The 60,948-nt window shown below is 34.1% G+C and overlaps 1 protein-coding gene across 2 annotated transcripts; it reads right to left on the bottom strand.

Annotated features, from left to right (window-relative positions):
• Positions 1-18,578: 18,578 nt before the first annotated feature.
• On the bottom strand, positions 18,579-25,527 carry KERA (keratocan). Of its 2 annotated transcripts, XM_076007110.1 has the most exons (4): positions 25,446-25,527; positions 25,221-25,281; positions 22,922-23,818; positions 19,022-19,226 (listed from the first exon to the last, which is right to left on the bottom strand). In XM_076007110.1, exons 3-4 carry the CDS (start codon positions 23,808-23,810, stop codon positions 19,054-19,056), a joined length of 1,062 nt encoding a protein of 353 aa, XP_075863225.1. In that variant the 5' UTR covers positions 23,811-23,818; positions 25,221-25,281; positions 25,446-25,527; the 3' UTR covers positions 19,022-19,053. The 2 variants fall into 2 exon arrangements, with proteins under 2 accessions (XP_012609340.2, XP_075863225.1); XM_012753886.2 differs by having other exon boundaries at positions 18,579-19,226; positions 25,221-25,509.
• Positions 25,528-60,948: the final 35,421 nt, after the last annotated feature.

The following is a 60,948-nucleotide window of genomic DNA, read 5'->3' as shown; positions in this document are numbered from 1 at the left end:
GCCAAACCTATTGGATATAGTTCAGGATAACCTGACAGTGTCTCTGCCCCCATTGCCACATACTGAAACAAAGATGGGTGCATAATATAAATTATGTCAGGTAGAGTTCATCAGAATCCTCCAATTGGAGATATTATGTTGATACAATTGGAATATACATTTCTTTCCAACTGGGTCACTAAGATGAAATATAACTCTAGGACTAGTAGTGTCAATGTGGCTCATCACATGGAACAAGCCCATCTGAGACAGGGAGAGAGGGAGACAGAGAGAGAGAGAGAGACAGACAGAGAGAGAGAGAGAGAGAGAGAGAGAGAGAGTTTGAGCCCCTACAACAACCATTCTCAAATTCAATGATAAACTTTTACTTATCACACTAGTAAATTATGGTTTCTGTTCATGCTATTTTGCTTTAGATTTCTCTTAATTCTGGTTGAAAATATCCAAATAGGCAAAATTATCTGAAAATTATTTTGAAGAAACAAAGAAACATCTGAAGAAACAGATGGAGGCCATCCAGAGGCAGAGAAAAACATAATGAATCATAAGAAAAGCAAAGTTAGGAGGAAGCTGAAGCTATTCAGGAAATAGATTTGTTTTGGAAAAAAAATGAATAGCAAATGTTTAGAGATAGTAACAATGCATTAAAGACAGATCAGTACTGAATCCTCTAGAGCTGCTTAGAATCCAGATCCAGTCTTTATGATGCTGGGTACTACTATGATTTCCATTATTCCTCAGACCTGGTTGCATGCTTTAATTTCATACTTTTCCATATGTACTTATATCCTTACAATAAGTTTCCCCCCTCCATTGTTTAATGATAACTTGAATGAACATATTTTACTTGTATCCACCAGGGACTAATTAAAAAACATTTTTTAAGCTTAAAAAGCTTAAATGAAATACTAAGATTTTCCAAACTCCTATTTCATCACTATAGATTAGTGTCAGTTATAGAAACATTTCAAAGAGGGAAATTGCCAATTTTATCTGAAAAATTTTATGGCAACATATAAAAAGTAAATTATTATGTCAAAATTCTGTATCATAGCAACTTAAGTCAAATCAGCATCTACCTAATACATATTCTTTGGATAAAAGGCTTTCAGATAAAAAAATATTTAAATCTGACTTAAATTTATAATTTAAGATAGTATTATATAATTAACAACCCAGAGTCCAGAGGCAGGGCATGCACCTGACTCTGTGTGATATATCACTCAATAGTATAAAAATAGACTCAGGATATATACAAATAAATTTTACAAAAGTGTACAAGATACAGTCCATAGAACTGGAGAAAATATTCACTCTCTACACTTCTGACAAAGGTCTAATAACAAGAATCTATCTAGAACTTAAAAGAATAAACAAGAAAAAAATCAAACAACCCCATCAAGAAATGGGCAATGGAAATGAACAGAAACTTCTCCAAAGAAGACAGAATAATGGCATGCAAACATATAAAAAAATGTTCAACATCTCTAATCATTAGAAAAATGCAAATCAAAACCACAATGAGATACCACCTAACCCCAGTGAGAATGGCCTGTATCAAGAAATCCCAAAACAACAAATGCTGGCGAGGATGTGGAGAGACAGGAACACTCTTACACTGCTGGTGGGACTGCAAATTAGTGCAACCTTTGTGGAAAAGAATTTGGAGATTCCTCAAACAACTAGAAATAGAAATACCATTTGACCCAGCAATAGCATTGTTGGGCATCTATACAAAAGAATACAAGTCACTCTATTATAAGGACATCTGCACCCGAATGTTTATAGCAGCACAATTCGCTATTGCATGGAGATGGAAACTACCCAAGTGCCCGTCAATTCATGAATGGATAACTAAAATGTGGTATATACTCACAATGGAATATTACTCAATCCTAAGAAACGATAGTGAACTAGCACCGTTTATGCTATCGTGGATTAAGCTTAAGCCTGTAATACAAAGTGAGACGACACAAGACCTGGAAAATGGGCTACACATCTACTCGCCATCAAATTGGTACTGACAGCCTAAAACTATGGTGTTCAAATAATTGTAGTGTTCAACAGGGATCTGAGGGGGGGAGACCCACATCTTAAGGATGTAGTGAGCATTATAGGGGGAAAAGGATTACCTCTATCCCTTTTTAGGGAGAGGCAAAGAAACACACTGTAACCAAAATGTCTAAAAAAAAAAAATCTGTTATTAGGAGGTGAACAGGTGGAAGGGGGGAGGAGGGGAAGGTGAGTGCAGAGCACATCACTTGGAGACTGGACACGCTTGAAGCTCTGGCATAGTGGGGCAAGGGCAAGATATGTAACCCTAACAATATTTGTACCAACAGAATTTGAGATAATAAAACAATTTTTTTTAAAAGTGTACAAGATAAACTAGTACTTAAAAAATACAACTTACTAAAAAGGTAACCAGGAAAAAAAAAAGAAGATCTGATATGTCTAAGGCACTCTTCAGTTAGTACACAAGCTGGAATTTTGCTAGGTTGGGAAAAGTAGAAGAGAAATCCTAAGGAGAGAATAACAGAGAGAATAGTCACAAATTTGTACACATATTCCACTGAAATCATTTTCTAACCACTGAGCTACACACATGCAGGGGAGATGTTAGAGGACTCAATGAAAAGCAAGAGCTGGAAAACTGAAATATTACAGTAAAAGATAAGTCATTTTAAAAAGAAAAAAAAAGAAAAACAAAACCCCAGATAAATGAATAGTTTATCTCTCCACTTCAGGGGAGCCAGAATTTTGAATTTGAGTCAAACCAATTTAATTTCTACTAGACTAAAAATGAATAACCTTCAGAAAATATAGACTCTAGTCTCTCCAATGTGTTATTCACAATATCTACCATGCAATAAAAAAGTAGTAGACAATGAGAAAAAACAAATTGTGACCCACAGTCAAGAGAAAAAGCAGTCAACAGAAACCAATGCTAAAATACCCTGAATATTTAAATTAGAATACAAGAATTTTAAATAAATAATTATAAATAATTTTGGGACCTTGAAGTAAAACAGGGTCATAATGAATAGGCAGATAAGGAATCCCAGAAGAGAAATGGGAACTCTAAAAAATAACTCAATGGAAATTCTACAATTGAGAAAAATCATATGCAATATTAAAAATGTCTTCATATGTGATAGAATAAATGGTTACTAAGCTTGAGGATAGATGAATAGAAATACTATTTGAATAGAAAAGAAAGGTAGAAAATAAATCAGTGGATTCTCAGTGATATGTAAGATTATATCAAAGGGTCTAAGATATATGTGATTGAAGGCCAAGAATAAAAGGAGAAAAAGAATTGGGAAAAAATATTCAGAGAATGCATTAGTCTCCTTGGACTGCAATAACACAATATTATAGATTGGGTTACATAAACAAAATAAATTTATTTTCTCACAATTCTGGAGACTAGACATCTAAGATCAAGGTATTTTCAGGATTGCTTTCCAGTGAGGCCTCCTTTTGTGACTTGTAGATGTCTGTCTTTCCTTATGTCTTCATATGGCCTCTTCTCTATGCACATGAGAGAGGGATCTCTAGTGTCTCTTTTTCTTTTTATAAGGACACTAGTCCTATTGAATTAAGGCCCCACCCTTTGACTTAATTTAACCATATAGGCTCTATCTCCAAATGTAGTTATATTTGAGTTCAGGGCTTCAACATATGCATTTTGGGAGCACATTTTAGCCCATAACAGAGAAAAAAATGATCAAAGTTTTTTCAAATGTGATGACAAACATCTACCAATAAACCCAAGATTCTCAGTAAACCTTAAGAAAGATAAACATAAAGAAAAACATAGCTAGTTTTATCATGATATAACTATTGAAAATCAAAAATAAATAGAATATCCTAAAAGTAGGCAGAGAAAAACAATATATTACCTATAGAAGATTAATAATACAAATAACAGCTGACTCCCTATCAAAAGCAATGTAGGTCAAATGACAGTGGAGTGACATCTTTAAAGTGCTGGAAGGATGTCTACTATGAAATTCATATCCAGAAAAAAAAGAATTCTTCAAAAACTAAGGTAAAATAAAGCCATTTTCAATAAATAAAAAATATGTGTTTGAATCAGCAGAACTGCACTACAAAAAGTGCTAAAAAAGTTTTTGAAGTTTAAGAAAAACTTTGAAGCTGGAGGAAGAAATATGGAACATGAGAAATAATAAATATTAATATATAGATCAGCATGAAAGAATATTATCTTTATTTAAAAATTGTATATGATCTTAAAACAAAAATCTCAATGGTTTTATATAGGAACAATAACATATGTAGATGTAATATATGTAATATTAATAATAATAGCACAAAGGATGGGATTATATGGAACTATATTCTTTGAAACAGAAATCTAGAGTTTAGATATGTTATATTTCTCTTTGCTTCCCTCATCTCTGATTTTGTTTATGCTGTATCGCTGCTTCTCTTTGTGGACTGAAAAGTTTCACCCTACTTTCAAGATCCAAGTCATATGATTCTAAAGCATCTTCTAGAGAATTTTCAGAGTAAATAAGTATTCTTGGCTTTACACCAATGATAGAATTGCTCCATTGCATTATAACTACCATATATGGCAATCATCTGCTAGACCCCTCAAGAGCAGGCAGTGTATGTTATTGTTCATTGTATTTGTCTTAGCTTTCACCAATATATGTATGTCCTAGTAGACTCTAGATGTTCATTGACTACATGATTAAATGAATAAAAGAAGGATTGAAAGAATTCATTGTTGAATAAAAGGGAAATCATCAAGAGTAAAGAGATTTCAAAACATATGAAGTTTGTAGTGCTAAATTAACAATCAGGTCAAAATGTTATAAAAACTCAGAAATGTGGATTTGAATTATCAGAGAAAGGCAGGATTCATAGATACAGCTAGAGGTCATATATTGAGGCTAATCTTGTAGGAAAATAAAATGCACACAAAAAGAGGTCTTAGAATTCTCTTAAAATGTAACTTTATTTTTTGTTTTAACCTCTAGCAGTCTGAAACTTTACACAAAAATGTATGTGTTTAATCCTGTAAAAGAGATTTTGACCAAATAAACTACGGTTGTCAATGGAAAAATGCTTTAATATGTTACAGAAGGCTTATTGCCTAACCAGACTTGCACTGGCTCCTTATTTTCATAAGTTAACTTCCTACTTTTTAAAATGGAGCTTTCTCTCTCCATAAGTTTTTTATCTTCTGCTTTCATGATTAACATCTGGCATCAATAATATGGTAGTTTGGGAAACAGTTTTAATCATAAGGTTTTCTTGGGGATCTGGTTTGTTTGAAATTGTATTTTTATTACTTACACATGGCATCATTCTTTCTCTTCTTTCTTTAAAATTCAAAATTAAATATTGACTAACTTTTTTCCAAGTCTTGAGATAACATTGCTTGTACTACATGGACCATCATGAGAATTTGTGAGTCTGCCCGATTACTTTAACAGATCATTTAATTTGTCCTGTGGAGAGAGTTTGTTTGAGCCATGCTCATTTATTCACTCTGCAGATGGTTTTCTGATATTAGAAAGGCATTCTATTTTCTATTTCATCAAAAAAAGGTAAATGTGGCATTGAAGTTTTTTAAGCCTTGACAACAAATGGAGTAGAATTATTGTAAACCTCATAAAATGTATTTAGCCAAAGATTCTTGGAACTTAGACATGGAAGAAGAGTTACTTTCATTAATGATTCAAGATCACTCTTTTTCAAATGACTAAACTCTAAGGTCCAAACAGAGAGACTATTCTAGTTTGATAATCAGCTAGTGGCAAGGCCAGGATGAGATGAAACTGAGGTTTCTTGGTCAAATTCTATACTGTTTCTACTACCAGGACAAATTTGCAATAATATATAAGCACATACTTTAACATGACATTTTTCAAATTATGCCTATATCTCCAATTAGTCTTAATGCAGTCATGTTCAGTTGCCCATTTTGCAGAGGAGAAAAATTGAATTGGTAAGAATGAGAGTAGTTAAATAAAAACCCCAGATTCTTCACTCCTCCCTGGATATTTCTGAGAGTTCTACGTGGTGTTTCAGACAGTCCCCATAGTGTTTGATCCCCACTTTCCCACCTTGATAATTGTTCATTACCATATCTGTTATTAGCTTGTCTAAATTACCCCTCAGTTTATTCCTGGGATAACTTCCATCAACTATTCACACCTAAATCCTTGCCTCAAAATCTATTTTATGGATAACTAAAATTAGGACAAAGGGAGAACTGGAAAATATTTAGCCTTTCCGGTCTCGATGGAGAAGTGGGAAATAGAATATGGGATTTGGGAATGGTTTGAGCGTGGCCAACGAGTCATTTCTGCTATAGCATTTGTTAATCACATTTAACAAATAAGAAAATTGAAGTCTAGATACAATATGAGTTGCCTGAAATCACACAAAAAGTCAGTGATGTGACTGACAAATATAATCTGTTATTTACTTGCTACTACCTATAGGGAATGAGAGTATATTCACTGTGGCTAGGGTAAATCAAAAGTAGAAGAGGACTGAATTTCTTGTGCTTTCTTTGATTCTACGATCTCTTTCCTCTGCTTTTCAGACTGAGAAATAACCTTTAATTTCTTATTTATAGTAATTTTGCTGGTTTATTTGTGTAGTTAAAACTTCTACTATTTACTGGTCAATATGTATTAGATACACCTGTACTCAATAATATTATCTATAAATTTTTCAATTTACTTTTGGTGATATAAAAAAAAAAGCAGCCAATTTTTTTCTTAAATTTATTTTTCTTCCTGATGACAGCCATAACCTCAATGACTGCATTATCCATTTAGACAATGGGCTAATTGATTATAGGAAACTGATTCCACTAGGACCTACAACTTTGGTAGGACTTCTCATTCTAGTTTCTGATTTGTTTCTCAATCTCATATAGACATAGCATAACATTTTTAACACATTATCTTCTGCTCAAATTAAATCAATTACTTTCTTTGCTATCCCTGGCATATTGACGGTTTTCTTTTTAGTCACTGTATTGCATAACCTTTCACACTCCCCTAAACAAAGTATATAGTTCAGTAAATGCTTATTTAAAAATTGTGACTAAAGGCTGACTTTCTGCTTAGAAAAAAGGAATAGTGACCTCTGAATCTTTATTGCTATCCAAAAATACTGTTATATGTCACCCTACCAGAAATTAATACCACCACCACCACCTGCCAAACAAAAGGGAAAAAAGAAAAAAAAGAAATATTTTTAAAAAGTTGCATTTTTTTGCAAAAGAGCTTTATGGCCTTGGAGTTACACAGCTTTTGATGAATGATATTGTGTAATATGTACCATCTGGAATCAAAATACTTGCTATTTAATAAAGGAGATAAAGAATGAATATTTGTGCATCTTTACAATATGATTGTAGAATAAGCAATCTTCTGACAATAACGGAAACTACATTGAAATAAATTGCATTTGCCAACTTTTTTTGGTGTGCATAAAATATGAGACATTAAATGTAAAACTAGTTTTCTTGTGAACTTTTCCTTTGGATTTGCCAATAATAGAGATAATATAATTCTTTCAGATTTGCATTGGTTTGATTTTGTTGTGTATGTGTGTAAGTGCGCGCTTGTTGTATGTGTGTGTGTAGGGGAACATGTTAAATGGGCTATCATTTTGAAATATTCATCCTCATTTACCACTGTTCACATTTTAAATTTAGTAGAATTACAACATACTTTTGGCATAAAGCCCCCGAACTAATTATGTGGTATTAAATTGCAAAGCTGATTGGCATATATTTTTACATGGCATCTGTAAAGATCATTTCAAATGACTGTGAGCTTATTATATTTTCTTGTGAACATGTTTAAATTCATAACTCCATTTCAGAAATAAAACTTTGAATATTAATTTATTGCCCTCAGGCTCCTCAGTCACAGCTGTTTCTTTTATAAACGCAGAAGTTTTGATGTGGCAATTCTCATTTTATTCTATTGAGATCTTTCAGCAAACATTTGGAATTGGTCCTCAGGACAAAAATATTCTGTCAGATAACTTAGAAATTGTTGAACTATCTTGGTCTTTATTATTGCTGAGAATTTGGACTGATCATCCATTCTTTGTGAAGTTTATTTGCTTAGATACTCAGAGTCAAAACTTCCATTTTTATAAGCAGTGTACTAATTTCACATAACACTCCACTAATTAGTTGTATTTCTATAAGAAATTATGTATGTTTATATATAACGTTTTATATATTTTGTAGGGCTAATAGCTGAGGGTTGAATGTAGCAGTGATTGGTGTGCTTTCCTTTTGCTGGGATATCTTGCATTTAAGCCTTTTTGAAGAACCAATTGGATAAGCATTAAAGCTACAGCAACTTAAATACTATCAGATTATCCTCTACTAAAAACACCTAGCATGAATTCTTGTATATATTAGTGAGTAGTAATGGTTGATGCCAAAATATCGGGGTGGGGGGAAACCCACATACCTTTACTAGTTGCTCAACAAAATACTTCAGAAAAGGAAGTATTTTGTTTTCAGATGCTGTCTTTGTTTGTGTTGCTATAATAGAGTACTTAAACTGGGTAATTTACAAAGAGTAGGAATGTATTTCTCATCGTTTTGGAGGCCAGAAGTCCAGGATCAGGATGCCAACTGGGGAGGCCAGGTCTCACTGCTTCCACGATGACACCTTGTTGCTATATCCTCCAGAGGTGAGGAATGCTGAGTTGGCATTGAAAGTTGTTGAAAGTTGGCAGGGCAAGGGACCAAACACTGCATGAAGCCTCTTTTATAAGGGCCTTGATCCCACTCACAAAGGAGAAGCTCTCATGGCCAAATCACTTCTTAAAGGCCCCACCTCTTAATACGATTACATTGGTTATTAAATTTCAATGCCTGAATTTTGGAGATGATACATTTAAACTTAGCACATGTCCACTGTTATGGGATAAATTCATATGTTAAATCACTAACCTCCAGTACCTTAGAATGTGACTGTATTTGGAGATAAGGTCTTTAAATTGGTGATTAAGTTAAAACAAGGTCTTTAGTAAGAGTCTTAATCCAGTCTGACTGTCCTTTTAAAGAAGAGGAAATTTGAACATGCTAGGGATGTGCACACACAGAGGAAAGACCATGGGAAGACACACTGAAAAGGCAGCCATTTGCCAGCCACAGAGAGAAGCCTTGGGAAAAATCAGACTTGATCCTGGATTTTCCAATTTTCAGAATTTTGTGGAAAAAAAAAAATCCAGCTGTTGGAACCACCCAGCTTGCGGCCCTAGCAAACTAATACACCTATGATATCAAAGAAATCCCTACATTCTAATGTTTTCAAAAGAGAGAGAGTGTATTTAATGATAAGTTTGAAAAGTGGTGATAATCGAGTATCCATTGTTTAGAAGTTACATAAATTTGAAGAGAAAAGAGCTGGAAACTACAAGATAATTTTTAATATTTAACTGAAGGACAAAATCTTGTAACCAGAGGGAAGAGTGAACAGAGAGTGAGAGCATAAGGAGAGAAGGTTTGGAGGTGTTGTTGGATTATCCTTAGTGGAGCATTTGAACAAAATTGCTTTTATAGACCAAGTGGAACAATTAGATATTACTAAAAGCATCAAAATAACATTCACTGAAATGCATTTGGCCTCCCAAATGTGAAATGTGTACTTATCTATACATGTGCAAGTCCAAATGTAGTCAAAGGTCATTTTGGTTTAGTCAGCTCAGTCAAGTGACTCAGGGGACTGTGCATAGCTCTTTCCTTTGCTGCTGTAGCCCCCCTCTTATACTCTGTTCCATGCCCATTTACCTCCCCACTTTTTTACTCCCCACTTCTTGACACTTTCCCATACACTTCTTCCCTATCCCAGGACTCACATAGATACTTATTTCGGGTGGAAGATTTCAAAGAGCTACGTGACATTGTCTTTTAATGGGAAGTAATAACAATGAAAGAAGATGCCATCTAAGCATATTTGTCTCATATTCCTCCCACCATCCCACTGAAATCGTGTAGAATAAATCCATTACTGCAAAGAGATTTGAGGAGAAGGTCAACTGTGGGTGATAGATTTCAATATATCTTTGGATGGTAACGGAAACAAGGTGAAAATGTGTTAACTGGTGGGTCATAGAGGACAAGGTTTCAGTTCAATATTTGCTAAGGGATGGATGCAGAAAAGAGTCTGTCTCTTACTGAAACCCAGGGGAAAAACCAATATTTATATACTCGTTATACTGCAAACTATCCTTTCTTTAACGTTTTAGAATAAGTCTATGGGAAATGCATGATGAACACAGTTACTACTTTGACAGTATGAATTTGAACAATTTTGACCATTAAACATTCATTTGACAGAAGATGATGTCAAAGTAGAGAGAATAATTAGAATGATAATTAACTTATCTCACATAGAGAAAAGTTGAGATGGCCTTGTAGAGTTGTTGAAACTAGAAATAGAAATATAAGGGTTTTGCCCCAAAAGTTTATTAACTAAAGAAATATAAATAATAAGATAGCTATCAAAATATAGGAAGAAGGGAGTAGATGGGTATAAGTATGATAAATGGTCTTCCATAACAGAGATAATATAGGTTGCTTTAATTTGCTAAATCAAGAAAGATAAAAACATATTATTAGCAGTATGGAGATAACTAAAAAAAAAAAGTAAATACTATAAATGGCTGTTTCTAGAGTAGGATAGAAAGAACAGCATAGTAGTTACTGTTTTTACTGGAAGCTTTCTTAGCTATCTGATTTTTACCAAGCTTTTGCACCATTTAGATACAAATTAAAAATGAAATGTCAAATATTATAGTCATTTTATATAGCACTAGGTTTTCAGAATTTGTCAATTCATATTACTGAAAAGATGTGTAAAATAAAATATGAATAAATTATTCAGGATAAAATGGTTATGCTGTAATGATAAATACCACAAAATTCACTGGCTTAATACCAAAAAAACCACATGTTACTCTCTCTCCTAGGGTACCTGTTCCTGTACAGTCAAAAAAGCAGCTCCGATGCATATAATACCCCAGAAGGCCAGACTGATGGAATGGCAGACCCTCTATCATCTGTAACCTGAAACATGCAGACTTTCTCCCTCCCCACAGCAGTGGAAAGGAAAACAGAGTTGCACCTCCCTCCTCACAGCAGTGGGAAGGTAAACAGAGTTGCACCTGAGCAACACAATCCTTTGGCCTGGCACTAATATCTGCCACTTCCACTCATTGCACAGTGGCCAGAACTTGTCTTGTGGCTTGTTCGTTTTAAGGGGATGGGAAAGTTTAATTCTTCTTTGCACTCTGAAAGAGAGGGAAATTGTTGGGTAAACACTGAACATCTCCATCAAAATAAAGAAATTTTCATTTAAAGATTTAATTAGGTACAGTATCATGATCAGTATTTTGGAACATCTACAAACTGCTAGGATATAATGAGGGGAAAATAACTAATAAATTATCAAATCTTTTTCTGTCTCTAGATGTTTTTGCTGAAATTTTATTATAAAACTTTTCAAACAGCAAAGTTGAAAGAATTTTATAGTGTATACCTACATACCAAGCCCCTTGACTCTAACAGTAACACTTTACTATTCTTACTTTAGCACATATTCCTTTCAGATGTCTTGCTCTCTATAACCTCTTTAGCACATATTTGCTGAAGAAGCTCAAATAATGATAATAACACCAATAATACTGATAATCTTATTTATCAAGCACCTACTGTTCTAGGTATACTAACTACACTCTTTCTTATCCTAAGGGGACTGTCATGTACACATTATTCTTTGCTTACTATAATTAAAGAACCGATGATTCAAGAATTTAAGTAACTTGCTCAGGAAAACTGAGCAGATCTGGGATTAAAATTAATTTGTATCTGAGACAACATTCTCTGTTCTCTTTCTAATACGCCTCACCCTCCTTGATTTTAACACATTTGTTGTACTGTCACTCAAATCATTTTCTATCCCTTTCCTCCTAACTACATACTGACTGTATATTATCTAAATTTGCAGAAGTAGCATATCTTGTGTAGAAATCATGTTTGCTCCATCTCTGTTTCTATTTCTCTGAAGGCAGTGTCTCTACTTCTTATTGTGAATAATGTACTTAATTTATATTCCTGCTAACCAAGAGCTTTGTTGTGTCATTTTAATGAAAGCAAGAGGCCAGAGAATGGAATATATGGCTAGGCTCTTGCCCTCTTTGAAACAAACCCTGGCACCATAACATACACAATGAATAGCCTTTTCAGATGGCTTTTGCAAAATACGGTTTACTGTATTTTGTAACGTATTTATAAAAATACATTTTACTATTCTGATTTTTCCCAGGACAATTTTAACTTGTCTTCAGAAACCTTTAAGAACTCAGAAAATGAGTCTTTTGCTATATTAAAATTTCATTTACTCAGCTGGATGTCACAAAGAAAATGATATTTTTGCAAAGGTAGAACAATAAATACAAATTTAGGGATAATAACTGTTATTTTGCAAATTGCATTATATTTGCTTAACAGTTTCAGTTCTACAATGTGCATATATATCATTTTCTTTTTTTCCTTGTATAAAAATATTCTCAGTAAGATATTTCTGAAATCTTACTCAGATGCATAAATAACATAAATGTTTAAAGTTTTGGTAAAATGACATTTCACTGCTTTGCTAAATGGCAAATCACCTTCATTATATACAATGCTGTAGATGTCGTGCAAACTATCACTCAATAGGACACAATAATTTTTAATCTGGTATTTTAATAATCAATTGCTGTAGGCATACATGTATTATCCTACAATAATTTTGTTAATTTTTTCAACTATAATGACATTTTAGCATTAGAAGTGGTATAACGTAGTATTCAAAAGCAGGGGCTCGGAAGTCAGGCTACCTGGGTCTGAATCCTACATCTGCCACTCAGCAGCTATGTGCCACTGAACAAGATACTCAAACTATGAATATTTGTATTGTTCAAAAATTTCATCATTTTGTGCTGACTCTTCTCTCCAGGATTCTCAAATAAGCTGAGTAGTTGCATCAGTGATGCTTATAAAAATCATAGTTTCTGGATCTTTGGACCCTGGTGCCTTTTACTTCCTCTTAATTTTGACAGTTGCTTTCTGTGGTCCCACCTATAATGTTCTCATCTCTCAGCATTATGCCACTTAAGATATCTTAAACTATAGTCTTTTTCGGCTCAGACAACTTTTTTTCTTATGGCTCATCTATACACTAATTCCCCTCATACCTATACTATATCCCTTTGAGACTTAGTCTTTTTCCTCCCAATTATCTGTCCCCTCCTGATTTCATCTCTTTCACTATCCAACTTCAACTCTATGGTTCACCAGCCCCATTCCATCACCCTCAACATTATTTGACTGTTTACCCTTCCATTATATCAAAACATAAAACCCTTTAAGTTTGCTTAGTTTAGCCGCTCATTTTTCTCAGCTCTTCATTTGTAAAATGGTCTGACTTGGTGAAGAATTCCCATGTAATTGTGTGTATTAAAGTCCCTGCTAATGATAAAATTCTGACCTACCTTGTATTGAGTACTTTCTATGTATCAGGTGATAAAAAGTTTCACATCTGTTCTCTTTCTTAATTCTCACAGCAAATGTGTAAGATAGATGATATTGATCTTTATTTCACAAATGAGGATCCAATGCTTAGAAATGTTAAGACATTTTCCAAAGATGAAAGAGTTAGTAAATGGCACAAGCTGGATTTGAAACTCGATCTTTTCTCTACAAAGCAGAAATTCTTAACCGCTATACTGCACAATTACCAACACATGTGGTTTCAAATGTTCTATTTTATTATATGATTTCTACTTTTTAAAAAATGATCTGTTCTTTTATTCTTTTGTATTCTATAAATACTGTCTTTCTGATTTTCCCTTGTATATTACTTTGGCAATTATACATTCTCAACTACATGTTGCAGTTAACTTTTGAAAGAGATGCATCCTTCTTATATGATATACAATCCTAACTGCAACCAATAAACTTCACACTTCTCTCAGGAAATGTATGGTTCTTAGAGCACTTTACATTTTAAATATCTACATCTGTGCATCTATCTATCTGTCAAATATTCATATTGTAATAAGAATTAACACATATACACACATGCACGCGCGCGCACACACACACACTGGTTTTGATCCCCTATTCCTGATATATAGCTCCTAAAACTCTTGTAGTTGGGGAAGTAGTCGAATCTTTTGTTTTAATATATGCTCTTGAACTACAGTTCCTAACACACAGCTACTAACTCCCTTGGAATTTCCTGGGTGATAGGAGCATCTTTTGTTTACTGAGGCAACTCTTAGATTGCCTCTGGATGGGGGCTGTTTGACAAGGGAACAAAACCTGTGTTTAGAGGGTTGAAAACCTCCTACATACTAGAGCCTCCATAAAAACCCTAAAGGGCAGAGAGCTTCCACATAGCTGAACACATGGAGGTGCCTGGAGGATGTTCATCTGTATCCTTTGTCATATCCTTTGTAATAAACTATAAATGTAAGTAAAGCATTTCTTTGTGTCTGTGGGCTACTCCAGCAAATTATTTGAGCCTAAAGATGGGTTTGTGGAAACTCTAATTTATAGCTGGTTGATCAGAAGTATAGGTAACCATCTACTACTTGTAATTGGTGTCTGAAGTGGGGGCCAGTCTTGTGGGACTGAGCCTTCAACCTGTGGGATCTGACACTATCTCCAGGTAGATAGTGTCGGAATTAATTTGAATTATGGAACACCCAGCTGGTGTCTGCTAGAGAATTGGTTGTTGGTGGGGAGAAATCCGCACACATTTTGAAGGCAAAGCAATGTATTGGGTGTGTGAGAGTAGAGAAACACTTCCCTTCCTATCTCTTACACATGCACATGCATATGTACATGCACATTTACACTCACTTATTTTTTAGGGTCTATTGGATTTTTTGACATTAGTTTTATCAAAGATATCATCGGGGAATTTTCTTCTATCATACCAGTTATTCTACTTATTTTTTAAAAAGAAATTTGGGGAAATAAAAGAATTCTGTCACAGAGTTCTTTCTGACAAAAGTCTTTTTTTAAACATTAACATTTTCAAATAAATTGCTCATTCTATCATTGCATACCCCTTTTCTTTAATCTGTGCCCCTTTTTTCTTACTGAGGAATTAAGTTCATAATATTTATGTGGTGAGATCATAGATAATATTTTGTTTTATTTTGTGTTTTAATTAGGCTCGTAAAATGAGACATTGAACATTTATTAAAATTACTTGAGCTTATCTCCTAGAAATTATTCTTGAAGTTTTTTTGTGTTTTTTTTTAATAATAGTCACATTGTATATAACATCAAGAAAGAGAATAGCATATATTTAAAAACTTTAGGGAAAGTCTATGTACATATATCAAAAAAATAAAGAGTTATATGTAGAAAGTTTAGTCCATCCTTCGTGACTTTATTTGTCAATACTTGGAATAATGTCTGCATTCTCCTAATCCATCCCCTGTCCCTAATCAGTCTTATCCCATGGGAGTATGAATATTTAACATATTGACTGCCACACTAGAAAAAAAAAATTCCCCTCTGTGCACAGTATTTTATTACTAAAATAGAATAAAAACTTCAAAACAAAATTATCCTTTTTATTGAAAAATTTGTTATTTTTGATTGTTTTCTGTGTATGAGTTACATACAACTCACACGACACTAGAATCAATTTTTACGCTGCATACCAATTGAGTTGTCTGTGACTCGTGACATACTTATTGAATTTGTTTCAGAGCATTGAGTCTTCTTCATATGCTTCATGGGTCCCTGGGCTCAAAGCAAGTGTTAGTTAAATATAACTCACATGGCAGTTAATATGTTAAATGCAGAATTCTTCAAAAATTATTGGATAGATTAATAAAATCTAGAAAATTGCACCTATATGTTTATAGATCCATCCAGACCTCTCCTTTTAACTCCAGGCCTCATTCATTCAACAACTTACATGCCATCTCTTGGATGACCAAAGCTATTTCTACTATGTCTAAAAACAAATTCATGATCTTCTCTAAACATGTCTTGGGCAAGCCAGAAAACCTTAACACCCTCCTTGTTTTCACTTCCCTCTATATAATTCATTACTGAATATTGACAATTTTACCTCCTAAGGCTCTCACATTTGTCCATTTTTCCCTACTTCTACCATGATCACCAATGCCCTCATGCTCTAAACTACTTTCTTTCTTTCCTAACTTGTACTGTAAGACCAAAATTCTGACTGATCTTGTCACATCCAGTCTTGGTTCCCTCCCAACTGTCTTACTCACAGTGTCATGAAGAACCACAAACATGTATACAAAATAATATTTATAAATAACACTTACTTAGTACTTACCCTATGTCAGGTACTGGTCAAGGCACTTTACATATTCTCACTCATTTAATCCTCACCATAAGGTAGGTATTATTATTTGTCCCATTTAACAGATGAGGGAACAGTGAAGCACAGCCGATTTAAATATTCTGCTCAGGAACACATAGCTAGTAAGTGGTAAAGCTGGGATTTGAACTCAGCAATTTTAACTTCAGTGTTAATGTTCTTTACCACTAAATGATATTACCCCTCAATGAACATAATCCCTTTTTAAAACTCTTAAATGACTTTCAAATTGTTCCTAGGGACCTCAGGGTCTTTAAATTCTGTCTGAAATAGTCTTCCCTTCCACGTTATGCTATTAAATATTTTTAATCTTTTACAGGTTTCTTTAATTATTATTACTTTAGGGAATCATCCTATCAAATCACTATTATTAATTTCTTTGCACCATGCAGCTCTGTTAATAATATTTATCACAGATAAAATTTTATATATTTTTGTGATTATTCAGTTAATTTGTTTGTCACTCACTATAGTATAAACTGTGAACAATATTATAACCCCTGTGTATAGTGATAGTACTCAATAAATACTCAAATAAATGAAAAAAGGAAGGAAAGAAAAAAAAGAAGGAAGGTAGGAAGGAGGGTAGGGGGAAGTTCTTAGAGTTGAAAGGTCTAAGAGTTACATTTCAAAACAATTTTATTTCCAGTTTAGGGATCTTTTTTATATCCTTCTTCTTAAATCATTATCCATTCTCTGAACAATTGCAGAGATGGGAAACTCTACCTCAAGAAAAGTTGCTTCCAATGCTGGGTGACTCTGAACACTTATTATTAATAGAATGTTCTTCCTTAACTATAACCAAAATATGACTCCTTATAAATAAATAAAAATATCAGATTATCTCTATTTTATGAAATATTTTTATAAATGACATAATTTTCATAATTTATGTGCTTTGATGCCTTTAAAATTTTTTTTTATTTTTCTTAATGTCAATTAATTTGATTTCTTGCTTTCATCTAGCATTTTCAAAACTATTTTCAAAGTGTGTTTATTTCTTTTTTTTCCCCCTCACTTCCAAATACATTTTGGGTGAAAATAAGTGGGCCATACTGTACATTATATTCTCTTCTCGGGAATTCACATTACATAATAGCATACTGAGTTTCTGAGAAGCTTTGGAATAAAGTAACCTATTGGACTTTTTAACCTAGTGTTTTACAGACACATATAATCCTTTTTCTAGAGAAATATATCAAATTTTATAGAATTTTTAAGGGCACTGTTCAGAGAATATATATAAAGCATGCATTAATCTTTATAGAATATTGATTGCTTATAGCATATATTTTACAAAATCAGAAGACTAAATTAAAGTATACAGTACTTTGTTACTTAATGAAATCCTGGATTATTTTTTTAACGTGATAATCAGGCATATTATGTTGAGTGATTAGAGTATAAATTATTTCTTATGTTTACTGGAAGAAAAATTGTTTACTGAAGTTAAAATTGCCGAGTTCAAATCCCAGCTTCACCACTTACTAGCTATGTGCTTCTGGGCAGAATATTTAAATTAGCTTGCTTCAGTATTCACTCATCTATAAAATGGGAACAAATAATAGTACCTACTTTATGGTGAGGTTTAAATGAGTGAGAATATGTAAAGTGCCTTGAACAGCACCTGACACATGGTAAGTACTAAGTAAATATTATTTATAATTATTATTTTGTATATATTGAATATATTTGTGCTAAAAATAGAAATAACTTTGACTTTAAATCTTTTGTATTAAAATGTTTTTCAGTGAAACTTGTGAATATTGTCTTTGAAATAAATATTTTACTTCTGCTTTGTTAGAAAGCACTATTTTTATTTTAAAAAATCCAAAAAATAACCAAATATAAGAGCTGAAAAATTTGCAATTCAAGTGGATTTCAAGTGTTAAAACACTAAGATTCTGTGAGAAATGTATTATAATAAATGTAAATTGTATGACTTGTATAATTACTAGAATATAATGGACTATATCTAAAAAGAACAGCTATAAGAAATGGTAGTGAACTAGAAATGATTATCGCTTCTTCATTATTTGATATTAAATTACTAGAATTCTCTTGTTATGAAGTATTTGATTCATTTCACACCATTCTCAAGCTAAGTACCAAACTTGTACCTCCAAAAGATACTGGGCAAACTGCATTTATTTCATTATGATTATGATAAAGAAATATTTCATTTTTAAATTTTCTTTAGGTCTTCCTACTTCCTGTTTAATTACTGTATTTATTCTGTAAATATAGTATCTGCATAAGTAATTTTGAACATAATAAACAAATGTCTTTTTATTGCATAACAGTATAATTGCGTTATTTGGTATTAATAAGCTGTGTAAAAGACAAAAAAGAACTATCTTTGAGTTAAACTATTTTAACTCTGTGTCTGTTTTATAATATTAATTAAAAGAAAAACAAATTAATATAGGCTGTACTGGTTTTGCTGAAAGCATCTTTGAATTGAAAAAATAAGCTGCACAAATGAAAATGGTGGCCGAGAGCAACTGGAAAATGTAATTTTTGTCCTAAGCTTATCAACAGTAACCGAATTTCATGTCATAAACAACAGCTTATTAGACCAATTTTAGATTTGTTGAGAATGCGTTTAAATAACGACAGCTTGAAGGAGCCTGAAGCAGGTCATTAAATCCATTGGGATTGGTGGTTTGATGTCATTCCCATCCAGACGGAGGTAGCGAAGGTGAGGTCCATAACCGAAGGAATCATGTTCTGCAGGCAGTGCGGAAGAGGTGGGACATATTACAGAGACGTTAACACCTGTGTAGACAAATACAGCATGAATGAATTAATTGAAAAGCAAGGGGGAATGGAGGATGGGAGACCAAGAACTATTGCAGTGGTCCTATGCATCAGCACTTAGTGTCCTGATGCACAAATCTGTTAGATACACAATTTTTGTGAACATTAGAGACTGTGCATACTTATTTTCATAAAAGTAACCCTCAACAAATGTGCAATAAATGTATAACTGTCTCACTCCATGTTCTGCTATACTTAGTGTAGAGCACTAGAAAGGATATATCATTAGCATCTGTGGTAGAAACAAAAGTATATAAGATGTCACTTGTCTTCTAAACTTGCAGGTGAGATAGGCATGTTCAGATTACTATAGGGTGAGACAGGTAGTATTTAGGGCATTAGAGGTGGAGACAACAGTTCAGATCTGGCACTGAGAGAATGGGTAAGTACATGGGTAGATAGATGGATTAATAGGTAGAAAATCAGTCTAATATAAGAGAAAGTACTTGAAAATTACCTTAATAGATGCAAAATAGTATATGATGCCATGTTTAAAAAAGTACAATTTACATAACTTTACATATGTAATTCTTACAGAAAACAACCTTGAATCTTCATACTTAAGTATATTTAATTGGAAAGGAAACATTTGCCAAGATTTGAATTACAAAGAATTCAAGCCAGGAAATATCCCATCAGCCTTTTCACTTGGTTAGGATGGAGGAAATTGTGCACCTGCCTTGGATCAGAGCCTTTGGCACCAATGACTATATTGAGTCTTAGGAACATCTAGCAGAGAAGGCTTGCTAAAGTAGCAAAATTCAGAGAAGTGTGTTAACAGCTGATCTCAACCATCAATCTATATACTGCCTTTAAATCCTTTTCAAATCTATCTATTCTGGGCAAAATATCTTCCCTGATTAGACCCACCTAACCTGGGCAATGCCCCTCTTCTGTGTCCTATTGTTGCATACAGTTGCATATTGTATTGAATAGTTTTATGCTTACAACAAGGTTGCCTTGCTCTGACCTTATGCTATTTTGTGAATTCTACTTGATAAAAATGATGACATATTTGTACAGCAGTTTTGTGGTTGTGAACATATTTTTTCACAAATATCAGTACTTTATCATAACACATGCTTTACCAGGGAATATTATTATTCTTCCCCACCTGGGTATCATGGGAACAGTGGTTCAGAGAGGTAAGGAAATGTACACAAGGTATTTCAGCAAGTAGCAGAGCTGAGGCTCAGCCTCCTTCTTTTCCTACTATACCGAAGAGGATGTGTCTCTTTCCGTTTGCTATCCTCTGATCCTTATCACTCTCATGCCCCATAATCAATGTATGTCTGCATAAAAAACAAGTGTTCTAGATTTAATTATATTTTCATAATTTAATTATGGTGTGTCTCAGAGAACTCTAGGAAGTAATGCATTTGAATAAATAACATTTTTTAAACCACATTTTAAGTCTCTTAATGTATTCAGAAGAAATAAGTCTTTCCATCATATTGCGTAAGAAAGAATCACTGTCCTATAAATTCTAAGGACATTTCATATAAAAACTGTGTTTCTTGGAAGCCAATTTATTAACAACTGCAGTAGGATATGTGGTAAAAATAACTAAGTTCTTTAACAGTCATTTGAACAGAATCCGATATAATTGATAGCCAATAATCTAGCCAGGGAAATTTTTGTTTCACATTTGTTTTCTTGGAATATAGAAATGGCCACATCTGGTATCTAATTTAAGAAGAAAATAATTCAATTTCTCTTTGTTGATGTTGCTGTTTTACTGATAGAATTTTTTTCTAAATCCTTATATCCAGGAGATTGAAGAAAAGTGTTGTTATTATACTGTGAGTGGAAAAAATAACACTTAAAATGAAAATTCCTAGGCTCAGGTCCTGGATATTGTATTTACTCTTTGTCCTTGGGCTTCGGTTTCTCTTTATTCAGAAATTCCTAACAGTATCACACAAGGATCTTTCTAGAAATAATTAGTGGTTCTTGAATCATGGGCCAGCAGCATCAATACTACTTGGGAACTAAATGATTAGGCCCCACCTCATTCCTACTGAGGCCAAAGCTGTGGGGGTGGGACCCAGCAACATATGTTTTATGAGCTCTTCAGGTGATTCTGATGCATGCTAAGTTATGAGAACAACTGAAATATAGAAATGTATGAAATATTATTTAGGAAACAAACCCAAGGTATAGATGAAGGGTAGAGTCTTACACTTCTTCACTGTGTTTTGAATATAACTATCTCACTCTTAAACATCCTCATTCATAAATTCTCAGGATGGAACCCCCAATTCACAAAAACGGCTCTCTGTGGAATCACTTGAAATTAACTTCCCACAACAATTGTCTGTGGGGCTTTTATTGTCAGATAAAGAATGTACCTGTAGAAGCACAGAACACTTATCAGGAAAAAATTGCATATTTAGGTTAATACTGGTTTTTGTACTATTTGGTTCAGCTAAACAGATTCCTCTATTACTAAATGTTATTCTGTTGCATCTTTTGCTTTTGACTACAGGATTAAATAATATGTTTCATCACCATGGAAAAATAACTGCTGTGGAGGCAACCTGCCATTTAATTCTTGGATTTTGTGCTCCAGCACACTGTTATTAGAAAAAAAAAAAAATCTTGAATAACTTGAGCAGTACCCAGTGGAAATATATTCTATTCTTATAAATGGTATGTTTATGTGATTATTTGGTTAAAGGAAACTTTAGTGAGTAATAACCAGGCAGGACAACTTTTTGACAATTATCTCTGTTACTTTCTTACAAATCCTTCCAACTGAACCTCACTTTAGGATTGCATTTTCTTAGGTTGTCAAGGAAAAAATCTCCCCACGGTTATTTTCGTAAAGGGCTTTTATTGGGGTTGAAGATGCGTAGGTAAGTGCCAGGCTGGGCCAAGATATTGCTCACTTCTACTCCAGGTCCAGGCTGGTCTCAGACATATTGTGAGCAAGTTTAGTTTGTCTTTAATACTCTCTATAAACGCTTCTCTTGATGGCACCTCTGCCTCTAAAATCTTTGCCCTCACCTCTCAATCCCCTATAAGATCTATTTTCAGGGAAGGAGAGAGTATTCTTTCCACCTTCCTGATTGCCAATAAGTGCCAAGGAGTTGCCAGCTCCCAGAGCATTTGTTCTATTTTAAGTAAAGCCTTAAACTGCACTAGTGGCTCTCAATATATTGTTCCCAAAGCATCAGTATCAGCATCACCTGGGAACTTGTTAGAAATGAAAATTCTCAGCAGTATCAGCTGTCTGATAGTTTTTAGGACATAAGTGCCTTCCTAATACCTTTCAAATAATATTTCCTCTATGACTATTCATAAAGTTGGTTGTGCTTGGTAAAGTTTCTTAAATAAGTCTACTCAGTGAGGTAGAACTATCAGAATCTCCTCGAGTAATAAAAGATAGAGACATTTAGCTTCTCAAGTAGATAATGGTCCTCTCTAGATTACCGAAGTCCACTTTTCAGTATTCAACTTGAAGATTTGGACTTCTTAGTCCATTAATATTGTCTGTGACTAGACAAAACTTAATACTGAAAATTGAAAATATACTAAAACTATCTAAGGGTATATGGTGGGCAACACTATAGATATTTTTAATGAAGATATAGAATAAATTTAATGACCATGGGCATTTTAGTCAAAGACACAGCCTAATGGTTACTTACTTTGGATTCTGTTATGATCAAGGTGAAGGTGTTGCAGATGAGCACTGATTCGGGGAACCTTTGTGAGTTGATTATAAGACAGTTGAAGATCTAGAATTGACGATACATCGAAGCCACTCGATGGGAGACCTGCATCAGATAATTTGTTGTGGTTTAGTCTCAGAAAGGCCACTTTAGGAATCACATTAAAATAATTTTCTGGTATTCCTTCAATGGAATTGTTGTCTAAAAACAGTTGCATTGTATTGGCTGGTAATCTTGGAGGCATATTCTTCAGGGCATTCTTGGCCATGTTTAGCTGCATGAGGTTCTTGAGTCCCTTAAAAGTGTCTCTTTGAAAGGCATTGTCTACTAGTTTATTGTGCTGTAGATCAAGAAGCGTCAGGTTCTCTAGATTGCTGAAGGTCCCTTGAGGAATTCTGGACACTTTATTTCTAGCCAATTGTAGTTGTTCTAAGCTTCTTGGCAATGGAGATGGTACTTCCTCTAGCTCGTTATCTTCCAGAAATAAGAAAAGCAGCTTCTTTAGCTGGCTTAGGGCTCCTTTTTCAATTCCGTAGTTGGTTATTTTATTCTTGTTTAGATTTATCCATCTCAGCTGGGTGGCATTCTCGAATGGCTTCTCAGGAATGGTTTCTATCAGGTTGTTTTCAAGATAAAGATACCAGATCCTTGAAGGAATAGCAGGAATTTCTTTGAGACCTCGATTTTCACAGTATAGAGCAGTAGGGAAACTGGGGGGACAGAAACACTCCTTGGGACAATCGAAGTCATGATGAACAGTCCAGTCCTCTGGATCATGTACCTCAGAGACCTGTCTCACACTTCGAGTCCATACAGTATCTGTTATGAATAACCCCCAGATAATGAAAGAGATTGTGGCTGCCATTATAACACCTACAGTATAAGAGATATAACTGTTAGAGGCATGAAGATCTTGAACTTTAGATAATTTTATGCATCAAAATGAACAGTAAATATTGCTTCTTTGGTGGAAAGGTGAAGACATATCAACATTTCATAGAAAAACAACAATAAATATACATTTATTTAGTAGGCACCATAGGCAAAACATTTTGTAAACATTGAAACTAATTCACCAACTTGTAGCCTCTGGTTTTAACCCAATCACAATGAAAGCCAAGGAATGGAAAGAAAATTTTAGCAGCTTTCAGTGTTTTTCCATTTCAAGCTATTTAATTGGAAGAGCTGACCTGAAACCAGTAGTTGAATACAAGAATACAAAAAAAGTGATCTTTTAATAACTCAAATTGAGGGTCTGTGTTATTCCTAAGAATAAGCATATGCTTTTACTTTCATTCCTAAATGAGCAGAACATCTGGATGAGATTCCCCAGGCCTTCTGGCCCTGGAACCAAAGAAATGAAGAGATCAAAGAACATTTTAGCAGTTTATTGTGAAGGAAGGTTCTAGGATCTGAAGAAAAGTGTACTATTAATCTTTTGTTCTATAGCTCAACTTCTCAGGTACGTTTTATTTTGGGGGGGAAGACTTCTATACTTATAAGTACATAATCAAGTTGTTCAGGTAAGAAATTGAATTATAAACTCTTTCTCTCGATATAAGTATGTATGTATAAAGAGAAAGACAGAGTTTATTGGGCAGAGTTGAAAACATTGTGATTTGTATCACAATTACATAAGTAATGTACTCAATCATGGGATTATTATGGTTGATAAGAAACAAAACAAAACAAAAAACATATTTAGAATATAGGTAGATAATTCTTTTACATTCATATTTCCAGTATAGATAATAAAGTATAAGTTAATATCTACTGATATTTGGTACATTTAAAACACACAAACCCTCCCACTGAATATCATCAAAGGTCATGGATACAAAGAACTATTTTAACATAAAAATATATATAATACACATTTAATCATATATTTATAGCACATATACACTACATGTATACAAATAGCTGTAACCTACTGACTAATGTACATTTAGTTAAATCACTTGATAATAAGGATAGAACAAATTTTACTGATTCCTTAGGAAAAGATAAAATCAACTTTTTTTATGAAATGCTGATCTTTCAATTTTGTTATTAAATTGCAGAAAATGACAAGTGCAAAGCTGCCTCCACAAGCTGTCAAATTTCCTAGGATTGCAGTATGCTGCTCTGGCCATATTCCAACATAGACACATTAAATTTTTTTTTTTTTCAGAATAGGGATTTGCTTTAGTTTCGAAGTTGTAACTCTGCATCTGATGAATCAGAACTTTGAATTCTTAACTTTAAGAGTTTTAAAAAGTGCAAAATAGTTTACCTTGCCTTCCAGGAATGTACCGTTGAGTCCTGTGCCTGGGTCTGAAGTTTGCTAAAAATCACTTAAGAGAAAAAAAAAAAAAAAACACTTTGACTAAACCAATTTGTTTTCACTTTATGCTGTCAAACCTCTTATGAGAAAAAGTAAAACCTACTCAGACCGGTCACCATGAACACCTTTTGATCTATTGTTTCCACTTTAACAGGGCTTCAGAAGACTGCTTACCTCAGCCTTCTTGGATCTTCTTCTTCCTTTTCTATTGGTCACTGCTTGTTCACAGTAATGGATTGTCCCAGGCTCCACTGTCGTGTTTTTATGAATCCTCTGTAATATATATGCACTAGTGGCTCTTACTTTAACCCCTCCAACAACCACGCTATCTCTGTACCTAGGCAGCACAGCAAAGTCTTACTTTAACCTCAAGAACCTGTAACAAAATTTCAGGGCAATTTTCACTCCTAATTCACAGCTCAAAAGATGTTGTAATGTACTAATATCTAGACCTGATTTACCAGCAGGCAACTGAAGGCAGCTTTAATTTTAAATATAACAAAAAAGAGATTTAAAAGAATTTGCTCTAGATCTTTTTTTAAAAAAAAAATTGAATACAAAATAATAACGGCTAGTGTCTTCTGTGTATGTGGACATATTGTATTTGTTTCTGATATAAAACAGATGCTGTAATGTGTTTAAGGGAAAAAAGAAATAGAAACATATATGTGAAAAATTTTTAAATGATATCTGGGAAGCTATACCTGATTTGGCATGAAACATGGTATTATGCTTTGTTCTTTAGAAGTGATTTTTGTATTTCTGTTTCCTATTCTATTTCTTTTAATAATTTGTTCCAAGTAATTATAAAAATGGGATGAATTTTTACTCATTATATTATAACACATGTTTTGCATTTAGTCTCTTACAAGGCATTCTGTTACACTGCAAGTTTTTTTAACACATGTCTAAGACGTGTCTTCCATTTCTTATAGTTGAAAAAAATTGTTATGCTTCTTGAGGAAGGATGCAAATATAAAATATCTTGTTTTCAGACATTATTTTGTTGATTGATTGTAATTATGTTGTTTTTAAAAATCTATCTATCTTATTCTGGGATAAGGAAATTGAATTTATAGGACTCATTTAACACTGGTCACATGACTATTATCAAAGATAGAGCATGATGAAGATGAGAGAGCATTGGATTCAGAGGACCTTTTTTAAACCACTTTGTTCCTCCCACCTAACTATAGGCAGGTCAAATGTCAAATAGGGTTCAGTTTTGTCATCCGTAAAACAGTAAAGGACTACTGCACGGGGTTAGCCTTAGTTTGTTGTGAATGATTATGGAAATGTTTGGTATTAGCAACACATAAATGGAAAATGCATTTATGTTTCACATCTTTTATAGACAAAGATCTGATTCAGACATGATCTCTTAGTAGCCCTGCAGGTACACGCATATGGTATTTTAAGAAAACAAATGTTATTTCTTTCTCACAATTATCTCTTCTCTATTGCATTTTTTTCATCGTCTCCTTATCTCTTCTCTTTCTATACACTAAAGATTTAGACAACAGATAACCTTCACATTTGTACAGCTCCTTTTAGCTACTTTCTTATCTATTAGTTTTCTTTTTTTGGTCAAGATGATTTCTGTCTTTTCTTAATTTTATTACACAAATGTAGCCTTATGTTAATTGTAGGAAAATTAGAGTAGTCTACTGGATGCCTTCAATCTATTTCCTGTTCACCATTCCACTTGCAATCCACCCACCAAAATATGACTTCTAGTTCTGTTTCCCTAAAATTGTTCTGACAAAAATCATCAGCAATCTTCATATTTGCTAATTTATTGAAGTCTTTTAGTGTTGAGCTTACTTGACCTATAAACTTTGCCAATACTGACCCACCCCTTTTTGCTCTTAGTTGTTCTTGCATCCTCTCCTAGTTCTTCCTCCCCTTTTCTGGTGACTTCTCTCTATCTTTATCCCAAAGCTCTCTGGTTCCTCTTTCTAACATTTTTTAAGTGTTTATAGAATTTAGAGCTCTTTGAGATTCTGTCCTCTGTTGTATGCTCTTCTTGCTTCATGCACATTTCCTGCATGAGTCCATGGTTCTCCAACCCAGCCTCTGGAATAAGACCTGCACTCCAATGTGTGTGTGTGTGTGTGTGTGTGTGTGTGTGTGTGTTTTGTGTGTGTGTGTGTTTGCATGTCTTCTAGACATCTACTATCACATGTCTCAGGGGCACATATCTAAAATGAAATTCTCTGTCTTCTTTTACTTCTAACTGCTCTTGTCATTTTATACTTTAGAGCAGCACTATCATCATATTCAGTCTCCCAAACCAGAAATCTGGAAATCATTCTTGACTCTTCCCTCTCATTTTGTGCACATATGATAATAATCACATTTTAAGGACTCTGAGAGACATGATACAAATGAAAATGACCATCTACAATGCTTGCCAGGTTTGGATATCATTGTTTCCAAACTAAAAACAGAAAATATTTTCCACTGTTAGAGTTATCTCTGTCTATCTGTATCTTAATGTTTCCTATAACAATCCAATCTACCTTTCTTTGATTATCGATTTCTGGAGAATGGAGACTCTAATTCTCCTATGGAATTGCTTAATTAAGTGGAAGTTGAATAAATTAAAATAATAAGATAGTGAAAATGTGTGAGTCATGTAAGCGGATGTAAGAATTAATAAAAGACTCTGTCCAGTCTTATCTGATTCTGCAAAGAAGAAGAAAGGAAGCTTAAAGTGTAATGATGTGGCTTTGGAACTATCTCTCTAGTGATGGCTTGATATTTCAGAAGTCCATGGGACTTTGCACATAGTAGGTATTCAATAATATTTAATGAATTAATAGATGAACAAATAAGCATATAAGGCACATGTATCACTTTGATAGCCATGAGGTTTTTTTGGATCAGCATAACTATGCAAGTAAGAACGTAGTGGAGAGCATTGGATATGTGGCTAAAAAAATTGTGAGTTACAGTTTTCCTTTTGCAACTAGTAGTTGTTTGAGCTTTCATGAGCCAATTAACTATCATGAGCATAAGTCAACCCATAATGCACTTACTCTGATAAATGCCCAGTGTCTTTTGAAGCTTAAATGAGATAATGAAGATGAACATGTTAGACAAATGTAGGCAAATTTTATTGTGAAATAATTAAAGCTCAATGAGATATTAAAAATCACCTATTCAAACTCTCTTCTATTACATATATGGAAATTAAGCCAGAAATTTCTTTCAGCAGAGAATGTGATAGTCAACATTTTTGCCTACCTGAGAGAAGTCTCCAGAAACTTGAGAGGGAGTAAAAGTGTTGTTGTTGCTGTTTTAACTTTTTAACTTCCTTTCTTTTTATTTTAGCATTTTTATTTCATATTTGCTTACACTGACATTTTAAAAGGCAGGAGAATACATAAGAGGATAAAAGACAGGAAATTTCAACTTTGCTGGCACATGTGTCTGACACATGTATTTTAGTGATGGTTGTTTGGACTACTTAGGTGCCTTTTGGGAGCTTTTTTAATGTGTAATTTATTGACCTTTTGCTAAGGAAAATGATTTTCTCTCAGTAAATCAATTTCAACCTTGTTTGACTAAACTCTCTTAAATAATTTAAAAAATATAAAAGGAATCCATTAAACTACATAGTTAACACACACATATAGTTAATATTTTTGCCATCGTAATACACTTAAAACATTGTAATGATACATTTAAAAGGTTAAGACTTCCACAAAACTGATAAGGAAGGTAGCAATTGCCTACCCCATCCACTTCAACTTAAGTCCTGTTCTAAAAAAAACATAATTTTCAACTTTTCTATAGATTTTTTTAATATTTACTTGAATATTTCTGATTATATTGTTTTTGTTCAATTTATAAATTTTAAACATCTGGTATTTTTCTTATTAAATAAAAATTTGACATGCTTGTTCAGCCTCATTTCTTACTCCACTTACAACCATGATTCCCTTCAATAGCTACTAATAGATGCATATCATAAACTTTAAGTAAATATTTAGTGCATAATTAATCATGCAATATGAATATTGCTTAATACTAAAACAAACTGCAAAATTATTATAATTCCTTCATTGTAGCACATTTGTTTGCTCTCTCTATATGTAACTACATAATATACTACATGTACATACACAAATTTTTCATTAATATTTTCTAAAATCTAAGATAGAATTATAAAATTATTTTGAAAAATTGTTTGCACTCAATGTGTAGAGACAACACGGTGTGATGGTGAAAGCCAGACTTGCTTGGGTTTGAATACATCTCTGCTATTTACAGCTGTGAGAACTTAGACAAATATTTCTCTCTGTCTCAGTCTCCTCCTCTGTAAATTAAGAAGAATAATGATAACAAAAATAATAATAGTAGTAATACACACTTTATAGAGTTGTGAAGATTAAATGAGACAATATTTTAAAAAGACTTAGAACATTATGAAAGTGATGCTAAATAAAATCAAACATATTAGTTTCATTTTTTTGTCCTGGGGGATATTTATCCTGGAATATCATATCCTCCTACTTCAATGTGGTTTGCTTTCTCTTGCAAACAAAACTAAGCTAATTTAACAAATCACGATTATTAGGTTCTTTATGGGACATTTTAGTTGCCTCATAGTTAATGAAGTCTATAGGAATCCTCCCTTACAATGTATGTGGAGATGTTATGATTGATGAAAGTTAAGTGCAACTCAATCACATCTAACATAACACTTACTTGCAATAGAAATTTAATGAATTTATGCAGTAGGTCTTCATTATAAGATTTCTTCAAATGTAATCTAAAAATACCTAAGGTATAGATTAAAACTATCATAAAATACATCACACTGCCTTTCTTGAAATACTTCCTTTTAAAGTAAATTTATGGATATTACAACCCTTGCTCTCTTGGCTGCATGATTGCTGTGGTCTTGGGCTCCCTTTCATCCATCTCCTGTGTTAGATCCCTTTTTACTTCCTCCATCTTATCTTCTTCTCTTTTTTAGTTAGTGCCATACAATTAGTGGAGCACATCCTCTGATCACTTCCTGTTATCTGGAGTATTATTTTTCCTTTTGAGAACTCACATGTTTAAAACCATGTTTATTCAGCCCATCCACTTACCTGATATTTTTTTCAGCATATTTAGTGTGTACAAATGTTTAAGTTGCATGTATTGCCATTGCTCCACCAGAGTCTGAGCTTCAAGTGTATCCACCCCCCAGATGGTGCACACCACATTCAGTAGGTGTGAATATACCCATCCCTTCCTCCCCCCTCCCACCTGCCTGACACCCGATAAATGTTAATACTATATGTGCACATAAGTGTTGATCGGTTAACACTAATTTGATGGTGAATACATGTGGTGTTTGTTTTTCCTTTCTTATGATACTTCATTTAGTAGAATGGGCTCCAGCTCTATCCAGGATAACACAAAAGGTGCTAGATCACCATTGTTTTTTGTGGCTAAGTAGAACTCCATGCTATATATGGCACATTTTATTAATCCACTCATGTATGTATGGGTACTTGGATTGTTTCCATATCTTTGCAATTGTGAATTGCGCTGCTATAAACATTCAAGTGCAGATGTATTCTTTATAGAACGTCTTTTTTTTTCTTTTGGTAGATGCCCAGTAATGCAATAGCTGAATCAAATGGTAGTTCTACTTGTAGCTCTTTGAGGTATCTCCATATTACTTTCCACAGAAGTTGTACTAAAGTTTGCAGTCGTCCCAGCAGCAGTGTATGAGTATTCCTGTCTTTCCACATTCATGCCAACATTTATTTTGGGGGGACTTTTTGATAAAAGCCATTCTCATCAAAGTTAAGTGATATCTCATTGTGGTTTTGATTTGCATTTCCCTGATGATTAGAGATGTTGAGCATTTTTTCAAATGTTTCTTGGCCATTAGTCTGTCTTCTTTGGAAAAGTTTATGTTTATGTCCTTTGCCTACTTTTTAAAGGGGTTGTTTGATTTTTTTTTTCTTGCTGATTTTCCTGAACTCTATACAGATTCTAGTTATCAGCCTTTATTGGATGTATACCACGTGAATATTTTCTCCCTTTCTCTTGTCTGCTCTTGTGATAGTTTCCTTGGCTGTGCAGAAGCATTTTAATTTGATCAGGTCCCATTTATTCATTTTTGTTGTTGCTGTGATTGCCTTTGGGGTCTTCTTCATAAATTCTTTACTGAAACCAATGTCTATAAGAGTTTTTCCACATTTTCTTCTAGAAATATTATAGTTTCATGTCTTAGGTTTAATTCTGTTATCCATCACGAGTTTATTTTTGTGAGAAGTGAGAGGTGCGGACCCATTTTCAGTCTTCTACATGTAGCTATACAATTTTACCAGCACCATTTATTGAATAAGGATTCTTTTCCCTGATGTATGTTTTTGTCTGCTTTGTCAAAGATTAGGTGGCTATTTGAGGATGGTTTTACATCTGAGTTCTCACTTCTTTTCCATTGGTCTATGTCTCTGTTCTTTTTTTTTTTAATATTTATTTATTTTTTTTTCCAAAATTCTGTGGGTACAAATATTGTTAAGGTTACATATCTTGCCCCTGCCCCCCTCCCCACCCCACTCTGCCAGAGCTTCAAGCGTGTCCAGTCTTCAAGTGGTGGGCCCTGCACCCACCATGAAAGTGCATACCCTTCCCCTTCTCCCCCCTTCTACCTGTTCACCTCCCATTAACAAAATTTCTTTTTTAGACATTTTAGTTACAGTGTGTTTCTTTGCCTCTCCCTAAAAAGGGATAGAGGTAATCCTTTCCCTCCTACAATGCTCATTACATCCTTAAGATGTATGTCTCTGTTCTTATGCCAGTGAGATGCTGCTTTAGTTACTATAGCCTTGTAGTACAGGTCAAACTATCACTCTTTGCTGATGATATGATCTTATATCTAGAAAACTCCAAAGATCCTTCCATAAGGCTACTGGAGTCGACAAACAAATTCAGCAAAGTCTCAGGTTACAAAATCAATATACAGAAATCAGTAGCATTCTTATACACAATAACAGTCAAAGTGAGAACCAAATCAATGACTCAATACGCTTCGCAATAACAACAAAGAAAATAAAATCTCTAGGAATATATTTAACTATAGAGATGAAAGACCTGTACAGGGAGAAATATAAAACACTGAGCAAGGAAATAGCAGAGGGCATAAACAAATGGAAAACCATATCATGCTCATGGATCAGCAGAGTCAATATTGTTAAAATGTCTATACCACCGAAAGTGATCTACAGTTTCAATGCAATCCCTATTAAAATACCAATGTCATTTTTTGCAGATCTAGAAAAAATAATTCTACACTTCGTATGGAGCCAAAGAAGACCCCATATGGAAAAAAGCAATCTTAAGCAAAAAGAAAAATTAGGAGGCATCCACTTACTTGATATTTTGACTGGATAGAATTCTAATTTGAAATAATGGTTTTTGAAGATATTCAAAGAAGTCATTGGCTTTTGAAGTTCAGATTGTAAAGGTCTATGAAATTATGATTTTCAGTCATCAGAATGTGACCTTTTTCCCTTCTCTAAAGACTTAGGATTTTTTTTAAACTTCAGTTTCTGCAATTTTATAACTGTGTAACTTGAGAGCATGTATTTCACTCACTCACTGGGCACTCAAGGAGTCCTTTGTACCTAGAAGTTTGTGTCATATAGTCCATCAATTTTTTTTCTATTTTCTCTTTTTCTAAGTCTGAGTGACCCTTCTGGTTAGATTGTCTATTTCTACCTAATATTTTCTAATTCCCTTCTCAAAAATTCTTTCTGACAAATTTCTTTAATTTTATATTCCTGTTTTTAAAATTTTCTATATTATAAATTTACTCTGGAAACTTGTTCTCTAATTGTTCTTTCCCTAAAGCATTCCTTTGTTTTATATAATTATTATTATCTCTCATCTCACTCATGATATTAGCTATAGGGTTTTGCTGGCTTTGCAAGTTTTTCTGCTTACTGAAATAATTTTATTTCCTTTGAGGTTTTTTTTTTTCTTGGTTTTATTTGACCTCTAGAGAACTTTCATGTTAGAGTCTTTCCTCACATGTCTAAATGGTGCTTTGCTAAAAATCGGTATTTGAAAAGAAAGCTCTTGAAAACTGATAGTACTTGTCAGCTTCATTCTAGAATGACCAGGCATGGACTTTGCTACTTCATTGGGAAGAATCAGTTCTCAATTCAGTATCTATATGTCTTTTTTTTCTGTGACCATTTAATTTCCCTAGAAAAGAATTTTCTTCTCTCTGCCATGCATACTTAAATACATTATAAACACACATATATGCATGAGTGTTTATATACTGGATATACATTGACAAAGAGATGTCAATACTTGTGTTCTCAATGCACTTTATAACTATGAGTTGTCATTAATACTGATAACAAGAATTTTTCTGTCATTGTGAATAAATAACTAATGTTCTGCTCATAGCTTAGCCTTTATGTCTGAAGCATTTTGAGGCTATGCTAATTCTAAAACTGATATGAAACTCTTTGTAAACCATGTCACTTCTGAGCTACTTATATTTTGATTCAACTTTGATATTTATGTCTCTCTCTCTCTCTCTCTCTCTCTCTCTCTCTCTCTCTCTCTCTCTCTGGTACCAGTTTCTTCAGGACTCTACAGGAAGTCTTTCATCACCTAATTAAACAATAAAAATAAATATTGCCTGTGATTCTTGGGAGAGCTATGTTACCAGCTACCCAGACCACTCTGATCTAGAATCCTTTTATTCTTGTTTCTAAAGTCTTCTTCATTTCTACCAAGCTAGCCTCAGCACCTTTGGCCTTCAGGGGATATTAAAACATCAGAAGGCAAGCAGCTTGGAAGCCAATCAATTTAAAGCTCATCTCTAATACACTTTTTTTTTAAATTTTTTTTTATTTTGGCATATTATGGGGTTACAGATTTTAAGGTTTCAATAAATGCCCATTTCCCCCCTCCCCCCAAAAGTCTGAGTTATCTCCTGCTAGACAACATGCCATCAGGATGCTGAAAAAATACTACAAACTCACAATGTCTCCAGTAATCTTGAGAAGAGTCCATTAAATATTAGATGTATTCTTGTCATCCTTAGCCTGTTATGAAACTGCCCTTCCAGGCCATCTCAAATAGGAGCTATATTATTGCAACTGTCACTCTCAGTTCCTGTACATCATATGATGTTGACTATCACCTGATAGTATTTTTACTCTTCTCAGTCAGCTGGTCATAGAGAAAGCCTCCATGAATTTGTAAGTGTGATTTAACAGAGAGGCAGCAGTGCCACAGGACAAGGATTTATTTGTCCCCATTCTCCTTTATCATATATCATATACTTGCTGAATCCATACTACTGGGCAATTCAAATTAAGCAAGATAGATCACATAACACTGAATTTGTGGGCAGTTAACATCAAATTGTTTTTCAACCTCCCCTAGGGTCTAGTTTCTCACAAAGATCATAATTATTTACTAAAGATAGCATTCTCTTGGAAAGCTAGAATTTTAATTCTCTTATCATGGTTTACCACTAGCTGCATATAGTAGTTTGACCCGCCATACATTTTTGAAGCATCATTTAATCAGATGACATTAGTGGGATCACTGTGTCCTCAACTCCCTGGAAAGCCTTTTCGTGCCATGGTATAAACTCGAAGCTTTTAGTTTCTCAGTAGTGGATGCACATGTGATAATATGTGCCCTCCAAACTTCAGAGAGATTATCCATATTCCTAGTGGTAATGGATACAGGGTTTGGCAAAAATGTCTTCACTTTGAAGAGATATCCCAACTTCTCTAGACCCCTAAAACCCTGTTGTAAATCAATGACTTGATCTTTAATATTCTAGCATTCAAGTGCCTAACCAAAGTATCTAGCTTATAAAGTTTATCCTCTAGATTGTATGACACAATGTCCTGTGAGATGGTATTTCTGTGAACTAAAATGTGGCACAAAATCAAGAAATTAACACAATCCAGAAATAGTATGGCAAAATTATATTGCTGTTCTTGTCTGGTGAAAGAAAGCAGACTGCTTCTGGTCATTTTGTTTATTGGAATAGAAGGAACAGACATTATTCAGAGCATTGGCTTTATACAAGGCACTAAGAGCTGTAATGATTTTAACCACATATGGAACAGCAGTTACAACAGGAGTTGCCATCTAATTAAACTTTGGAAAATTCATTTTTATCTTCTAAGACTATTCATCTACTCTACTGCCAAACACTAGATTTAAATGGGAATCTGCTGGGAATCATTAACCCTGCATTTTTAAATCTTTGAAGGTGGCACTAATACTTCTGATTTTTTTTATTGAAGTTATTTTACTATTAATCTAATATTTTTGTAGGAGTGAGGAGCTATGCAATCTTTGACTTGGTCTTTTCAGTCAGAGTGGCCCTGCCTTCATGGATTACAGAGCCAGTGTGAGAAATTAATCACTTTCTGAGATCATCTATTTTAACTATACATACAATTACTTGGGAAATAAATATGGAAAGGGTGTGACTTGGAATAAGATAAATTCTCCCATTGTCATCTTAATGCCCAAAACCCATCACTAGTGGACTACAGAAGTAGCTGATGTCCCCAGGAACTAGTTTTGTTTCAAATCCAGGTTTTCTTTCTCAGAGTATAATTATTATGATAATATCTCCTTGTTCTGTTAGGGGAAAACACTTTAAAAAATACAGTAGCATACACTTGTGATAACATTGTAAGGTGCTTATTTAAGACAAGGTGCTCTATCCTCCGTTACGGTAATTCCAGATCTAGATCCATGATTTGATGGAAGTTTAAAAATTCAATGAAGAGCAGGAAGTCTACCTCACATATCATACTGACTCAATTCAGGGATCTGATGAGCAGTTCTGGAAGGTTTTTGATTTTACAAAACAAATAGAACCATAGAGGATTTCACATCTCATTCATCCTCAGAAATCTAATTTTTTTCAATGGCCTTTATTAAGTCCTCTCGTTCAGATGATTCTGATGTCATGCTGATCCTGATACCTACTAACAATGGCAAGTGTATCTGTCGTACTGATTTCCAGTTAAGTAATACTACTTTATCTCTTCCACGTCATATTTTCCCTTCCTCACTGAAATCAGAGAGTCGATTTTTATTACTTTGCCTTCCACCAGTGCTAGCATCTGAATATTTGTGTCCTCCTGAAATTCCCATATTGAAATCTTACCCCCCCTCCACCCCCCGAAGCTGATGGTATTAGGAGGTTGGACCTTTGGAAAATGATTAGGTGATAAGAGCAGAGCCTTCAGCAATGAGATTAATGCCCTTGTAAAGAGGCCTCAGAGAGACCATGCAAGGACATAACAACAAGATAATTTCTGGCTTATATTCATTGTGTATGAGCAGCTTAATGGACTGAGACAATCAGCAACCCATTAACATCACTATTTTTATTAATATTAAATGCTTGTACTACCATCCCCAATATCTGTCTCAATGCTTGGTGAAGGTGGACAGGTGAATTATACAGGACAATTCCCCCCTAGAAATCCACTTTGTGAAAATGTTGATTTTGTGTTTTTATAATCCATTTAGGGATAAACTTCATTTAATGTATGATTCCATCGAACTTCATTTTGTGATAAACGGTCTGGCAAACCATAGGGCTCCCATTTGCTTACACTGGTATGATGAATCCATAATCTCTGGAAGTATGCTCATAATGAAATTCAGTCTGTGGTAATAATTATCATTCTCCTTTCTAGGTTGAATATCCTCAGAATCTATATACATTTCCTAATATGTAGCCAGTATAAGTTAGGAAACTACTGTAATTCATTCAGGGTAATGTTTTATTCCCTAAATTTTACTTTTTAATTGATACCCTATTGCTACTTCTCATAATGGGGCTGAGAAACATTGAAGATTAAGCAGAACCAGTCATGAAAGTAATGAAGTTCCTCCTAAAGTGAATGCTCTGAGTTGAAGAAGTAGCAGCATCCTCAGACAAGTAGGAATTGTTTTACAAGTCAAGGATAGTGGGGCTTTTTCAGCAATCCAAGGAAGTTCAATTGGGGTGGGGATGCTAGACACTCCAACTCATCTGGATTTTATTGTATAATCCCTATTCTAATTCTTGGGCCAGGAAGGGGGGAGCTCTTTGTTTCTAGATCAATGCTTTAACTTTTTATAAAGACAAAATATCTCCCAATTCAGAATGCACTTTTTGATTTTACCTCTCTTATCCTGCAATGGAAAGAAATAAGAGCTTTACTTTTTAAAGTAATTATATAAAGCCCCTAGATGTCAAGTCCTAAACTTGAGCTGAGAATTGAGGGAACTGAGTTTCCCATTGTCTCTTTTCCAGCTATTCCATGAGTCTTTAAGCAGCTACCCCACCTATCAGTCCTTTTTCATGCCCTTCATGCTTTCTTGTGACGATGAAGATGTGGTCCCTCAAAACCTTACCTCCAGGAGTTGTATCATTTCAGGTAACAACAGGCGATGTGTCTCATTTTTTGAGTCACTATCTTCCAAACTCTCATTCCTGAATAACTTCAGGGTTTTGACTGCCTTTTACCTAAACTACCCAGATAACCAATCTTGAGTTCCCCACATTGCCCAAAAATCTGTTGTCAATAACCAATTTCTGGTATTGATTAACAGGCTTCTAGGCTATAAACACCAGATGGTAACTCTGGGTGTTTTAGCAATAAAAAGGATTTCTTTGAAGGAGATGTGTGGAATCACATAAATTAGAGGAAGCTTAAAGACTGGACTTGAAAAACAGGCAGGAGACAAGGAGGCTCTTGGCAAACAGAGAGAAATAATCTGTCCAGGCAGCCACTGCCATCCCTGCTGAACATCACTGGGACCATAAGTTCCCAATTACACAGCCTTCATTGGGGGTCATTGCAGATGGATTCTGAACCAAGAATAAGCATTTGCTTGGCTAAGCTACCACAGTTCCATCCTGGCTTTCTGAGGGTAAGAAGAGGAGACATACTTGCGGGCTACTGAGTTCCACTAAGACTACAATCAAGAGCAGTTCTCTATATTTAGGAGAAGGCTTTGGAGTTGGGACAGATGAAGAAGTAACTGTCTCTTACCAAGGAATATATAAAGGTATAAAGTGCTAATTAAAATATAAACTAATTTTTTTTTTTTTTTTTTTTTTGCCACAGGAAACATCTCCATGATTTGTCCCTTGCTTATCCCTCCAGGACTCTTTTCTCTACCCTGCATCCATAGGTCCCTGGTTGCAGAGCCTTACCAAATTTTTTCAGTTTTCTTAATTTATATCTTCAGGTCCAAGCCTTGCTTGCAATGCTGCTTCTGCCAGAAACCCTGTCACCACCCATCTGTCCACAGAACACACATTCAAACAAAGCAACAAAGCACAGCTTCCTCCATGAAGGTTTCCAAGTTTTACCGGCCCAACCCATTTATAGAAATAAGTACATGCTCATTTCAGAAACCACTGTTCTCCATGTAGACTCAAATAATGCCAACTAAAACAATGTGGAGTTTTTCCCATATACATATCTCCCCTTGCTTGCAAGTTCCTGGATTCCTTTTCTTTTTCAATGACTAGCACTGTGCTGGCATATCATACATGCTTATGTGATAAGGAAGATGAATTAGATTTGGTTAATAACCTTATTAATCAAACTTTATCCCCCAATAAATTAATTATGCTGCCTATCCTCTTGAATTTGAAGTTTCTAATTCCTCTTTTCCATACTGTGAGAATCGGTTGTGAAAAAATACAATTATTATTAATATTATTAATAATTAGCATATTTGTTCTTTATTCCAATAGGAATTTTCAGTTCTACTGATTATAAATACTTTCTGGAACTCAATATTCCAATTCATTTCTTTTCCTGGATATTTTTTCCTTTTATTCTTTATTTCTTTTTGCTAGGCACCTATATTAAAACTTTTAGAATGAACATTACATCTGAATAGGGACCTTTTGTATTTTCCACCATAATTTAAAAGATATTAGAGCAAAATAATTTAAGAAGAAAATATTGCTATACTAGTTTCCTCACCCAAGGGTAAGATTATTAAAAAAAAAAAAAGACATCTAAAGGTAAAATGTAATTAAATGTTTACCACTGACTTCAACTATACAGAATTTCAGTGGGAACTAAGTTTAAATGTTAGTCAGGGGTCCAGAGTCAGATGTCAGAGGCATATCTATCTTGAAACCTTGGATGACTCACCTGCTCTTCTTCATTAGTGAAATAGAGGCAATGATGATGCCTACCTTATTGGGTTGTTTTGAAGATTATGTATAATTCAATATTTAAAACATTTAGAACATAGGCAATCCTCAAAGGTTAGCTTTTCTTTTTTTTTTTTATTACGATTATCAGAAGGAATAAGAGAGGCAGATTTCTGAGAGAAGAAAATTCTCTAACTGCAATTGAAATTAAAATTTAGCTCATGAAATGTCTCTCAAAAAACACCTTTGGGATTTCATGTTTGTTTATCAGGCCAGACCTCCAGTACAAGGGATAATTGTGTTTCTTGTCCATACAAGGCCCTTTTTTTTTTACTGCTGTTTTGCACTTTTTACCATTCCCTTTCCTCATATCTCTCCTCATGCACAATACTTTTCATGTAATTTTCATACACTTTTTGTTTGTATATGTTCCTGTAAAATGTGTATTTTTGTATGAATGAATTTTTAATTTATGTAAATATTGTTGTTTATATCTCATTGCTTCTTGTTTTTCAACCAGAAATTTATTTTTATGATTCACCTTGCAATGTGTACATCTGATCCATGACATTTAATTGAGAAGCTTATTTTTCATGGGAGTATATTCTTTGAGAAACAACTAGAACGTTGTATAATAATTATCTTCTTTTCATTTTCTTTTTGGAATAGTCATTCATGTTCCTGCTTAGAGATCACATCCATAATTTTCACATTTATAATTTTGAATAAGCTGTGATTTCTTTTTTAATTGAAGGAATAATCCTAATCAAGGCAGTAAGAGAGAGATCATCTATAAAAGTATGAGTAAAAGATGTTTGATGCTATTGTATCAAATAATAATATAAATAACACAAAAACTAAATAACTAAAGATGCTGAAGATGTGTAACACAAACCTACTTTTCTTGTGTATAATTCTTAAATAAAACCAAACAAAGTGTGTGTTTGTTATTCTGTGTTTGGTGCCAGTGTATAGTAATGGAGATTCCAGAAACCACTGTGAATTTCATTTATTGAATTTGAAAAAATAAATTGCACTTATGGTAATACAGCCAAGCTTTCTCCACCCTCTATCTGCTAAATTAGGGAAGCAGAAACAAAATAGTTGCAATTCTATTATGCACACCTCAATCTGATGCCTTTTTTCTTCTTTCAAGTTTTTTAAGACATCTGCTAGAAGTATGAAGGAAAAGTAATCAACTACTTTTTTCCATTAAAATTATCTAATCACAATTTTCACTGCCAGCAGGATAAAACTGATTTCTATAATTTTGTATATGGTGTAATTTAGTTTTTCCTCCTGGTGAAAATACAAATGAATAAGAATATCAATAAACAAATAAAACAAATTTTAAAAAACAGTGTGATTCAGGTTTCAAAAGGAAGGGGTATAGATATACTTAATGGGTGCAGTGCACACCGTCTGGGGGATGGATACACTTGAAGCTCTGACTCAGGTGGGGCAAAGGCAATATATGTAATCTAAACATTTGTACCTCCATAATATGCTGAAATAAAAAAAGTTTAAAAATATATGTATATTTTTAATGACAAGTACTCATCTGTGTTCAATGCTTCAGAAAGTTCAAGAAAGATAAAAATTCTGAAATGGTCATTGTCTTTGGTGACTTATTTTACTTATAAGTCATTTAGAATTTGATGGTAATAATTGATGGACGTAACATACATTATTTGGCAAAGAAAATGAGATAGATTATGGTAATTTGAATAGTAAGAAATTTGGGGGAAATATTTTTATAATACGGATACTGGAGCACATTTTTAAGCAGAGAAATTTCACAATATTTCAGTTCTAGATCAATATCAACTCAGCAATCATTCACAAATAGCCATGATATACCTTAGTAATTGCTGTAAAATATACGGCAATGTAGTTCAATCCAGAGTTCCTAAATTTCAGTTAGGTGTCACACTCCTCCATCCATTCACCAGTTAATTCAATATCTCAAAGAATAATTTGTTGCAATAAACTTACTCAAAAATCTCTGTGCACAATTTGCATTTAAGGCTATTATAAACTAATTATATATATATATATATATATATATATATATATATATATATATATATATATATATAAAGTGCACAATGTATGCTAGTGCATTAGATGAGCTTAGAATACATTCTCAGAGACTGTCCTTATATTTCGCAACCTTAAAATGCCACACAATCAAAACTTCCCCACAAATTCAGTTCAAACAGTTGTTTGAATTATATTTGAATGTTATACTCTGACAATTTTATGGAATGATATCTATCACATCATTTTAACTGTGTCTATTATTTCTGAAGATCTTATTTCTAGAATCCTTAACATTTTAGTTTTTGTGTGTATATGAGATTGTTGTTTCTAAAAATGGGTTTACCCTTCTGAACCAGAGGCAAAAGACCAATATCAAATTAAAATTTTATATAAGCCTGCTCCCTCTAATTCTGCTTTGGGAAGCATGATCAGCTAGACCACAGGAGATAGCACAGTGTCAGATGACATCCGAAGCCCTATGAAATGGACTTTGTACTCTGAAATCAACCTTAAAAACCTTAACAAAGGCTGCTAGGCAGTGGATTTTCAAAATGTATTTTTTCTTGCTCCTAGAAACTGCAAAATAGTTTCTTAATATCTTGCTGAACTTTTGTAGTAAGCTGAAGCATTTTGTTTATAGAGGGATGTATATCCAGAATGATAAATAATGACTGCTATTTTCACCTTTATGTATTTTTTATTGTAGTCAAAGTTATTCTTACATCTGTTTGGAATTTGACTAAAGAGAATTCAGTTAGAGAAGAAGAAAAAAAATGGGAGGAATTGAACAAGGACACACATTTTATAGAAAAGAATTCTTGTAAAGTAAAGCAAAGCTGTTGGAATCTAAAGTGACTTGGCCAAGAGTATGTGCCACTAAGAATTTTATTTTCCACATGTAGAGAACTGCAGATTTTATGTGAAGTGTTAGAAATTTAGAAAGAACTGGCCACATAATGTACATTTCACAAATTTCTCCAAAGCCAACAACTTAATTCTAAACAATATTTTCAGCCCAAAGACAATAAATATTTTCAGTGTCAAATTCATTTTCAACTGCTGAAAAAGCCTTTAACCTGTTGGCTTCCTGAATTGAAAACTTACTCCCCACACTCATTCTAGGATTTCATCTCAACTCCATAAACTTTAGGAAAGAATAAGTGAATTTTTTGGCTTTCTAAGTTTTTAAATAGCCAACCAATTGCATTATTTTTAACATATTCACTCTATGAATGTTGGATAGAATTACCCAAAGTAATTTTAAATATATACTTTACCCTTTTCTAAATTCTTAGAAGAACAGAATAACAAACTGAAAGGTAAAAAAAAAATAATATTTTCTATAAATAATCTGAAAATGATAAAATGAAGCAAGAATCTTTTGATATCCTTTCAATATGTTTACCTAAGGGACCCTTAGAATTTAGAATCATCCAGGGAGCTAGTCAAAATTTCATGTTGCTAAACCCTAATTTGAGAGGTTCTGACTTAGGTTTAAGAGGAAGCCCAAAAACCTGTACTTTTATCAGCACTCCAGTGTGATACTGATTCAGATTGGCCAAGCAAAGCACTCTCAGCAAATCTGCTCTATGTTTTTTACTAAATTATTCTTGATCTCAACCATTTTCTTTTCCTTCCTGCTTTTCAGGAGAGTATAGCCTAGGGAAGAAGTATTCAAAGCTGTTCTTTCTATTACATTCTAATCTGTTAGTAAGAAGTTACTTGAACTTGAGGTGAAGGGCAAGGATGTAGAATTTCACTCTGTCACCTCTGAAATATAGCCTTGTTGTCCTTTAAAATTTAGAACTTTCCATAGCCTATGAGATGGGAAAGAAAAAAATAGGGAAACTCCAAATGTACACTGCTGCCAATTGGCTGCTATGCCAATGTGAGGACTGTAATGAAAAACCTGTGTCGTTTTCTTGCCATTTTCACCAGATGGAATCTATCGTAACAATCAATTTTTTAGAGAAGCCCTTTGGGCTGGGAGAGTGGGGTGTAGACAAACTGTCAGCTCCAGTGTTGACAGATCCCTATTTCTGGGCATTGCATCTATCTCTTGGAATACTTATAAAGATTGTTGCAAAAGCTATTAATTAGCCTTTACTATTAATTCATTTTACTCATTTTTGTGTTAGCATGAACTTATTCTGTGGGCATAGAGAAAGGAAACTTCACTTTTTTCCCAACTGGTCTAACACAACACAGCTTTGGCACAGTTAGCAGACTTGAATTGCAGGTAAAAAGCCACTTCGTGTCCCTCCAACCTAGCACACTTCTTGACAAAAGTCTAATCCTCAGTAATCATTTGAATAAATTGGAGACAAACACCTCTTCCATAAAACTAACATTTTAAATAGGTGGATAAGAGGTATGAAAATGAATTTAACACAAGTTACAAAGGGGTATGTGGTATGAGACAGGTGTAAACGTCATAAGGTTCAGACAAAGAAAAAAAAGAGAGAAGAATAAGTAAAGGAAGAAAGAGAAGGGAAGGAAAGAGAAGAAACTCAGGGAAAGGTGTTTTGATTTCATGATGTGTTACAAGAATGACTTTATAGAAAAAGTGGCATTGAAATCTGTCTGAAACCATTGGGACTAGGGCCTGGGAAAGTGGGAAATATTAAGAATAGCCAGTGGTCAGACTGGGTCTTTAAAGAAGTGTAGTTAGAATTATTGCTAATAAACACCTCACCAGACACAATATTTGGTTAATCAGTATGTAGTCCAGTAGATGTTCTCAAGGATGCAGAATAGGCTTTATTGGGCTGAAGGGATCTAGGAAGCATTTAAAATAAAACAAAATAGAACAGAACAATTTACACTGAGCACCTTGAGTGTTTGTTATAAAAGACAAACCCCTCTTATTTTACCCACCTAATTATTTAGGACACCAAGTGAAAAGGTGTTTTTTTTGTTTGTTTTGTTTTGTTTTCACTCTCTAGTCAAAAGCACAAAAAGTGAGCCAAGCTAATAAGAAAAAAAAAAGGCTTTTAAAAGAAATTTTGCAAGTGTTACATTTTATCTCTTTTTAGTTGTACTTGAGGTTTTGGGAAAAGGACACATATCTTGGTAAAATTAGCTTAAATTTACCACAACCTACTGGTCCTATTGTGGTTCCTGTAATAAAAAAAAATACATAAGATTACCCAAAACAAAACAAAAAAATTTTGTGTCATTTTATAGAATCTGGGCATATTTAATTTATACTAATGGTGAACTTACTATATTTCTTTTGATGGAACTTACTAGCATGCTTTTTCAATAATGCAAGAAAACACATGTAATAAAGAATCTGGCCTCCTTCACATGATTTCTGTCTATTGTAATTTCTAGATATTGTTTTTTTTCTCTTAACTTTTCAATTTCCTGTATCCAATGAGAAAAAGATATTGAGCAATGGCTATGAACAAGGGATCATATCTATTCCGTCCTACATTTCACTACTCTATTCCAGAAATCTGGAGAATGAATGCACAGAAGTCAAGATCATACAAACACACATTTTTTGAAATTGTTTTTCCCCAAAATTTCTCAGTAACTATCTTGGCCCACATGGAAGACACCCTTTTTCTAAGTTACAGACAGGCAATCAGAGCCCAACAACACCAAAGGTATCCTTTACTTCTCTCTCCAAGGCCACACCCAAATATTAGTTTTCTTTTGCATATCATCAGGAAGGTGAGAATGGCAAACCCTAGGTATAGGGCTGGCAGGAAATATTTCACCCTGTACCAACTGGTCTGTCTTTCAGCTTTTAAGAAGGCAAACTCACAAGCAAAAGCAGACTTGTACAAGAAAGAGAAAGAGAGACAGAGACAGAGAGACATAGAGAGGAAAGAAAAGATATAATAAGAAACAAAAGGAGAAGGGAGAGAGGAGAAGAGGAATTCAGTAGGAGACTAAAAATCCTGAGAGGTAAACCATACCCCAGAATCTTAGTCTCATAAATATGCAGGCATCATACAAATGTTTACTCTATGACTTCTACCTGCCAGGAGCTATTCTAGATCCTGCCAATATAACATTGAGAATAAAAGACTAACATTTATGCCTCTCTAGAACTTATATTTTATTAGGAGTAATATAATAATAATAGAATATAAATAAGTAAAATATTTATGTTAGGTGGTGACAAGTGCAGGGGAGTGGGACAAGGTGTGTGAAGGGGTTTCAAATTTTAGTTAAGGGAGTAAGAGAAGGTGATATTTATAAAGACACGAAGGAGGCAAACCATTCTAAAGCTACATATTTATGTATTTTTTGAGATACAACCAAAATCAATGCTAATTTAAACCTAGAAGGCAATTTATTAGAAAGATACTGGGGTTATCTGAATAAGTAAGGAAGAGAAAGCAAACAAGCAAACGTATAGCAAACAAAAGCAATACAATAACCAAAAAAAATCTTCAAAGTTTTACAAGGAAACCACCAGACACCTACAGACTTCCATTCTAGGAATTAAGGGGCTTAGTTCACTGCCGTGAGATGACCACATTCATCTCTGTGTCTCCTGTGGAGTTTTTATATTCTTAGAGGAGAGAATATTATCGACTCATCTCAGTTCTTAATAAAATCAACTTCAACCAAGGGAGTCAGAGGAAGTGTATTCTTGGAGTGAAGAGGTTCTGTAGGTGTGAGGACATTGGAAAAGGGTCAGGAATATGGACTAGGCCTTGGAAATAAGGAGGAAGATACCAATTTGTATCTACATCACTGAACTACTTGTTTCTTCTTAAAACAATGAAAAGGAGCTATGAGAATTCTTTTCTGCCCAGAGTATCCCTCTTGATGTCCCTGAGCAGCCTTCAGGTCGGATAAAGCTGTTAGAGTTTAGTGGACAGTCTAGGAGCCATAGATTGTATAGAGATTGCAAAAGGAGAGACATTCCAGGATGAGCCCCAGTATCTAACTCTGTGATCTTGAATAAGTTAAAGAGCACAGAATCATAGAGCCCAGAGGTCTCTAGGATCAGCTAGTACAGCTTCTTTGACTTACGGATGAGGAAACCAAAGTTCAGAGAGGCAATCACTTAGTCACATATTTAGTGTCAGCCTCTTCATTCCCCTCTGAGTCCTCTTTCCACTGTATGAAACCACCCGCTTGGCTAGGAAGCCCTGCTTCAATTCTTCTTTCCAAAAATTGCTATTACTGTCTATGGAATTGTTCATAGACTTTTCAATGTGACTTATCTGGGATTTAATTCTTAGCTGCAAAGCTAACTATCCTGTGTGAAATTTGGTTGGCTGACTTAACTCTTCTGAGCCTCAAAATCCTGGTTTGTAAATGGGTATGGGATCTACCTTAAGGAACTCATGTGATTATTAAAGGAGATAATTATTATATATGTGGTTTTGAGTAAAAATGCTAATGACTAAAAAATAACCTATTTAGGTTTTTTTGGTATAAGTTGAATTATTTATCAATGTCATTTATGTTCATAGCCATAGCTTATAGTATGTGGTCCTTGGGGAAGAAAATGAGGGAGGAGGAGAAGGAGAAGGAGTAGGAGGAAGAGAGGGGGGAGGAGGAGAATAGAATAAAAATAAGAAGAGAAAGAAGCCATCACCACCAAAGCTCACACTTAAGATGAATAATCAAACTTTCAAACTTTGTCCTCACTCTAAACTTGAGATGAGTAAGTTAAGAGTGAGAGAGATTCTTCTGTCTTAAACTAAACATTCTCATCCTCTGGGAGGGAGACCTGGACTCATGCTATTGGAATTTGTGTATCAGCTCAGCAGGTGCTGGATTGATTTACTTGAGGAACAAAGAAAGCATTTAACTTCTACAGTAAAATAATTATTTGGAACCTGGTAGACTGCTGCCTGATATTTCATCTCTGAAAAGGAAATTAGATAGAGTTTAGGGAAAAAAAATACAAATATGATAGACTTCTCTAGTGCTAAGCGTAGAGGCAACTATCCTAGTTACAAATAGCACTGAAGTGTATCTCCAATAATGTTTTCAAGGTCTAAATGAAATATAATTCCACTAGTTTCTTATTTCTGGGAGAAGATAAAGAAAGGCTAGAGATAAAGGCAAACTCAGAATGGTTGTCCTGTTTGAAATTGAGAATATTTAAAAATATATCTATTACATAAAGGTCAGCTAAAATTGCTTTAAAGTTACTTTCTGGCATTTGTTGGGCTTATTTTTAGCTACTTTTTTCATGTAATTACCTTTTAGCATAATAACTCAAATAATGAAATTAGATAAATAGAAAAAACAGCATAAAAGTGTCTTTTGATTGTCTTGTTTTATTTTTAGGGATAAAGTACAACTCTGGAAATAGCTAAAAGAATGCTAGCAATAGTTCAGAAAAGTCCAGCCTTAGCAAGAACTCAGACATCTACGAAAATGGTCTTCAATGGGAGTCAAATGTAGTTTTTAAGATTTTAATCTCCAAGAAACTCTCCCTCAAGGGTCTTTTAAAATATATATCTGGAAAAGAATACCAATGGGTACATCAACTTCTGAGAGTGTAATGACTGATTTATATCTATGGCAATATTTTCTGCTAAAATTTTAAAAGTGTATTTAGTGGGCAATATCCCTCACTCAAATGATCTAAATTGTGATATCTATTTAAGCCATGACTAAAAAGTTTAACAAATGGAATTTACTTTCCTGTTCTTTTAATTTTAAAAAATATCCTTCTTTAAGCAAGTCTTGGCAGAGAATTTGGACAACGTCTTGGCACTTTCATAGCTCAGGCTTCTAAACACCTCTTTATACATCCCAATAGCTATGAAGTCATAGTTCTTGTGGTTCCATCTTAGATAAATAAAGGTTATTATTTTCTCAGAACAATAAAAGTTTAATAACAAACCTAAAATTAAGAGGATTGTGCTCGGGACTCCAGCCCATTAAAAAAACTAGTGATATGAAATGTTTATCCTAGTATTTTTCTGGGAAAACGCCAAGGAATAGAAATAAGAAGACAAAAGGAATTTCTTTTTTGCCAGTGAGTTGACAAATCTAAAAAGTAACTTGCAAAATCTTGGAAAGCTTGAAGTGCAAATACACAGTTTGTGTATTTGTTTGGAGGAATAGAAATGCTTAAAATGCCCAAATGTAATTAGCAGAACAAGCGATCTCTCCTTTTCTACTGTATTATCTCTGAACAGCAATATTTATGACCAAACTGATACAGAGCAGGAGTGTTCATGACACCAAAAGGAGACTGAAATACCAGACAATCTGTCCATTTCAAGCCAGGGACTCTGTAAGAGACTTTAGAACAAAAGGTTCCTTGGGCATTACTCAGCCCACATCTTTCAGTTTTGTTAAGTGTTGGCCCATGAAACAAAACAACTCACCCAAGATCTTGTTAAGCAACAGAACTAACTCTGGAAATCTGATAAGGACAGTGTTGTTCTTGGCATCTGTGAGTGTGTCTTTAGTTCTTTCCTTCAAGGCACAGGGAGGGCATCTCTCTAATGAGGGTCATATGATGTGTTTTGGGGAAGATCAGTAAATTCTTATTAAGTTTTATGACCTATCTTGATGTGAAATAGTTTTTGAGAATAGTTTTCACATATAAATGTTTTCAGTTGGCTCTAAGTGCTTCAAAGACAGTGTACTATTATCTTCTCGCTTTCCTTATTTTTAGTAGAAAATCTACATTCATTGAAACTGATGTTCCTTTGTAAGTAACTTTTCCTTCCTGCATTAATTGATTCATATTTTTTACCACCTCTGAAAAATTCTCAGCTATTATCTCTTCTGCATATTCTCAATTCTCTCTTTGTAGAGCTGCATTTAAATCTATATTTAATATGCTTACTCTAACTTCCTATGTACAAATCTCAATTTTTTATTAATTTTTTTATTTCAAAGTATTCAGGGGATACAAATGTTTTTGTTACATAGATAGTGTTTGTGATGCTTCAATCAGGGATATAAGTGTGTCCATCACCTGAATACTGTTCATTGTACCTGTTAAGTAGATTTTTACCCCATCTCTCCTCCCCTCTTTCTGATTTCCAATGATTTTTACTTCTTTCTGTACCTATATGTGGCCATCAATTAGTTCCAGATTATCAGAGAGTGCATGTGATATTTCTTTCCCCATTCACGAGATACTGTACTTAAGAAAATGGTCCCCGGTTCCATCCAAATTGCTGCAAAAGACATTAATTCATTTCTTTTTGTGGTTGTGTAGTACTCCATGGTGTGTGTGTGTGGGGGGTTGTTTGTGCGTATATATATAAATATATATATATATATACGCACAAACAAACCCACAGCATGTATTGTTAATACACTCATGAATTTAGGGGGACTTGATTCTACATCTTTGCAATTGTTAATTGTATTGCAGTAAACATTTGTGTGCCAGTATCTTTTTGATAAAATAACTTCTTTTCCTTTGGGTAGATACCAATAGTGGGATTGATGGATCAAATGAAGGTAGACCAACTTTTAGTTCTTTGAGAGATCTCCATAGAAGTTGTACAAATTTGCAGTTCCACCAACAGTATGTAAGCATTTCTTTCTCTTTGCATCCATGCTGCATCTACAGTTTTTGGACTTTTTCATAAAAGACATTCTAACAGGGGTAAGGTGTTATCTCATTTAATTTTCATTTCCCTGACGATCAGTGATGCTCAGCATTTTTTCATATGTTTGTTGGCCTTTGTCTAACTTCTTTTTAAAAGTTTCTGTTCATGTCTTTTGCCTACTTTTTAATGGGGTTGTTTTTGTTTTGTTTTGTTTTGTTTTGTTTTTTCCTGATTTGTTTGAGTTCTTTGCAGATTCTGGATATCATCTTTTTATCAGATACATAGTTTGTGAATATTTTCTCCCATTTTGTATGTTGTGCATTTTTGTGTTGATTGTTTCCTTTGCTGTGCAGAAGATTTATGATTTAATCAAGTCTCATTTATTTATTTTTGTTTTTGCCATAATTGCCATTGGGGTCTTAGTCATAAATTCTTTGCCTAGACTTAGAGTTTTTCCTGAATTTTCTTTTAGAATTTTTAGGGTATAGTGCCTTACATTTAAATCTTTTACCCATCTTGAATTAATTTTTGTGAGTGGAGAGAGATAGGGTACTGTTTCCTTCTTCTGTATGTAGCTATCCAATTTTCCCAGCACCATTTATTGAATAGGACTTCTTTTCCCAAGGATATGTTGTTATCTGCTTTGTTCAAGATCAGTTGGTTGTGAGTAAATACTTTTGTACCTGGGTTCTCTGTCTTGTTATGGCTCAATTTTTGTCTATGGCTCAATTTTTGTACCAATAGCATGCTGCTTTGTTTACTATGCCTTATAGTATAGCTTGAAATCTGGTAATGTGATGCATCTAGATTTATTCTTTTTGATGAAGATTGCTTTAGCTATTCAGTTCTTTTTTGTTTCCAAACAAAGCATAGAATTTTTTTTCTAGATCTCTGAAATATGATGTTGATATTTTTATGGGAGTTACATTGAATCTGTAAATCATTTTGGGCAGTATGGAAATTTCAATGATGTTGATTCTACCAATTCATGAGCATGATGTTTTTCCATTTGTTTGTGTCATCTGAGATTTCTTTCCTCAGTGTTTCCTAGTTCCCTTTTTAGAGATCTTTCAACTCTTTGGTTAAGTATATTCCTGGGTATTTTATTTTCTTGTAGCTTTAGTTAATTGTATTGAGTCTTTGATTTGACTCTCAGCTTGACTGCTATTGGTGTATAGGAATGCTACTGATTTGTGTACATTGATTTTGTAACCTGAGACTCTACTGAATTTATTTATCAATTCCAGGAATGTCTTGGTGGAATCTTTGGGATGTTCTAGATATGAGATCATATCATCAGTGAAAACTGATCATTTAATCTCTTCCTTCTCAGTTTGGATACCCTTTTTTTTCTCTCTCTCTCTCTTGTCTAATTGCTCTAGTTAGGACTTCCAGCATTATGAGCACTATGAGCACTATGTTGAATAGAAGTGATGACAGGAGCACTCTTGCCTTGTTCTAATTCTTAGGAGGGATGCTTTCAACTTTTCCCCATTCAGTATGATGTTGAGTGTTTATTTGCCATAAATAACTTTTATAATTTTGAGATATATTCCTTCTACACCTAGTTTGTTGAGGGTTTTTATCGTGAAATGAGCAGAACCTAGGAGGGCTGGTGGGCAGGCAGGTCACATATTGAGCACCCTTTTGTCCACTGTGGGTCTTTAAGAGAAAAGACATGAGCCCTATTCTTTGTGGTAGACATGGCACAGTGTGGTAGACATGGCAATAGAAGGGAAATAGCTCCTTTTGGGAGTTTTGGCTCAATTATACCTCTCAGGAGCCATGGGTTGGGGAGGGGAAGGGAAGGAAAAGAGTTTGAAGAGAGGATAATTAGCATTCTGGTCATCTCTGTCCCTCTTTCTGGAAGCAGTTTGCCTATAATATCTAAGCTCAGGGCTCATGCAAATGTTCCAGGACTCACCACCTCCTGTGCCTCCCACAATCTGGACCAAAGTTGGGAAATGTTTGTGTAGGCACAAAAGAGAAAAAACTGAGGGGCTAAAGTTCTCTGGGGAGGGCAAAGGTGCACAGGCAGAGAAGCACTATGGTACCTGCCATCTCAGCTTGGATCTACTGTGATGGAAATTGACCCCGAGGGGGCTGGCAACCTGGTGCTTTGTCCTCAAGAAGATCCCAGTCCACTGGCAGCAGCAACTTTTTGACTTGTGAAGATAGGAAGGCTTTCCAGCAGTTTGGGAGCCTGTTGACTTCTAGAGATGTAAAGGAGGGAGAAGCAAAGCTCCCATCTACCCTTTTTGCCAGGCTCTAAGCCTCTTGGGGGTTGACCTCTGCTGATATCTTTCTCCTTCTTGTTCTGCTCCACAACTTCTTCCTGTGGAATCTCTGGTATATTCTGGCACTTTTTCCTTAGAATTACGGCCAATCTATTTTTTTTGTTGTTGTTGTTGTTAATCTAAAACTTTTCCTTTTTTTCTGAGATGCTCTGGCAGCTGATGTCTTGGGCCAGCCATTTTTCAGTTCCTCTCTCTTAATCTCATTTTTTTCTATCTCCTCATCTCCTTCATCATTGTGCTGCATAACCTTTTTACTAATATATTTTGTAGATCATTAATTCTCTTTCTAACTGTATTTAATCTGTCCTTTATCCATTCATTGAATATTTTTAACATGTATATTTTTATTGCTAACATTCCATTTCTTATTTCAACAATTATGTATTGCATTTCTAAATTACTGTTTCTTTTTTTCAAAAATTTTCTGTTCATTCTTAATAGTTTCATTTTTTACAGCCACTTTATTGAGATGCAATTCAAAGAAAATAAAATTCACTCATTTGAAATGTATGTTCAATGATTTTTTAAAAAATATATTCACAGAATTGTGCAAACATCACCATTATCTATAGTCAGGCAGTACAATTTTCTTCTACTTGGGGAAAGGAAAGGGAGGAATTCAGAGGACTTTGTTTTACAATATGGGTACTTGCTCAGCCACAGTAAAATAAAGATACTACTGAAGCCCCTCATTCTAGGCCTTAGTTCCTGGATGGCATTTCTGCACCCACCCTGGGCCAGAAGGAAACATATTGCCCTGAAGGGAAGGACACAGTCTTTGGCAGGATTCACCACCTGCTGACTAAAGAGCCCTTGGGCTTTGAATAAACATCAGGGGCAGCCAGGCAAGCAAATCACCACATGCTTTGGGTGAGACTAGGCTATCTTCAAGTGTGACTTGGCAGACATGGCCACAAGGGGATGCCCTTGTCACTCCTCCTCCAACTCCAGCAGCCCAGCATAGAGAGTGAGGAAAGAAAATGAGAGACTTTGCTTGGTTAGCCAGGGATTTCTTCTGTATCTTACCCAAGTCCACCAGGGCCGTACCACCAGGATTCTGCAAGAGTCACAGCATTACTGGGCTTGGAGCACCCCCAGTGCTGATATAGCTACAGTTACCAAAGATTTAGATTACAACAAGCAATTTCCTTTCAATATTTGGAAAGCCTTCTCAAGAAGGATGATTTCAAACAAACCCAAACTGTGAAGATTAAAATAAATACCTAACTCTTCAATGCCCAGACATCAAAAAAAAAAAAAAAATCCACAAGCATAAAGAACATCCCAGAAAACATCACCTAACCAAACAAACTAAAGAATATACCAGTGATGAACCCTGGCGTAATGGAGATATGTGACATTTTAGATGAAGAATTAAAAATAGCTGTTCTGAAGAACTCAGTGAACTTCAAGACAATACAGAGAAGGAATTCAGAAGCCTATTATAGAAATTTAACAAAGAGATTGAAATAATACTAAAAAAAAAAAAAAATCAAGCAGAAATTCTGGAACCGAAGAATTCAGTTGAAATACTGAGAGATGTATCACAGTCTCTGAACAACAAAATTGACCAAGCAGAAGAAAGAATTAGTGAGCTTGAGACAGACTATTTGAAAATACACAGTAGAAGAGAAAAAACAAAATAAAACAAAAGAGAATGAAGCACGCCTTCTAAAATCTGGAAAATAGCCTCAGAGAAAATATTTACACACTAGCCATCTGACGAGGGATTAATAACTAGAATATATAAATAGCTCCAACAACTTAATAGAAAAAAATCAAAGAATCTGAATTAAAAAATGGGCAAAATATCTGAATAGACATTTCTCAAAGGTAATTGTATAAAATGGGCAATAGGTATATAAAAAATGCTCAACATCATTAATCATCAGAAAAATGCAAATCAAAACTACAATACGACTCATCCCAGTTAAAATGGCTTTTATCAAAAAGATTATAATGAGGCCGGGTGCGGTGGCTCACGCCTGTAATCCTAGCTCTCTGGGAGGCCGAGGCGGGCGGATTGCTCGAGGTCGGGAGTTCAAAACCAGCCTGAGCAAGAGCGAGACCCCGTCTCTACTATAAATAGAAAGAAACTAATTGGCCAACTAATATATATAGAAAAAATTAGCCGGGCATGGTGGCTCATGCCTGTAGTCCCAGCTACATGGGAGGCCGAGACAGAAGGATCGCTTGAGCCCAGGAGTTTGAGGTTGCTGTGAGCTAGGCTGACGCCACGGCACTCACTCTAGCCTAGGCAACAAAGCGAGACTCTGTCTCAAAAAAAAAAAAAAAAGATTATAATGAATCTTGGCAAAGATGTAGAGAAAAGGAAACCTCTGTACCTTGTTGGTGATAATGTAAATTAGTGCAACTACTATGGGAAACAGTATGGATGTTCCTAAAAATCTAAAAATAGACTACCTTTTGACCCATCAATTCCACTTCCAGGTATATCTCCAAAAGAAGGGAATTCAATATGTCAAAAAACTATCTGCACTTCCATGTTTATTGCAGCTCTATTCATAATAGCCAATATTTGGAATGAATCAAGGAAGTGTTCATCAGTGGATGAATAAAGAAGTTGTGGTACATACATACAATGGAATATTATATATCCATAAAAAATGAAATCTTGCCATTTGTAACAACATGATAGAACTGGATAAGATTATGTTAAGTGAGATAAGACGAGGACAGATAGACAAATCTTGCATGTTCTCACTCATATGTAGCAGCTAAATATATATAAAAAAATTGATCTTATGGAGACAGAGAGTAGAATAATGGTTAACAGAGACTGAGAAGGGAAGTGGAGGTGGGAGGATAAACTGGGGATGGTTAATAATTTTTAAGAAGCAAAATAAATAATTTAAAATAAATTAATAAATAAAATACTTAAGAATAAATTTAACCAAGGAGAAGAAAGATCTGTACACTGAAAATTGTAAAATATCAATGAAAAAAGAAGACACAAATAAATGCAAAGATATCCCATGTTAATGAATAGGAAAAATTAATATAGTTAAAATGTCCTTACAACCTATCTCAGTTCATTTTATGATGCTGTAACAGAATACCTGAGACTGGATAATTTATAAAAAGTAGAGATTTATTTTTTATAATTCTGGAGGCTGGGAAGTACAGGGTCAAGGGGCCTACATCTTATAAAGACATTCTTGCCCACAGAAGACGGCAGAGAGCATGAATGCATGCTTGAGAGAGAGCAAAACTCACTTTTATAACAAAGCCATTTCTTTTGATAAGAACATTAATCCATTCACCTAGGTGAAGCCCTCATGACCTAATCACCTCTAATTAGACCCTACCTCTCAACACTGTTGGATTGAGGACGAATTTTCCAGCACATAAAATTTGGAGAACATGTTTAAAACATAGCAAGAAGTCTATAGATTCAATACAATCTCCCTCAAAATTCCACAGTCAACATCGTATTGAACGGCGAAAAATTGAAAGCATTCCCACTTAGAACTAATAAGTTTTTTTAAAAAGAAATAAAATAAAACCATTCTAAAATTCGTAAGGAACCAAAAAACAATCCAAATTTCCAAAGTCATTTTGAGCAAAAAGAACAAAGCTGGAGTCATTACACTACCTAACTTCAAAATATGCAAAGCTATAATAATCAAAAGACCGTGGTACTGGCATAAAAACATTTATATAGACTGCCATAACCAAATAGAGACCCCAGAAATAAATCCATGTATTTAATCAATTAATCTTCAACAAAAATGACGTGAACACACAAGGGGCAAGAGCAGACTTTTCAATAAGTGGTGTTGAGAAAACTGTATATTCACCTGAAGAACAATGAAATTTGACCATTATTATACACCATATACAAAATATCAACTCAAAGTAGATAAAAGATTTAAACATAATATCTGAAACTATAAAAGTACTAGAAGAAAACATAGGGTTAAACCTTCTTACATTAGTCTTGGCAAATATTTTTTGGGTATGATCCCAAAGGCACAGGCAACAAAAGCAAAAATAGATAAATGGGATTACATTAAACTAAAAAGCTTCTGCACAGCAAAGGAAACAATCATCATAGTAAAGAGACAACCTATGGAAGGGGAGAAAATATTTGCAATATTTGATAAGTGGTAATAGCCAAAATATATAATATCCAAGGCAACTCAATAGCAAGAAAACAAATAGCTAAATTAAAGAATAGGCAAAGGACTTGAGTAGATATTTCTCAAAAGAAGAGATACAAATGGCCAAAAGACACATGCATATATGTATATACATACACATATATACATAAGCATATATAAATTCTTAACATCACTAAACATCAGAGAATCCCAAAGTAAAGTCACAATGTGATATCACCTCGTATCTGTTAATGGCTATTGTCAAAAAGATGAAAGATAATGTTTGGCAAAGATGTACAGAAAAGGGAACCCTTTCACACTTTTGGTGGGAATATAAATTAGTATAACCACTGTGAAAAACAGTATGGAGTTTTCTTTAAAAATTAAAAATAGAACTACCATATGATCAGCAATTTCATTTCTGGGTATGTTCATAAAGAAATTGAAATCAGTTTGTAAAGGATATATTTTCACTCTCATGTTCATTGCCACATTCTGCACAATAGACAATATATAAAATCAACATAAGTGTTCACTTATGTATGAGTGGATTTTTAAAAAGTGGCTGATAGATAGTCCATGACTTATAATTGCTCAATTTAAGATTATCCAACTTGATAAAGATGCAAAAAAGATACACATTCAGCAGAAACTGTGCTTTGAGTACCCATACAATCACTTTCAGTATGGTATTCAATAAATTACAGGAGATATTTGGCATTTTATTATAAAATAATCTCTATTTTAGATTATTTTGTCCCCTGTAGGCTAATGTAAGTATTCTGAGCACATATTTTAATATAAGGAAGGCTAGGTTAAGCTATGGTATTTTTAAAAGTTTATTAAATGCATTTTTTGGCTTATGACATTTTCAATTCATGATGGATTTGTCAGATTGTAATCCTATGGTAAGTCATGGGGCCTCTGTACATTCAATGGAATACTATTTAACCTTCAAAAATAAGGAAATCTTATTATTTTTAATAACATGAATAAACTCGGAGGACATTCTGCTAAGTGAAATAGGTTAGGCATAGAAAAACAAATGCTACATGATTTCACTTTTATGTGGAATCTAAAAAAAATACGAGTAATGGAAGCATAGAGAGTAGAGCAGTGGTTGCTAGGGTCTGAAGATGGTCCAAGACTATACCCTTGCATTTAGACAAGATGAATAAGCGTAGGAGTACTGCCATAGCATGGTGCCTGCATTTTATAATAATGTATTGTATGCTTGAAAATTGCTACCAGAGTAAAGCTTAAATGTTCTCAAACAGAAAATGATATGTGAGCTGATGGGTATTTTAATTATTTAAACATTTTAAAATGTGTTTATATATATAAACACATAAAATATCATATTGTCCACTGTAAATGTATACAATTTTTATTTGTCAAGTATACTTTAATTTAAACAAAACAGATTTAATAGATTGAAGTGAGTGACACTGTGAATTACAGTAATTGAAATGAGAGTAAAACAAAATAAATTTTATTAGAAGTTGTTAGAAGAAGCTCAGCTCAATATTGACCTTTCTAACCTGTTCTTCCCCACCATAGTTTCATTCCAGGAATTCTATTCACAACCACATCTTAAGAACTTACTACCAGCCCCTGTGGTTTGTCAAGGCTGAAAAGAGGAAATTTATAGGCACATATGTAAACACATCGAAGCCCCCCTAATGCCAAGGGAGCTTACTCTGTTATAACATACACTCTGAGACCAGAGCTCTAGTCCCAAATAGGCGCTGCGACACTTCAAATGTCTCTGATCCTACATTCTGATTTCTTTCTGCCTTCCTAAGTAGAAATGTACCTTATTGATCTAAAATTAGACTTAAAGAACATTTTCTGAATTAGCTAACGTATCATAAAATCTAAATAAATGTCCAAATAAATATTATTTATTACAATTAAGTCTCTTCCCCAAAACATCTTTCCCTATCATCCAGTCAAAAATGGCCCCTCCCTTTCCTCACATCCCTTCAGGTACTTTATTTTTTTCTTCATAGCATTTTTCACTAGCTGACATCATATCACAAACTATGTGTTTATTTGCTGATTGTTTGAATACCCTATAAATGTCAAGTTTGTTAGGGCAAAGATTTATTGGTCTTGTATACTACTGTGTTCCTAGCCCCTAAGCCATCCCTGGGGTATAGTAGAAGCTTAATAAAAACTATATATATATATATATATATATATATATATTTGTTGACAGACTTAATGGAAAAGGTACAGGTAGAGGCACAATGGAGGAAGTTGTTAAAGAACTTAACAACTTTGATAAAGGATTTTTATTTTTAGGATGGAGTTTCTTTTTATAATAAAGGATGTAAATTCTATTTGAGGAGGTTCAGAAGAGGTACTCTGGTAAAGGAGCAGACTAACCTCAGGTGGGTCTTGATGTGCATGTGTTTGTAAGCCGAAGGAACATAAAGGGACTCCAGGAAGAAAGGAAACTTTTCCTTGTCACCAGAGCAAACAAAACAAGATGGGAACTTATAAGGATGGTTGACATGATTGCAGCAATTTGATATGGTGTAGGATGAGACCTGACAGAACCTGGTGAGAAATGAGGCAAGAGAGGTTACCAAGAATGACCAGAAGGCAAAGGGCCTTCGATGTCCTGAGGTGCTGTGTATGTCGCTCTGAGGAGAATGGATCACATTCTGAAAGCAATGGTGCATCATTGAATAGTTTTAAATAGGCAAATAATAAAGGATCAGATTTATATATTAGAAAACTCACTCTAACAATACTGTGGATGTTTGGCAAAATACAAGAATCTTTGGAAATCCAGATAGAAATTGAGCAAGTCTTGAAATAAGGCAGTGGCAGTGAGGATAGAGAGGGATTTATTTGAAATAATAATCCATAGGGTAAGGTAGCTAAGGCTCTTGAATATTTTCAAACCATGCAATTCTTTCTTTTTATAGAACAGCAGGTGCATTTTAAGGGGGTAAGATGTAAATATAGATGATGCTCTTTGGACCAACCAAAATTTGAAAGCTATCTCACAGTAGAAGTGAAACCTCAGGGCTATCAAAGTGAGATTAAGATGTATGAGTGGGACCTCACTCGTTTTACGTTGTCTATATTTCTACTTTTCTTTACATATGTTGTAATTCAATTTCTTACATCTTATCTGGAAATAAAATCTATTGAATGCATGAGTGAAAAGGAAAAGAAATTTTCTAGATGTTTTTAAAATGTATTTCTATTTATTTCATACATTTACAAGTCTGTTTTAAATTGTATAGCATTGTTATTTTACATACATTTTTAGTTCTGGTAGTAAAATTGGAGTTCCCTTGAAATAAAATGAGCATTTTCTTTTACTTGTAAATGCTAAGTAAGTATTTATGATGATTGAAAAATCCAACCAAAGAAAAATCTAAGGCCATGATTATGATAAAATTACAACTATAGAAAAACCGGAACCCAAGTTTTAAAAGATCACAAGGAAAAAAATTCATAGTCTTTTGTAAAGACAACCTTTTAAACTCTCTGGCATTTCTGAAAACATAGCTATTATCAGTTGAAGAACTTTTAACTAAGAAATCAACATTCCTCTAGCTCATTTAGTGGTCTATTATTCATCTGTATTTTTTGTGCTTATTAGGGCATGATAATTCCTCACAAACCTCAAAGCCCGAGAACATTATAGTTCTCCTTCACCGTAGAGGCACCAGCTAGCCCTAATTTCAAACAGAGATCTTGAGAAAAAAAAAATGAACTTTTCTGATTTTCCCATTTTCTCCCCAAATTAGAGATTTGGGGAGATTATAGCTAAGATTATAGCTAAGGATCCAGCGAATCAGTCTTGGAAAGAAAGAATGTATATGTACCATTGCTTTAGTCCATTTAAGGAGAGTTTATCTAGAAAGAGGTAAAATCAAAATCACTGTTGTTACTAAGATAGTTGATAGAATCTACTATCTAGTTGTTTTAAATTCCCCCTATTGTTAACCATATGCCCTGCATAACTTCTTGAAAATTTAATCAAAGTAAATCCTAAGTCATCTCTCTTGATAGAGTACCAGTTGAATAACTTTAAAGGGAAAAGGAACACAGTCAGGCAAGAAGTGTTAAGTTACAACTCTGAAGCAAATTTGGTGACAGGAGTAGCTCATGCTATCTTTATGAAACTAGCTTTTTTATATCTTGCTTAAAGATGGGAAAATTGAGGGCTAGAGAGCTTAAATGAGCTACTGTGGAAAAGTAATATTTATTCACATGTATCTGCATTGAGAATAGCAGGGTTCTTTCTATTCTACCTCCCTGGAGAAATGTACTTTTCTGCTTTTTAACTTATTTTGGATTTCAATATCTTGATCATAGTATCACACTAAGTACTTAAAATAAAATGTGCTACACTAAGCATTAGTATAAGAATAACTGATGGATCCTCTTTGAAAATGCAGAATCCTAAGTTATATAATGTATTGGGTCTGTATATCTGGGACACAGTTTCAGGTAATCTGAATGTAGAAAAGTGCCCCAATATGGTGGCTA

The sequence above is a fragment of the Microcebus murinus genome, chromosome 10 (assembly GCF_040939455.1).
Source record: "Microcebus murinus isolate Inina chromosome 10, M.murinus_Inina_mat1.0, whole genome shotgun sequence".
Classification (NCBI taxonomy): Eukaryota; Metazoa; Chordata; class Mammalia; order Primates; family Cheirogaleidae; genus Microcebus; species Microcebus murinus.
This window is presented reverse-complemented; position numbering and strand designations above follow the sequence as displayed.

Coding starts and splice junctions, on each gene's coding strand:
- KERA (XM_076007110.1), bottom strand. CDS start 23,810: ATGGCAGCCACAATCTCTTTCATTATCTGGGGGTTATTCATAACAGAT. Junction 19,227..22,921: donor TGATCATAACAGAATCCAAA/GTAAGTAACCAT, acceptor TTGTCTACACAG/GTGTTAACGTCTCTGTAATA.